The sequence below is a fragment of the Trachypithecus francoisi genome, unplaced genomic scaffold, assembly GCF_009764315.1.
Source record: "Trachypithecus francoisi isolate TF-2019V2 unplaced genomic scaffold, Tfra_2.0 Lachesis_group3, whole genome shotgun sequence".
Classification (NCBI taxonomy): Eukaryota; Metazoa; Chordata; class Mammalia; order Primates; family Cercopithecidae; genus Trachypithecus; species Trachypithecus francoisi.
In genome coordinates this window covers 24,114,072-24,186,160 of record NW_022681468.1, presented here as the reverse complement: position 1 = coordinate 24,186,160, position 72,089 = coordinate 24,114,072, and positions in this window count along the sequence as shown.

Below are 72,089 nucleotides of genomic sequence, written 5' to 3'. Positions count from 1 at the left end.
TAGTCTTAGATTTAATAAAAATGTGCTGATTTACTGTGTGTTTCAGGGATCATTCTAACCACTGAAGACAGAGTCATGAATAAGGCAGGCATAGTTCCAGATAAATAAGTCATACATCCTAGAGGTAGGAGACAGGAGAAAATATCAACAAAAGATAGTGATGGAAAAATAGAAAACATCCCCCTCAACTCCTATCTTGGGTATTGTTCTCTGTTGATGAAAAGCTCAATCCCGAATGCCTGGTTTCAAATTATGACTGTCTTAACATCTTGGTTTGATTTATAACTAGCACCAGATAAACCAAAACACTGTCTCTTTCTCTCTCCCCACCAACCAATCTATCTTTTTCGATTTCTGCTTTATTTCTTTATCGTGTTCAGTTTCCCCGACTCTGCAATACTTGAAGTACCATGAAGTCTTTTTTAAATTAGTCTCATTTTGTATACCATTAAACAACTGCTCTAGACTCTTTGCTACCATTCTCTTTTGAATAAATACTAAGGTAACAACTGACTTTGTAAGTAAACAAATTTGTGTTACCATTTCTCTCGCTGAATTTAACCCTAGTAGTGCAACTAAAATATTTTCTTTCACCCATTATTTCATCCTTAACATAGTTTGTAATCTATTATTTTCTTTAAAAAAAAAAAAAAGTTTCTATTTCTATGTCCTCATAGTCATTCTCTCCCAGCTTAGGGTCTGTTTGCTATTTTGGGCAGTGAATTCCTTTCTGCTCCCTGCTGGGTTTCACAATTATTACTTGGCAGATGAATCCTGGCATGCCTAATCATTGCTCTGAACTCTCCACAAGCCCAATTAGCAAACAGCAGTAGTACAGGGGCTGCTTCTCAAGCAACCCTTAGAGTCTCCCTCCATGAGTTTTCAAATTTGCAGTGAGCTCACTATAATTATAGCTTTTCATAATTATAAATCATTTGTATCTATGGAAGGTTTAATCATGATGTTATATTATCCTTATACCTCCGCACATAGATGAGACCAGTGCTTATTAAGGAACACTGACCTAACTCAGTAAATATTTGCCAGAGATTAGTTGGTGGAATTCTTAATATTCCAAGCAAAGACATCATTGATTCAAGGAGGACAGAAACAGCAAACACTTTCTGAAAGCATTTGCAAACAATATCTTAATACAAAATAATATAGTAAATGAAGAATACAACAATGAAAGGTTATTGAACCGATTGTTCTATTACCTGAACCACACTGCTATCAATGTGGAAAAGGTTCTATTTTTAAAATAACAATTCTGCCTGATAGGTTCTTTCCAGATAATCCTGAGCATTTTACAGATATAGCTGGGGTTTTGTTTGTGGGGGAATATTTCAAGTTTTCTGTTTCAAGGTATAGTTTTTACTCTTTTGGTGCTCTGTCTGGTCGAGATACAATGTAGTGTGATGTAAAGTCATAGGAAGGAGGTAGAGAGACCCATGTGGACATCCTGACCATGCCATGGACAGTTGGGCATTTAAGTGTTGAAAAAATTACTGGTATAAATCAGCCTCAGGTACTCAGCATTGGAGTAATAGTGTCTGCCTTGCAGAGCCTTTATGGGGATTGAAGGTAATGTGAGTAAAACTCAATGACACCATTAAGTAGTCAATACCTGGTGGTTTGTTATCAGAGGCTTGTTGTTAGGTCCAAAGAAAAGGAGGGTGAGTATTAAGGTTTTGACTGTCCACATTTTTACTCAACAATAACAAGACTCTTGAAGAGTTAAAGAATTCAAGAACTGTGAAATTACATCCGAGAAAGCAATACAGTGTTTCACTGTTGCCCATGAAAACTTGGCTATTCCATACTGGGAAATGAACTTGTTTAAATTTTCACAAAGATAGAAACAGCTCATAGCAGTCATTGGCATTTGGCAATTCTCTATTCAAAAAGACATTGATTTAGATTTGATGGGATCCTAATCAAAATACCACCAAGTTATTTTGTGAATATTGATGAACTGATTCTAAAGTTTATATGCAGAGACAAAAGATCTGGAATAGACAACCCAATATTGAAAGAAAACAAGTCAAAGCACTGGCACAACCTTATTTCAAGACTTACTATGAAGTTCCAGTAATCAAGCCAGTGTGGTATTGGCAAAATAATAGAAAAACGAATCAATGGAACATAGTAGAGAGCCTAGAAATAGACCTGCACAAAAATAGTCAAGCGATCTTGACAAAGGGGCAAAGAGAATACAATGGAGAAAAAATGATGACAAGGCCAAATGTCCTTGGAATTTCAAAAAATTGTGTTGGAACAAGTGGACATCCAGATGCAAAAAAAAAAATCTAGACACAGATCTTATGTTCTTTACAAAAAAAAAAAAAACACAAAAAAGATCATTCACTGAAAACTTAAAACTATAGACTTCTAGAAGATAACATGGAAAGATCTAGAAAGTCCAGATCTTGGATTTGGAGATTACCCTTTAGGTACAAAAACAGGTCATGATCCATGGAATAAATAACTGGTAGTCTGGAAGTCTTTACAATTAAAAACTTTTGCTTTGAGAATGACATTGTCAAAATAATGAAAAGACAAACCATAAATGTTAAGAATATGTTTCCAAAATACATATCTGATAAGGGATGGTTATTCAAAGTATATGAAAACTCAATAATACCATTGTCTTAAAACTCAACAAGAAAGTGAACACCCAATTAAAAATAAGTAAAAGATATGAACAGAAAATTCATCAAAGAAGATACACAAATGGCAGATATGTGTATGAAAAGATGCTCAACATCACACTTAATTACGGAAGTGCAAATTAAAGCAACAATGAGATATCGCTCATTACCTATTAGAAGGATAAAATTTCAAACACTAACAGCACTGCCAAGTACTGACCAGAATGTGGAGTGAGAAGAATGACCATCCTTTACTGGTGAGAGTGCAAAATGGTATCATATTTTGTAAAATAGTTTAGCAATTTCTTTTTTTTTTTTTTTTCTGAGGTGGAGCCTCGCTCTGTCACCCAGGCTGGAGTGGCCTGATCTCAGCTAACTGCAACCACCACCTCCCAGGTTCAAGCAGTTCTCCAGCCTCAGCCTCCTGAGTAGCTGGGATTACAGGTGCCTGCCACCACGCCTGGCTAATTTTTGTATTTTTAGTAGAGACAGGTTTTCACCATGTTGGCCAGGCTGGTCTCAAACTCCTGACCTCAGGTCATCTGCCCGCCTCGGCTTACCAAAGTGCTGGGATTGCAGGCATGAGCCACAGCGCCTGGCCTAGCAATTTCTTTCAAAACGAAACGTAGTCTTACCATATCATCCAGCAATTCTGGTCCTTGGTATTTACCCAAACAAGTAGAAAACACGTACACGCAAAGACCTTCACACCAAGTTTACAGCCACTTTATTCGTAATTGCCAAGACTTAGAAGTAACCAAGATATTCTTCAGTAAATAAGTGTGTAAGTAAACAGTGTTATAACTATACAATGGAATATTATTCAGCACTAAAAAGAAATAAGCTCTTAAGCCATTCAAAGACGTGAGGAGACTTTCAGTGCATATTACTAAATAAAAACATCAATCTGAAAAGGCTACACACAGTATGTTTCCAACTATATGACATTCTGGAAAAGACAAAATCATGGAGACTATTTTGTGTTTTGTATAAGCATCATGAGAGAGGACATCATGCTTATCATAGTATTTTTAGCATATAGTGTAGTATGACATGGTATATGTGCCTGACACATTTTATAAGTGATTTATTCCTCTCATAGCTGTTGTTAGCAGTTTTAGTTATAAATTCACTAAAGTTGATGATTTAATTTTACTGTTTAATAGGGAGCCACTTTCCCCCAAAAGATAAACTATGCCTTGAACAAAATGTTAGTCATTTTGGAAACTCTGTTAACTTTTTATACTGATAAGCTGCCCTTTATTTTATTACGTTGAACAAGCTATTTAATTAAAGGTGCTCATAGATTTTATTCATAAGATGGATTTTAGTGTGTTTTTTAAATAATTGGTATATTTTATATGTGATGTCTCCGGTTTTAAATACCTGAAAAATATTTAGTGACCTAGAGGGCCTGGGTGACTACATCTATTTTTAGAATAAATGTGCACCATGCTTTCTTGAGGAAAGCTAGACAATCACAAGGGCTGGGAGAATAAAGTTTATCCTGCTAGCACCGACCCCTGCCATCATTCTCAGAGGTACAGGGATTATAAAATACACGGATGATAAGGCCAAATGTCCTTGGAATGTTTCCAGCGTTAGCCACAGGCAGCATTCATTTTTAGAACATATTAGCCCAAGCCGAACTAATGGGGTTTGCCATGCTTCATTTTCACAGTGAAAATACCGGTCCTGGGGAATCAGGACATGCGGGGCTCACCAGGCTTTCTAACTTCAAGTGCCACAAATGAGGTTGTTTAGTACAATGGAGAGATGCAAATCTAAACTAGGACTTGGATTTTTGACCTGAACTAGTGCTGAGAGTCTGCTCAATCATGGAAAAGGGTACATTTCCTAATCTTGGTACAGGAAAAGCTTTGTCTTGATTATCTCAGAGTTTGTTGCGGGAATGGAAAGAAATACTGACTGGACCTTTAAGATTTTTTAAACTTTCAGTCATTATCAAAGGGTAAGACTTTTTTTTTTTTTAAAGTAGTTTTCCAAGTGTAGAGAAAATAGGCCTAAGCACAGAAGAAATGTGGACAATGAAAAGAAAAGGGAAGATCAGTGTTGGAGTTTGGGCAGGAAAACTGGAAATATAGAAATGCTATACCAGGAATTTAGATTTCCCTTCTCTAAGTATTCAAAACTTTGTATGAGTTAACCCTCTAGTGGAAAAATAGCCAGAATATAAGATGGGAATCAAAATCATGGGAATGGCTCTTTGACACATTGTCTTACTATCTTCAACCAGCCTTTCTTAATTACTCACCTAGCAACATATGTCCCTTCCATTGTAATTAATTCCAAACTTTTTACAAGGCAGAGTGCTTGGAAGGAAAGTTAAATACTGGAGAACTTTCCAAGGTTAATTGCCAATTACTAATGATGCTCTTAGAAAAAAAAAATTACAAAGCAATCCATTTCTCATTTATGGAGCTGTTTGAACATAGCTCAGTCAGGTCAGGATCTGTTGACCTAAATTCAGGACATTTTCTGAAGATAGAAACAATGGCAGCTACCCTATAGAGAAGAAATCCAGAAAATGTCACATTTCAAAGAAGAAAATGAGTTGTGTTTTTCTGCTCAGTTGATTGCCAGAACTCTGTCTAGGGCAAGTTAGAAAAGACAAAGTTGCTATTGAATATATATACATATATATGTGTGTGTGTGTGTATATATATATGCATATATACACACACTATATGTATACACACATATGTATATGTGTGTATACATACATATGTGTGTATATGTATGTGTGTATATACTATATTATATAAATATATATAATATAATATAATTGAATTGGAGAACCCTTTAACCATATGTAGTATGGTTCTCCAATAATCCATATTCTAAATGCCTTAAAAGTATTTAGTCACTATTATTTTTTAAACAAATTTGTCAATCATTATTAATATTTTCTTCTATTTCTGGAAATGTTATCTGAATACATAGACAAGATACACATATATGGAAGCAAGCAGTGTACACTCATGTTTTACTTTCCTTTTAACACTTATGAAAATATATTCCCTAAAATTCTCATTCCACAAATTCAGATTTTCAAGAGATGTAGCTTTATTTGTTTACCTTTACACTTATGTCTTACTTTAGAGCATCCATTCTGCCTTGTAGCAGAAAGGAAATGATAAACTTAGGGATTCCCCGCTTTGCCTCTAAACTGACATCTCAGCTAGGAGTATAGGCAGTATTTACCCTGAAGTGTGAAGACAGAGTGGCCTCTGGGCTTCCTTCAGCCTATATGCACTATAATCTGAATTTCCACCCTCTGAGACAGATCATCCCACAGACCTTACTAGGTCATCTCCCATTGCTCTTTGTCAGGCCTGTTTGAGTCTGGCTGTGTGTACCTCCCAAGGGCACAGGAAGCATTTGTTTATTGCCCCACCCCACTCTGGTGTGGCCAATGCTCACTCATGCTGTCTAAGGTGTTTTCCTCTTCTATGCTATCCTTGAACTCACCAGAAATTATTCCATTGATCCCAGACTCTGCTGGAAACTCATAGAGGTTTGCCTCAGAAACACGTGCTCGGATGTATTATGTAACTTCTTTCTGCTACTCTTTGGTGACCCTACTTGAGCATATGTGGTAGTGGGATGGAGAGGATGAGACTTTGTCGTTTTGCCAGGCTTCGCCTGGGAAATGAGACTCAGGCATTCTCTCAACTTGGTTAACCCTGGATATCTCAGGGTTTTGTTGTTCTCTAACTCATGATTAGTGGATTAGGGGAGGGGAGTAATAGAGTCTAACTCTAAGTAATTTGTATCTCTTGTTATTCTCCTTGATCTTGGGAAAGAGGCCATAGATTTTGGCATTGAAATCAACCTGTTAATTTTTTGTGTTTCCCCTTCTCTGGGACTATGAAGACAGAATGCCCTACAGCTTAAATCTGAGGAAAGGGAGTGGGAGTAGCAAATAAGTAGGGAGAGGTAAGAACATGGGTAAATACAACAAAAGGATATGTGTCTACAACTCTATACTGAAAAGCTTTTCATAAGTACACTATTTTAAAGTGTATCTATGTGACTACATGGTATTATTTGCATATACTACATTTTATATACTTCATAGTTTTTCAATTGAAAAACAGTTACTTTTATTTTTTTCCATTACCAATAATGCTATAGTAAATGGCCAAATACATTACTCTATTCACATATGTGAGTACATATTTTTAGTTAAGTCTTTAGAAATGGAAGTCCTAAGTAAAGAGATAGATGCAATTTACATTTTGAAAGTCATTGCCAAAATGCCCTCCAAAGAGGTTGCAGTGATATAAAATCCCATTAAGAAAGTGTCAGCTAATATTATTTGTAAATGCATATTTCATATAATTGAATTCACTAATGCTATCTGAAGTCCATATCACAATTTTGACTTTAAGAACACATTGAGTTTAAAGGATAAATTTGACATGTAATCTACCTACAGTTATTCAAAATATTAATGATGGCAAGAATAATCACCATATCATTTGCATGTTGTAATGTGTTTGCATTTCATAATGAATTTTCTAACATATTCTTTTTTTATATTAGAAAATACATAAAATTATTTTTGAAAATTCTCTAGAGTGTAAGTTCTATGAGGCAGGGAGCTAGTCTATTGTCTCAGGATCTATATAGGGTTTGGCATTACAGTGTAAGCACAAAGAATATTTGTTGAATAAATAAATGAATAATTGAAAACAAATATAAAGAGTAATAAACAATTCTGATCTACAGAAATATTTTACAGACAAAAGCACCTGTGATTCATTTGTCTTTACACAGAACTTTGTAGACATAATTGAATGAGCATAAGTTTTTAAAACTTTTTTTTAAGATAGACATTACTAACTCAAATGAAGTTGAAAAGTCCAAAACATATTGTGACAGAATAGATGAGAAGATAGGAGGAGTGAAAAAAGCACAGAATTAAAAGCCTCCAATTACTGCCCCTGCCATCCTTGAACAAATTCTATTGATAACACCGTGCTGCTCAGATAAGTAACTCCTGAGGAATATCATTTTATTTTGGGACAGTAGTGGCTGTTCAAAAAGTCTTATGTTTCTAAGTTTAAATTTGTCTAAATTGGGCCTCTTCGTTGTTCCAAAGGCCTCTAGTAAGGAATACCTACGTTTTAGCCTTTCATTATTTGAAGAAATATTTATTTCCAAGATACTCCTCTGATTCTATCATCCAAATTAATCCCATATCCTTGTCTCTTTTTTTCTTTCCATAAACAGTTCTACTTACTTACTTTCTCTTTGTTTCTTTCTTCTTCACTGGTCATCCTGAGTTGGTAGGTGTATTAGTTTGTTCTCACACTACTATAAAGAACTACCTGAGACTGGGTAATTTATAAAGAAAAAGAGGTATAATTGACTCACAGTTTCACAGGTTGTATAGGAGGCATAGCCAGGGAAGCCTCAGGAAACCTAAAATCATGGCGGAAGGTGAAGGGAAAGTAAGCACATCTTCACATGGTGGCAGGAGAAAAAGAGTGAAAGGGGCAGTGCGACACACCTTTAAACAATCAGATCTTATGAGAACTTTATCATGAGACAGCATTAAGGGGATGGTGCCAAACTGTTAGAAACCACTCCCATGATTTAGGCCCCACCGCCAACACTCAGAATCACCATTCAACATGAGATTTGGGTGGGGACACAGACAAACCATATCAAATTCTAACTACTAGAGTGTGGTAAAACTGATTATATGGGACTTCTAAGATGAGAAGATAGAAATGATACAGCTTCCATCTCTCTGCCTCTCTCTGTCTCTCTCCATCTCTCTGTTTCTCTCTCTCTCTCTCTCTCTGTTGGATCATCTCTTCCAGGGGGAATCAGTCTTTATCTCACAAAGACATTTCTGGAATGTCATGGAAGCATTTCTGGGAGAAGTCCTGGGTGGCAAAACTTGCCAGGCATGTGATCGAGATATCTTGGAGTGGATCTCCAGTCCCACATAAGGATTCACACGACTGTGGCCTTGGTCAATGACATCTTGACTGCAACCCTTTGAAAGATCTTGAGCCAGAACCCACCCATCAATTTCTGACCTACACAAACTGTGTGAAAATAAGTAATTATTTCAAGCTGTTTAATTTTGGAATAATCTTGGGTAATGTATTAGGTAACAATGAATAATTAATATACTAAGTATGCTTTAGGCATATTTTTACCTTTCTGGGAATTTATTATAATCCTGGGAATGAAAAATTTATTTTCTTCATTAAGTCTACAATGTTGTCATTAATTATGATTTCAATTTTACTTCTCCTGTATTCTTTCTGATCATCCCTCTTGTAACTCATAAGAAATAAACTCTGACTCATTAAGATCTGGCTGTCCATATTGCTTAATGTTTTTTTAAAGTTTGTCATCTCTTTATCTCGTTTCATTCAGTAGAATTTCCTCAGTATAATCCTGAAAGACATTCATCTCTTCTTCAGGTTAATCATTTTCAATTTTGTTTTTAGTTATTTTAAACATTAGAAAGTAATGATGTTTTTGTTTATCAAAATTCTATTTGATTCTTTAAATAATCAACTGGCTTTATTTTGATAATATTATGTTATTTGTTTAAGTTTGTACTGACTTTCATGACTTAAGGAAGGTTAAACATCATATAGTCTCCATACTACTGTTGTTGTATCATGTGATGTTCCCCTCATTCTTTGTTGTATCTCCTGACTGCCATTTATGCTGCATCATTCCCTCAGTTGTCAAGTTAATTCAGACTCAGTTCATGTCCAGTGGGACATTACCAATGTGTCAATAATAGAGAACATAAATCTCAAACTAGTCTTATCTTTGTCTCTACTAAGAATTTCAAGTTTTACCCTTGGTGAGGAACCATTTAAAAATATTTCAATATTTAAAGGTTTTGGTTTGGTGTACCCAGACTATGTGGGCAGTATAAATTCAAATATCAGTCTCAAGAGACTCATGGTAATACATTCTCAGGAGGATTTTGTTTTCTATTCAGAGCTCAGTCTGAAAAAGATAAAAAGTATTGTGTTGGGTGGCATTTTGAGAGTTGCGGCTGTGAGTCAATTAAACTTCTTTTCTTTATAAATTACCCAGTCTCAGTACTTTATAGCAATGCGAGAATGGACTAATAAAGAATTGAAACACTAAATCTGTCCCACTTTCAGGGAAAAATTGTCAAAAGTTTGCCGACACGTTCTAAAACCAACACACCTAGATATATTGAAATAGCACTGCAAATTACCCCCAAACCAGGCCAAAGAACCAAATACCAAAATAAGTTTATAAAAAATTTAGAAGTTTATATAAAGAAATCATAGCTATTCTTATACAGAGTAAAATTTGGAAAGCAACTTAATATCTTGAAAGAATTAACAAAACAACTGCCAATATATAATTCTAAATCCAAGAGAACTATGATTCAAAAATGAGTAAATAGTACACAAGTTTTCAAAGAGCAAATTAGCTGGAGTAATTTGCCATCATCAAGTATTTCTTGAATGTATTAAAGAAGTACCTTGGGGAAGAGAACACTGAAGTTAAGAAAGAATGACAAACAGAAAAAAGGGTCAATACATGCTTCTATGTGAATACTTGGTGAGTGTTCAAAATAACAATGGTGGCCGAGTGTGGTGGCTCACACCTGTAATCCCAGCACTTGGGGAGGCCAAGGTGGGCAGATCACCATGTCAGGAGTTTGAGATCAGCCTGGACAACATGGTGAAACCCCATCTCTACTAAATATACAAAAATTAGCAGGGCATGGTGGCATCCACCTGTAATTCCAGCTATTCGGGAGGCTGAGGCAGGAAAATTGATTGAATCAGGGAGGCAGAGGTTGCAGTGAGCTAAGATCGCGACACTGCCCTCTAGCCTGGGACACAGAGCAAGACTCCGTCTCAAAATAAATAAATAAGTCATAAGTAAATAAATAATTTTAGTAGTTACTAACCTGGTGGTTTAAAACAAAGGAAAGGAAAATACAAAAATAAGAAGGAAATGTTCAAAGCTAAGACATTCTAAGGTTCTAAAATTGTCTGGAGATGGCTAATAACTTTGATAGTTTTCATTATCATTAACTTAATGAAATAGTCCAAAAATAATATAGATATTACAAAGTATCTTGCAATATCTATAGATAATACCAAATATTTAAGTACTATAATTAGACAGCACAAATGAAAGAAACAAATAATGCACAATTTTCACAATCAATGCAAGTTGAGTAAACTTGCAAATCCAAAATAAAATGCTATCGGTTTATATTGTTAAACAAATAAGTCAAAGGACAGAGAACTAAGAAATATAATGATAAAGAGATAGATCCTAAGTAAACATAAGTGATAGGTAACTGGGCAAGTGATAGTGATGGTTATATAAGAAATAAATTGGCTTTAATACAGAAGTATTATTTGCCAAAAGATGATTGTGATGTGATATTGAAAAGATAAATCCATTAGACAAATACAAAACCCTAAATATTTATTATCTATTTAAATAATCTTAAATAAAAAGACAAATATTTTCCCAAAACTATCAAGAAAAAAATAATACATTTTATTTACATGTCTTAGTCATCAAAATAACACACAGAAAAAAATAATACAAGCTATAGAATAGTTGAAAAAGATAATTAAGAAGCTTAACCATAGACATTATAGACTCCAATACCATGAAATTATGAAACATATATATTTTACTCAACTACACTTTCAAATCCCTACAAACATTAATCAAGTATTCTATCATCTAATAATTTCCAACAAATACCAGAGAACTGATGTGGTATATTCTCTGTAATATAAGTGATTACTGTTAATACAAAATTTAAGAACTATTTTAACATCCCATTATTTAATGCATTGCTGTGTGGGAATAAAGTTAGACAAATGAACAAATGAGTCAAAATGAAACTCCAGAAACAGAGGAATCCATCCTCTAAAAACTTGAAATACAACAAATGTGAAGTTTTAAATCAATAGGGAAAGAAAATCCTATTCAACGTGGTAATGAGACAACTGTTTATCCATATGACAAATAAACATAGAAACAGCCAAAAAATATTCTGTTATCAACAGAAATAAAAATCATTTCCAGATGCATTAAAGACATAAATCTGATATGAAAACTTTATTCTTTTATTGGAAAACAAGAACTATTTTCATGGTCTACTTGTAGGTATTAATTTTTTAGGCTAGATGAAAAAAGAAAAAAAAAAACAAGTTAATAAATATTACCACATCAGTGTTGAAAACATAGAAATAAGAAATGTTAACATAAGCAAAGGGAAGATTGATGTTGCAGATTAGGAAAATAAATTGTCAACTCATATACACAAAAATGCATTATTTTTATAATATACTCCTACAAAATGATAAGACAAAGAGAAACAATGCAAAGTGACAAATAAACCACATATCTGAAAGGAAAATTAAAGGGGCACAAACACACACATATACACAAACATACACATTTCAATATCATTAATACTCAACATGCAAATTGAAACAGCAATGAAACAATTTTTTTTTTTTTTTTTTTTTTTTTTTTTTTTTTTTTTTTTTTTTTTTTGGGACGGAGTCTCGCTGTGTCGCCCAGGCTAGAGTGCAGTGGCGCGATCGGCTCACTGCAAGCTCCGCCTCCCGGGTTCCCGCCATTCTCCCGCCTCAGCCTCCAAGTAGCTGGGACTACAGGCGCCCGCCACCGCGCCGGCTAGTTTTTGTATTTTTAGTAGAGACGGGGTTTCACCGTGTTAGCCAGGATCGTCCTGACCTCGTGATCCACCCGCCTCGGCCTCCCAAAGTGCTGGGATTACAGGCTTGAGCCACCGCGCCCGGCCCCTGAAACAATATTTTTACCCCATAAGACTGTCAAGACTTGCAGACATATATACCAGGAACCATGCACAGAATTTTTTTCAGTATTATCTATCATACTAAAGCATTTTTTAAAAAGCAGTAGTAGAATGGGGAAATAAATTGTTTCTATGTTGTTTTATAAATGATTATTGCCATTGAAGACCGTATCAATAAATTTGGAATAGTAATGTACAAAATGTATATATCTAAAGTTCTCAAAGTTAGTAGAGAGTAAATTTGCTAAACTGTGAAATGTTCACATGATCAATCTAAATTTTATAGAATATTAGAATTTATATAAGCTAATTTGGCAAATTTTTACTCATGTTTTAATATATTCCCTACATATGTAGGCTACTTAATATAAAAAATATAATTTGATATCCCCTCTGAGTCATTTAACATTTCATTGGAATTGTGCCATTTTATTTATTCTTGAGGAATTTGACATTTCATGATCAATTACAGTTGTTATTACATGCTTTATATTTCTAACAATTGTACCCTACACATTTCTAAACGGCCTGTGCTCAGACTTTATTCTTCAAATCACCTTTGACAAAGTCAACCCTTAAAAGTGTTTGTTGAATAAAGTAGTAATATATTTGGAGTGTTTGTAAGTGAACGCTTTTCTTTGATGGTATGATGAACATTTCTTTCTAATACAGGTAATTAAGAAAACCTAATCAATACCTCCATCAATAATTCAAATATTATGGAGATAGTAGAAACAATAGAGGGAAAATTTCTAATCAAAATAGAGAAATAAAAGGCTTTCTTACTTTACTTTTATTCATTTAATTTACCAGAAAGTATTTCTGGAAGATTTGGAACACCTCTCTCACACTTACTTTCATTAAAATAATTTCACTGGCTCTTTCCTGAAATTTAGCCTTCAAGAATGATCCTAGGGAGATTGTGATAATCATCTTTGCCTTCCTAACATTCCCTTATCTTTTTCTCAACCAGCTTCACATTTTATTTATAGTTCACAAAATTTCCACTTGAGATTTTTTAAATGATTTAAAATAGCCTTGTGTAACAAAGATCTTAGAGAATGTTATAATATTAAAACATCCTGAAGATTCTGAGTTGATGAAAAGTAGTTTGATAAATCTATTATTTGACTCTCTTATTTTTCCACCAATAAGACTAAGTAACTGATTATTTCTATACGTTTTCTCTTAATTAGGTTTAATATACCAACTATTAAATTATTGTATTTAACAGACAATAAACTTAGAAGATTTCAGAAAGGGGAGAAATAATCTATGGTATATCAAAAGATAAAATGTTGCAGTTTTATCGTAAGTGCATAACCCATGTAAGATGAAGTAGACATGATTTACAAAATATAAATTGAAGCGGCCGGGCGCGGTGGCTCAAGCCTGTAATCCTAGCACTTTGGGAGGCCGAGACGGGAGGATCACGAGGTCAGGAGATCAAGACCATCCTTGCTAACACGGTGAAACCCCGTCTCTACTAAACACTTTTAAAAAAACTAGCCAGACTTGGTGGCAGGCGCCTGTAGTCCCAGCTTCTCGGGAGGCTGAGGAAGGAGAATGTCGTAAACCTGGGAGGCGGAGCTTCCAGTGAGCTGAGATCGCGCCACTGCACTCCAGCCTGGGCGACAGAGAGAGACTCCGTCTCAAAAAAAAAAAAAAAAAAAAAAAAAAAAAAAAATATATATATATATATATATATATATATAGTAAATTGAAGCATACAACACTAACCATAATGTTTAGGATACTCAGATGATAAAACGATAAGACATATATGAGCGTGATTGTCACAAAGCCCAGGAGAAGTAATACTCAGGAATACTCAGGATAGGAATAGTTTTGTTGAGGAGTGGCTTGTAGAGGTATCAGAGATACTTAGCAAGAGTTAGTGATTAAAATAAAAAGGAATTAATAATTCATAACCTGTATATTTATTTTGTGTGATTTTCTCTACTTATATTTTACATGTTTGTTTGAAAATTTAGAACAAAAAGAACAATCTTAGCAAAAATATAACCTACAAAAACTAAAATAAAAATAAATAAAGTTCTGAATATATTTACACACAAGTAGCAAACCAAAATGAGTGATGGATAAAAAACAGCATGTAGTGTGTATTCCACAAATAAAGGAATAAAATATTAGAAATAAAAGTAGATATTAGTAAAATAATATTTTTAAATCATCAAAATAAAAAAAATTAAAGAGTAGAATTTCTTAGTAAAAATTAAAAAGAAAATGGCAACACCTCCATACAGATATTTATAAACCATTACCAAAAAAACAATAATTGGTAAGAGTCCTAAGTAAATTGAAAGACATTCCAAGTTCTCACATTGGGAACCCAATATTGAAAGATGCTAGTCCTCCCCAAATCATTTTATAGATTTCATGTGAGCCCAACATTTTTAAACTGTTTCAGCTTTTTTTTTTTCCCTTTCTTTGGTGAGAATTGTGAAGCTTATTTTGAAACTGTTGTAAAACTTATTCTGTGTAATAAGGAGCAAAGTTAGTATATACCCACTTTCACTAAGGAAGGGTTATATAAAGCATTCTATGTTACAGCGCTATATAGCAATGAAAATGAAAAAAAATTGTGTTACGTGCAGTGACATAAATAAGCCTTGCACATATAATATTGAATGAAAAACATATTGTGTGAGAATTTGAATAAAAATTATGTACTTTTAATTTCATTCACATAATCTAGAAAAACTGGCAAAACTAATATGTGATATCTGACATCAGGTTCAGGGTTATTATATTAAGGGTGCAGGGAGAGAATAATGATTAGGTCAGAGCATGACAGAAGTTTCTGGAATTAATACTATTCTAGTTCTTCAAGAATAGTACTGCATAATACTGCTGGATAGTGGCGCTCTCTCTCTCTCTATATATATACACACACACACACAAATATGTATATACATATATATACGTGTATACATATGTATATATACAGATATATACACAGATATATAACATATATATACATATATATATTCCAGAGTGTATATATATATATACACACACATATATAGCTAATTTCATAACTAGATAATTTCTAATGTGTACATTTTTCTGTATGTGTTGTATTTCAGTTAAGAGCTCCATTATCTTGAAGTCTTCATTCATAAGTGAAAGTATAAATACCATTTAAGATGCAGTAAACATGACTATGCCTATGTCTCTTATCTATCTATCTATCTGTCTATATCTATCTATCTATCGTCTATTTACACACATACTCAACATGTATGGAGAAAAATATATGCCCCAAATTGTTTAAGAGTCAGCAGCTCAGGTGAGCTGTTGATAGATAGATAGATAGATAGATAGATAGATAGATAGACAGATACATAGACTGCAAAGCCAGTAGAGGTGTGTTCCTCATGGGCTAAATTCTGTGACTGTCTTTGTCCTTGATTTAGCACTCTTCCCTGCCAGGCTCCATAACCCAGAAATTGCTAGGCAAAGTTAGCAGTGAGAAAGAAGTCACTTGCAACCCAAAGCCAGTGAATTTGAATGGCCCCACAGGACATCAAATCATTAGGTCTTGGAGATGACAATCAGAAATGTCTTTTGTCTACACTGCATAATCAGAAACAAGACAAAAGTTTAATGAATACCAGCAGGATCAGTCCCTCTAACTTCTTGGTCTCTATCACACCAGTTGTAAGTATGGGGCATGAAATCTGTAGTACTAGCATTTCTGTTCATGAACCTTTGTTGTTTCTGTCGTTACTGTATTTATGTCAGGAAATTTGCTGTTCACTCATAGACTGAGTGGCATGTCAGGGCTTTGAGTCAAGGTTTTGATTTCAGGAAGAGTGTTGATTTTACAGAAATGAGATGACACAGAAAGTTGAAGTGAAAGAACCTGTTAAGCAAATAGTTTCACTTCTCTCAAGATAAAGTCACAAAATTTTGAAGAAAATGTACTCCTGAATTACTCAGGAAATGAAGGCATAGCCTATCTGAAACAGGTGTTCCAGGTCCCTCCTGTTTTTTACATGAAGCTACAAGGTTAAAAGGAACAAAAGTGGACACTGATTTATTCATGAATGAAGAGGCTCTGACTTCTCATCCATATGCTTAACAATAAAGCAATAAATCCATATGCTTAACCAACAGACATGGTAGTAATTCAATAGGTATCCAAAAGTAGAATTGCGTGAAGCCTCTATTTCATCTCATTCTTTCCTGGTTGCTATAACTGAAGGCAAATAATCCAAACCCACCAGTGGCATATTTAGTGCACACTGATGGAATCTTAACATCCATACATTGACTTTTTATCAAGTTAAGGGCTATCTTAATATCTAATTGTAGGCTACTGGTTTTATTTATATTGTTTCTAACCAATAAAAAAAAAGTCTTCAACCATTATGGAAATTAAAATGTCAGAAATAGCTATTAGAGGTAGTAATCATATACAGTTACATTTGATGCTCTCACTTATGAGAGATTACTTATGAAGTATATAAATTCTAAATCTCTGTTAACATATGTGAGAATAGCAGTAGCATGAATTATCTAATGCTCTTGTAATTAAGGGGATAAGCATTTTCAAGAAGATTATTACAGGCATACCTCAGAGACATAGCACATTTCCTTCTAGATCACTGAAATTAAGTGAATGTCACAATAAATCGAGTCACACAATGTTTTTGGTTTCCAATTGCCTGTAATATTCAGGTTCACAGGATACTGTAGTCTAGTAAGTATGCAATAGCATTATATCTAAAATGCACATAATTTAAAAAGATTTTATTGCTGAAAATGTCAGCCATCATCTCCGCCTTCAGCAAGTTGTTGTTTTTTGCTGGTGGAGGGTCTTGCCTTGATACTGGTGGCTGCTTACTGATAGGGTGGTAGTTACTGACAGTTCAGGTGGTTTTGGCAGTTTCTTAAAATAAGATAACAATGAAGTTTGCCACATTGATTCACTCCTCTTTTCATGAAAAACTTCTCTGTAGCATGCAATGCTGTTTGATAGCATTTTACTCATGGTAGAACTTATTTCAAAACTGGAGTCAATCCTCTCCAACTTTGCCACTGCTTTATCAATTAAGTTTATGTAATATTCTAAACCATTTGTTTTCATTTCAACGATGTCCATAGCATCTTCACTAGGAGTATATTCTTCTCAAGATAACACCTTCTTTGCTCATCCATAAGAAGAAATTCCTTACTCGTTGAGGTTTTATTATGATATTGCAGCAATTCAGCCACATTTTAAGGCCCCATTCTATTAATAATTCTAGTTCTCTTCTTATTTCCACCACATCTGCCGTTACTGACTTCACTGAAATCTTGAACCCCTCAAAGTCATCCATCATGGTTGGACTCATTGGACTCACCTTCTTCCAAATTCTTGCTAATGTTGGTATATTTGCCCCATTCCGTGAGTCAAAAATGTTCTTAATGACATCTAGAATGGTGCATTCTTTCTGGAAGTTTTCCAATTTGCTTTGCTGAGATCAATGAGAAGAGTGGTCACTATTTACGGAGGCTACAGTATTACAAAATTTTTAAAATGTTAAGACTTGAAAGTCAAAATTAGTCCTTGATCCGTGGGTTGCTAAACTGTTGTGTTAGAAAAGCATGTAAACACAGTAATATCCCTGTACATCTCCATCAGAGCTCTTGGGTTACCGGGTGTATTGTCAATGAGTAGTAGTTTATGGAAAGAAATATTTGCTTTTGAGTAGTAGGTCTCTATTATAAGCTTAAAATATTCACAAACCATGTTGTAAAGGGGTGATCCGTCATCTAGGCTTTGTTTTTCCATTAATAGAGCACAGATAGACTAGATATAGTATTATTCTTGAGGCCCCTAGGATTTTTGGAATGGTAAATAAGCATTGGCTTTCATTTAAAGTCACCAGCTGTATTAGCCCCTAACAAGACAGTTAGCGAGTCCTTTGAAGTTTTTGAAGCCAGGCGTTGATGTCTCCTTTCTAGCTATGACAGGTCTACATGGCCCCTTCTTCCAACAGAGTGCCATTTTGTCTGTATTGAAAATCTGCCTAGTGTAGCCACGTTCATCAAATATCTTATCTAGATATTCTGGATAACTTGCTGCACTTCTCCATTAGCACTTGCCGCCTCACCTTGCACTTTTTTGCTTCTTTCCTTAAGCCTTGTGAACCCATGAACCTCTTCTAGCTTCAAACATTTCTTCTGCAGCCTCCTCACCCCTCTCAGCCTTCATAGAATTGAAGAGAGTTAGGGTCTTGCCATGGATTACACTTTGGCCTCAGAGAATGTTGTATCTGGTTAAATATTCTATACAGAGCAGTGAAACATTCTCATATCAGCAATCACACTATTTTGCTTTCTTAGCATTTGTGTGCTCACTAAAGTAGCACTTTTAATTTCCCTCAAAAACTTTTCTTTGCACTCTCACAATGGCTGTTTGGCACAAGAGGCCTAACTTCTGGCCTATTTTGGCTTTCAACAGTTCCTTCCTCACTAAGCTTAATCATTTCTCTCTTTGCATTTAAAGTGAATTCCAGTACTGGGTATATACCCAAAGTATTATAAATCATTTTACTATAAAGACACATGCACGTGTATGTCTATTGTGGCACTTTTCACAATGGCAATAACTTAGAACCAACCCAAATTTCTGTCAATAATAGACTGGATAAAGAAAATGTGGCTCATATACACCATGGAATACTATCTGGCCATAAAAAGGATGAGTTTATGTCCTTTGCAGGGTCATGGATGAAGCTGGAAGCCATCATTCTCAGCAAACTATCATAAGAACAGAAAACTAAACACCACATGTTCTCACTCATAAGTGGGAGTTGAACAATGAGAACACATGGACACAAGGAAGGGAATATCACACACCAAGGCCTGTCAGGGGGTTGGGGGCTAGTGGAGGGATGACATTAGGAGAAATACCTGATGTAGGCAATGGGTTGATGGGTGCAGCAAACCACCACGACACATGTATATGTATGTAACAAAACTGCACATTCTGCACAAGTTCCCCAGAACTTAAAGTATAATTAAAAAAAAGAAAAGAAAAGAAAAAAATGATAAAGTGAATTTAACATGTGAACTGTTTACTTGAGCACCTAGAGGCCATTACAGGGTTATTATTGGCCTTAACTTCAATATTGTTGTATTTAAAGGAATAGGGAGATTTGAGAAAGGGAACACAAGCAGGAGGAGGCTGGTTCATGGAGCAGTTAGAACACACAGCCTTTCTTAAGTTCTCTGTCTTATTTGGGCATGGTTTCTGGTACTCCCAAGAAATTACAATAGTAACACCAAAAATCACTGATCACAGGCCTCCACAACAGATAGAATAATAATTTTAAAAGTGTGACATATTATGAGAATTACCAAAATGTGACACAGAGACATGAAGTGAGCATATAGTCTTAGCAAAATAATGCCAAGAGATTTGCTTGATACAGGATTACCATAGACCTTCAATTTGCAAAAATATTTAAAAATAAAAAAATATAAAAACCATTCTATGCTAAGTGTAGTAAAGTGCAATAAAATGAAGTATGCTTGTATTATTTTTAAATATTGGATTTAAAAAATAGTATGTGTAAGAACTGGATTCAGTTCTTATACACAGGTAAATTCGAAATATATTAATGGTAGAGCCTTACGCTCATCCAGTGCTTGGCAAGGGTCAGGCATTTAGCCTATTAATTTTCAAAAATAATCTTTACATGTGTTGTTATTTACTTTACTAGTGTTATAAGATTGATAATTAAGTTAATTGTACCTTAGCATCTAGCTGATGAAAAATAGTACAACATGTTGTTTTGCAATAATGCATTTTCCTACTTAAAGTCTTAAAATTATCTTTTTTTGGGAGGTGGTGGTCTCACCTTATCACCCAGGCTGGAATGCAGTGGTGATCACATCTCATTATATCTGTCAACTCCTGGACTCAAATGATCCTCCTGCATCGGCCTCCCAAGAAGCTGGGACTAGAGGCATGTGTTACCACACCCAGGAATATTTTTAGTTTTATAGGAGCAGGGTCTTGTTATGTGGCCCAGGTTAATCTTGAAGTCTTGGCTTCAAGCAGTTCTCCCACCTTGGCCTCCCAAAGTCCTGGGATTACAGCCACTAAACCTATCCTTGAAATGATCTTTGGTTCCCACTAGAACTCACTCCTGAATAATACTTTATTGAAAAATCAGGTTATTTTGGATTTAAAATCTATTCCATTCTTAATGGAGTCACTATAGTTCAAAGCCTCTGATAATTATTAGAAAAAATCCTAATTTCTTTCTTTTTAAATAGTTCTTCTTTTATCTGTGTAATTAGGTCACTCCACAAATAAACACTGCAATTTATTGGGAATTTATTGTATTCCAGAAATTAAAATGTTTATTACAAACATTATTTACTCCACAATTACTTCAGAGTTGGATCTAAAATTACTCCCATTTTATAATATTATTAATGTTGGCTTTAGAGAGGTTAAAAGATTAAGTATGCTTGAATCTAGGCCATTTGGCTTCAAAGACCATGATCTTAATTCATGCTTTGCCTCTCCTCCTCCTCCTTTCTGCACAATGTCCAATGACTTACTACTGACTCCTTTCTGTTTCAACATTAATTTCATACAATTTAAAATAGATGTAAAAACAGGACAATATAATAAACTCCCATATATCTATTATGAGCTGAAAACATTATCAACTTAGGACCAATCTGATTTCATATATTGTCTCACCCTTTTATCTTTGTGTATATTATTCTGAAAGAAATACGACATATCATTCCATTTCATCTGAAAATTATTCGGCATATCTTATGACACTACATACAATAAATTCTTTTTTAACAATACCATCAAACCATTAGGACAACAATTTCGTAATATCAGAAAATATACAGCTAAGTTTTTTATTGTATTAGGATCCAAATAATGTCCTTAAATTGTAGTGGTTGACCTTGATCTTTCCTCTTTCACTTACAGATTCCCTTTACATAGCTTCTCTCTCTTCTAATTTTTGTTAGTGATTTTTCAAATAATTATTCAAACATGTTTTCCAATTTTTTTCAAATATATTCTCTCTCATTTTCTCTATTCTGGTGACTACAATTACATGCATGTTAGGTAACTTGAAGTAGTCCCATTGCTAACCAATGCCCTTCTAATTTTATTGAATTTTTGCTTTGCACTTTAGTTTGAGTTGCTGCTTTCATCATGTCTTCAAGCTCACTAATACTGATTTTGCAATGATACATTCTTAATCCTATCCGTTGCATTTCTATTTCATATTTTGTAATTTTAATCCACCTGGATTTTCTACAATTTTTATTTGTGTCTTTGTTATATCATCCACGTTTCTGTACTCATGATATAATAATTTAAGTGTATCATAACAACTGTATTAATTCCTTGGCTGCTAATTCTAACATGTGTCAGTTGTGGGTCAGTTTTAGTTGGTTTATATTTCTCATTATGAATCAAAGTTTTCTTCTTCTTTGGATTTTTTGGCATCTTTCATAAATGCCAAATAATTCTGAATTTATCTTGTTGGGTGCTGGATATACTGGTATTGCTACAATATCCTGAGTCACAGTTTTTTTTAAAACAGTGTGGTCCTTTCAGTCTTGTTTTAAAAAACAGCTAGAATCAGAGCTGTGTTTAATTGAGGACTATTTCCCACTCTTCTGAGAAATAAGCAAAACCCTCTGAGTGCTCTACTCAAGGTCCTGTCAAGCCTGAGGTTTTCTTGTCTGGCTGATAGGGACAGGCACTATTCCTGGCCCTGGGTGTCTCTGGGAATAGTTCTTCCTAACCCTTTCAGAAGGTCTTCCCATGCCATGAATTGTTTTCTTACGTGCATATACTGCTCAAAATTCTATTGAATACTCAAGTGGAATCCTCTGCAGATTGCCAGGTGATTTTAGAAATTTTCTCATCTTCAGTATTCTGCCCTGTGAACTCTAGCTACCTTGGTCTCTTAGTTTCCAAAGACCACGACAAAAATTGCCACAAATGTGGTGGCTTAAAATAACAGGTATTTATTTTCTCCTAGTCCTGGAATCCAGAAGTTCAAGATCAAAGTGTCTGCAGGGTTGATTCCTTCTATAGAGTGTGAGGGGGAATCCATTCCATGCCTCCGTCTAGCTGCTTATCTCACTGCCTGGCAATCTTTGGTGTTATTTGACTTGTAGATCAATTGAAACTGATCCAGAACTGACATATGCTAGAATTAGCATATGATGAATGAGCACAGTTATTATTATACACTTAAGTTGCTATATCATGAAATTAGAAACATGGATGATATAATAAAGGTACAAATAAAAATTACAGAAAATCCAGGTGAATAAATATTACAAAATCCCTGCCTTTGTTTTTATGCCATCTTCTTCCCTGCATTTCTGTGTGTTCCTTTCCATCTCTTATAAGGAAACTTTCTCTGGACCTACAGTAATCTAGTAAAATGTGATCTCAATTCTTACCTTACTTATGTATTTAAAACCCCTATTTCCAAATTTGGTTACATGCAGAGGCTCTGGGAGAACATGCTTTCAGGAGACTCTATTCAATCAACTGTAGCTTCCTTGAAACTCTTAACCCTGTCTCCTGAGATCTCCGAAATCTGAGTTCCCAGGCCCTGTGGCTCAGCTTAGAAACTTTTTCACAAGGTAGTAAACTGAAGCTATTTGGAGGCTTACATTATTTGTTTCCTATTTATTGGTAATCACTGTTCATCCCTGTCTGATGTTCACTATCCTAAATACTTTTTTGTGATTTTTTGGTGGGGAATGATAAATATATTCCCTCTACTCCATGACATGATTTGGCTGTGTCCCCACCCAAATCTCATCATGAATTTTAGCTGCCACAATTCCCACATGTAATGGGAGGGGCCCTGGGGGAGGTAACCGAATCGTCAGGTCTTTCCAATGCTCTTCTCGTGATAGTGAATAAGTCTCATGAGATTTGATGGTTTTATAAAGGGGAGTTCTCCTGCACACGCCCTCTTGTCTGCCACCAAGTAAGATATGACTTTGCTCCTCATTTACCTTCCACCACGATTGTAAGGCCTTCCCTGCCATGTGGAGCTGTGAGTCCATTAAATCTCTTTTTCTTTATAAATTACCCTGTCTCAGATATGTCTTTATTAGCAGTGTGAGAATAGACAAACACACTTCATTTTGGCAAAAAAAAAAAGAAGGTTTTTGTTCTTGCTTTTTAGATTTAATTTATTTTGTAATTAGCAACATGATCATGTTATTTTAAGGTACCTGAATATTGTTCTGTGACTAAGTTCAGGTGATTTTTCTTAAATTTGGCTTTTTAAAAACCATTGAATATTGAAAGCTGTTCTATTTCAATAGGAAAAGAATCTGTATCAGGAGAGGTATTAGCAGAGATGCAAAAGAGAAAGAAGCATCAGGAAGAGGAGAAAAGAAAGACAGAAAGAAATTTTGTGCCTTTAAGATGACAACAATGAGATAAATTGACAAGTTATATATGTATATGTATATATATCTTTTAAACGATATTTTCCAAACAAAAGTTATTTCATAGAATTACCTTCAACAATAGATGATTAAAAATAAAGTGGTACAAACTGGATTAATTCTATATTCCATGTACAGTGTGTATAATATGGATGCTACAGAGAAAGAGAGAGAGAATGAGAGAGAGAGAATATGCATCCAATCCAATTTTCACACACATAGGTGCAGTGAGATGTTCAGAAAAGTAGTATTTTATAATCTATCCCAGTTATGCTTTTCTCTTCCCGAACTGTCAAATGTGAGTTACAGTCTTGTAACTTCCATATGTATTTTATTTAGCACAGATACTCTATTGCCATTCTTAATAGTGTCTACAAGGAGATCCAGCTGTGAAGAATTCCCTTTGCTATTTTTTTCTTCAATTTTGAAAACATATTTTGACTGTGACATTCATCCACAAAAAGTGCATTTATGTGTTGAAAAAAAATTCCTAATGTTGAATAAATGTATCTATGCCTTCTAAAACTCTCAACTGTTTTTAGTATATCCATCTGATCTTCAACATGCCTGACAAAAACAAGCAACAGGGAAAGGATTCTCTAGTTAATAAATGGCGCTGGGAGAACTGGCCAGCCATATGCAGAAAATTAAAACTAGACTCTTTCTCTAACACCTTATACAAAAATTAACTCAAGATTGTTTAAAGACTTAAATGAAAAACCCCAAACTTACAAGCCTGGAAAAAAATCAAAGCAATGCCATTCAGGGCACAGGCACAGGCAACGATTTCATGATGAAAACACCAGAAACAATTGAAACAAAAGCAAAAATTGACAAATGGGATCTGATTAAACTAAAGAGCTTCTGCACAGCAAAAGAAACTATCATCAGAGTGAACAGGTAACCTACAGGATGGGAGCAAATGTTTGCAATCTATCCATCTGATAAAGGTTTAATATCCCAAATCTACAAGGAACTGAAACAAATTTACAAGGAAAAACAACCTCATTAAAAAGTGGGCAAAGGATATGAACAGACACTTCTCAAAAGAAGACATTTATGTGGCCAAGAAACATATGATAAAAAGCTCAACATCACTATCATCAGAGAAATGCAAATCAAAGCCACAATGATATACCATCTCACACCAGTCTGGATGGTGATTATTAAAACATCAAGGAACAGCAGATGCCGGCAAGGTTGCAAAGGAAAGGGAACACTTTTACACTGGTAGTGGAAATGTAAATTAATTCAATCATTGTGGAAGACAGTTTGGTGGTTCCTCAAAGACTGAGACCCAGAAATACCGTTAGACCCAACAATCCCAATACTGGATATATACCCAAAGAAACATAAATCCTTCCGTTATAAAGATACATGCTTGTGTATGTTCACTGCAGCACTATTCACAATAGCAAAGACATGGAATCAACACAAATGCCCTTCAGTGACAGACTGGATAAAGAAAATGTAGCACATATATGCCATGGAATACTATGCAACCATAAAAAGGAATTAAATCATGTCCTTTGCAGGGATATGGATGAAGTTGGAGGCCATTATCCTCAACGAACTAATGCAGGAAAAGAAAACCAAACATCGCATGTCCTCACTTATAAATGGGAGCTAAAAAATGAGAATCCATGGACACATGATGGGGGAACAACACACACTGGGGCCTGTCAGTGGGTTGGGCAGGGCAGGAAAAGCATTAAGAAGAATAGTAAATGGATGCTGGGCTTAATCCCTAGGCGATGGGATGATCTGTGCAGCAAACTACCATGGCACACGTTTACCTGTGTAACAAATCTGCATATCCTGCACATATACCCTAGAACTAAAATGTAAGTTGATAAAATAAAATTTTAAAATGTGGTGTATACAAAAAATGATTAAAGCACTATATTCGCTGGTTTCTAAGACAAAAATTATCTTTGAAATTCTTGAAAGGGTTAACCTATGGGCTAGAATATACTTCTGCCCTAACCTGTTCTGGTAGACACAGGTTTGTTGTTTATAATGAATGTAAACTTATCATTTTAACTCCAAAATTTTGAGACATAGCATAAGCACCATTTCACTGTTCACTGATGATAATAGCACACTTTTTATCTTCAAGTCTCATCCTGTGTCGTTTACCCAGTATGATCTCACTGTACCATATGTATAAATCATCATTAAATTTATCATTCTATTATTAAATCAATGTTTATGATACTCTCTATGTTTTTGCACCCTATTGCTCAGATTATGTCATTTGACGACAGGGTCCATGTTATACTTTTGGTGTGTGTCCTTACCACCTAGAAGATAAGTAATACATATGTTAAATATTAAATGAACACTTCATTCAGACTTTTATTGTGATTGCTTTTCAATTCAATCTGTTCACTCTGCCACATAAACTCTTGCCATGGTCACATTGCATAAGGAAATATAGGACATTGAGTCATGAAGAAATATAATTTTTAATGTTTTAACAATACAACCACAGCTTTTATTCTTAGAGGACAGGAATGAAGCAAAGGAAATTGATCACTTTATATGTCTATTTCTGCTATTGATGCTCTAGAGAGCATCTTCAGGTAGAATAAAATACAAAATAAATCAGATTATTGCCTAGAAATAACCTCTTAATGGTGTGTATGTATTTCTTAATGAATAAATTATAAGTTTATAAAATCTAAAGGAATATTTTCAATAGCATGTTTACTTTCTGAATAAATGTGTTTAAAGTCCTAAAGAAACATGTTACTTCTCCAGAAATATGTCCTGTAATACAACAATAATGTCACTCAATGCTTTTAACATAGCAGGATTGTCTCTTTAAGACAGAGTCAAGAACACACCTTTACTATCTCCCACTTGGACTATTCTCTTCGTTATAGTATCAGAAATCATAAAACCACATTTCCAAGATAACGGAATTACAATTGAGGTATTAGAAATAGGGCCTGAACTTTGTGGAAAACATGGTAATGACAGTAGAAAAGGACAATTTCTCTATTTCAGTTCATGTGTAGAAGCAAAATTTTCTGTCCTCTCCTTCAATAAAATAAAACAAAACAAAAATGACAAACACAGGCATTCCAATTTCTAACTTCATAGATGAGAACTACTAACATAAAATATTTATTCACATGTAAGTGTAAAGAACTTCAGTTGAATCTGTGAATCAGAAAGAATGTTTGCAATAACTTAATGGGGAGAAGAGTCTGCAAAAAAGTGCAAAAAGGATCTCACTCATGAGGTGGAAATGTTTTTCCCCTTTATTAACTAAAGGCATTTTGACTAAAAGAGTATTGAATGATGGTTTCCTGTAAAAATATCTATGCGTCCATGATCACCAATTCCACTTGGTCTTTGAATATTAAGAAATGTACCCTATTTCCTATTAAAATGCAAACTCACATGCAAGATTAATACACATCATAAAAATGAAGCCATAGAATAGGAACACAGAATCTAATTATAAACCTTACTTTGTATAATTCTTATTTCAGATAAAATTATGCTTTTTAATCCAGAATGTGATGGGGGACAATTGCGTGTTAATCCTACATTGCTCTGGTCCTTGAAAAGTTCAAATGACTTTTGTAATGAGAGATTTGGAACTCCGGATTTTATCACAAATATATTTTATTGCATGCAAAAGACACTACAACATTAAATTGCACTGCTTAATATTTAGGCAAAACCAAAATAATGTATTTTACCTGAGTAACATATTTAGGTAAAAATATTAAAAGGAATACTATTAAGTATTTGTTTGAAATTATACATCTTTGGTTATGTAATCCTTTTCTTAATTCTCCGAGCTCTAACCCACACTTCTTTCTTATTCAATAACTCCTATATTAATAATACAACCACCAGAGTCCAAGGATACAATTGCACTTTTTAATCCCACATATTTTTCACTGTCACTTGCTAGTTTAAGGCAGATATATCAATGACACATTAACTAAGAGGGTAACAGAACTGGTCAGTATTCTTTATCCAGTTGACAATAGAAAATCCAAAGCAAAAATTGCTTCCCAGAATACGGTAAGCTATATTGTGCCACTCTATATTCTTATTATAGCACTGTGATTATCAACAGAATCTCTACAGTCAGACTACCTAGAATCACTTCACACTTGTGCCAATTAATGGCTCAATGAATGACCTTGGGTAACTTTATTAACCTATCTATACCTCAGTTTTCTCATCACTAAAATGGGGATAACAATAGTAATCCTGTCATTATGTTGCATAAGAATTAAATATGTTAATATATTTGTATATCTCAAACATTTAGAATAGTGATCATTACATAATGAGCTCCTAAAACGTCTTAGCTGTTACTGGCCTGGCTTTGCTCTGGGCTGCCCCCTGCTTCATGCTCTATCCTACTTTCCACAGTGTCAGTATCTTAATTGCTCAAGATCTGGGGACCTGGTTCTTTTATGTTTCTCTTTCCAATATCTGGATTTAACCAGATAACAGACACTTAGCAAATACGTACTTCAGACAAAACTAAATGTCATCTATCAACCTACAGTCACCTCTGCATGAAGCTGCCTCATCCTATCACGATTTTATGACGCTTCCTTTGTGCCCACCTTATTTTTCACATGCCCCTCTCACACTACCGTAAACATCTTATTACATATATTTTGTTTATTTGTCTGTATATTAACTATCTATTTCTGTGTAGCAAATTACTTAACATTTAGGCTTAGACCTCTACAAATTTATCGGTTTCCAGCTTGTGTGTGTCAGTAGTCCAGTTATATTAATAGATTAGCTGAGTCCTCTATTCAGCATCCCACAATGCTGAAATCAAGGCATTAACTGTAGCTACCATCTCATCTAAGGCTTAGTGTCCTCTTCTAGTTCATAGGCTTTTGGCAGAATGTATTTCCATGCCATTACATGGCTGACGTTCCATTTTCTTGCTGTTTCTTGGTCAAAGACTTTCCTCAGTTTTAGAGTTCAGCCTCAGGTGACCTCCTCTCACAACATGGTAGGTTGTTGCTTAAAGACAAGCAGAAAAGTGTTTGCTGCTGCTTCTTGTCTTCTTTAAGGACTCAAATAATTAGGTCAGGCCCACCCATGATTAACTCCCCTTTGATTAACTCATAGTTCATTAAAGGACTTTATCATAGTTATGGGGGTGATTTCCCATTATATTCACGGGTCCAGCCTACATCAAGAGAGAGGATTATACAGGGTGTATAATCATATACATTTTAAAATTCTGTCTACAACAATTAGTTAGCACCCTGTGAATTAATGAAAAATAGGGGCACGTTCAAGTTCAGTCTTTCTCTGCAACACAATCACCTTGTAAAAGATCCAATCATTATTGGTTGAGGAAAGAAAAAGAGAACAATTGAATGAATGAATATAAACCATACAGTAATATGTGGATGCTAAAGATAACCACAAGAAAGCATCCGGGTTATGTGTGGTCATACATTGGAACACCTAATTTTGCCAAGATTTTAGACTTTAAGGTACTGGGAAAGGTAATCATTTTGAAATCACCAATCACTTCTTGATGATTTCAAGTGACTTGTCAGTACCCTATTTTTCCCACAATATGAAGGCTAGTCAATATTTGTATGGCTTCTCTAAGTCAGTGTAATTTTTCAAACCCAGCCTCAACCTGTTATTGCTGTCTGAAAACGCATTTGGGTCTGAACTCACAATCTTTTTGATTGGGTATAGATCCCAGGATGCTCCACTAGTTGGCTGATATTTAGTTTAATTTGTTCAGAACGACTAGAGTATGAGAACTAGACATCTATAGATTTTGATGGGTTTACAGAAACAAATATTTATTTAACCTGTTTCTCAATGGATGTCCAATTGGAGCACAAATGAATGCAACTTTATTGACATTTTAAAGGATGGAAGGACAAATTGGATCATATATATGATGTAAACTTGTAATGTGTCCTGTGCTGGTAGTATAGGGCAAGTGACTGCAATGAAAACTAATAGTTTTAATGTTGCCTTAATTCAAAACAGTTGTTTTAAATGTTTCATTTCAAAATAGCCGGAATAGCATTCATACACAAGGAAGATGGACTATTTTAACTTCTCAGTTGTTCTAATGTTACTCAGGAGAGTTCAGCAAAATGAGAACACCCTTTTTAGTTTGCCCTCCTTCTTTTTGAGACATTTCTTTTGATCTAATTCATGCGTCATGGTCACTATTATTGTTTTATATTTTGAGGAATATTCTACATCTGAATAAAAGTGATAGAGACCAAACTAATTTAGAACAACGCTAAGAGAGGGGAAAAAATAGTACTGTAACACAAATAAAAGAAAGGGCAATAGTTCTTGGAAGTGGTTTTTATTCTTGCTTTTGCATAATTTTTCTGTATAATTGGCAATTAACCTTCATTACCCCTAAGCCCTTTACCTTCACACTTATTTCTTTTCTGAATGAGTTAGACTGATTTTTTAAAAATGCCTCCATTTTGATATCTTTAAACTTTGCCCAGTGAGAATAATTAGCATTTCCTCTGAAGAATATGCATTAGGGGTTTATTCATGCTAATTTGTATCCAGGAGAAGCCACTTGAGTAAAAATCAATTTACTAGGAGGGTATAGGTTGTATTGTGCTTTAAGCTCTTTATCAGAAAGAATTTAAGGAGGGATAGCTATGAGGCTGCTGCAATAATTTCTAGAATTCTGAATATTTAAAAAGATCTAGATGCCTCATCTTCCTATCCACTTTTAGTTATTCAAAAATGTTTTCTGTCTGTAAACTTAAAACTACTGAACAAAAAAAAGTACATCAAAGTTTCTTTACACACTTGTAACATTGCTTTATTTCTTAGGCCTTCCCTTGTAACCTTAGTCAATCTGATTTAGAATAGATTTTTAAATAAGCTCAGGAGCTTGAGAGAGTAATTTTTGGTTATTGCAGCAATGAACATACAGGGTTAATCCAATTTCCAAGTGATTCTTGAAATGATTACTTAATCTGTATTTTTAAACTGCTTGGACAAACAGAAATACGATGGTTTGATGTGCACGGTAACTCAGAGACCTCTTACTCATAATAAAGCTTGCTGTGTTTGATCTTTTTTCCCCCTTCTCTCTATTCTAGGATTTTTCATTACTGAAGCACTTTTGAACATGGACTGCATATTAGAATCACATTTTTATTGTGCTTTTTTTTATATACTGCCCATGACTGGTCCTCATATCATATAAGTTGAATAAAAGATTCTAGAGATAAGGTCCAGGTACAAGTAATTTTTTAAAAAATGAAAAAAAAATGTCCTGGAGGCTTCTAACTAAGAGCAGGGCTTATAATCATTAAAATAAGGAACACAATTCTGACGTGAGTGCACACATAATTGAAATTCACCTTGCAATATATATGTCCACTTTTAAGTAATACTTTAATCAAAAATAGTTATAAATTTAATAAAATACATTAACTCAGTGAATATGGGAAGACACTGGGATAAAAAGACAAGATAAAGAGGATTTGTATGTTTGCAACCATTAAGAGTGATGCAAATCAAGAACAAAGTAAGGCTCACCCCCTGAGCTATAAGAAACCTACTCAGTTTTATCCAAAAACTATGACCAAATTCAGTGCAAAGCACTGGATTCCAGAAAAAGTAGACATAGATTAATACATGGGAAATATACCACTGAAGGACATGGAGTATTTCCAAGCAGTTGGTTTTTAGAAAATCGTTTCCCAGATCCTCAGCTTCCAGGTGTACTCTCTCCTAAAAACGTGTCTTCCAGAGAGTGTCATTGGCACTTCACTGCTTCTCCCTTCTCACCTGTTCTCTCGTTTTACAAAGGGCAGTCATTCTCTCACTCACAGTGCATTGACTTAAAGTGTAAAATACTGAATGCCAAAAAAGAAAAAAAAAATGCTGTTGAAGAATGCAGTGCTCATGAGTGAGATTCTCTGAAAGCAAAGCAAGGAGAGATTCCATAAGAAATAGTAAATTGTCTTACACAATGAACATATTCATGGCAAGATTATGCCTAGTTTTCCCTCCTCTGTCTATCTCTCTATTTTTCACATTTAAATGTAAGATGATTGTCAAATAGAATTGTATTAACTCATTTATTTGAACTGGAAAATAAAACCATAGTTCTTATTTCCTACAGCAACTCTGATCTGGCTGAGTGTTTCAACAATGATGGCTGACTTGCTGTTGGAATTAGGTTGTGATTGACATTCTTTGTAAATTTAATTAACTATCTAAGCCCCTTTAAATTTTGATGAGGATGTATAATTGACCCTGAATATCACAGGAGTTAGGGACACCAACCTCCCTGCAAAAATTGTATAACCTTTGTCTCCCCCAAACTTACCTACTAATAGCCTATTGTTTACTGGAAGCCTTATGGATAACATAAGCAGTTGATGACATATTTTCTATGTTATATGCAATATATACTGTATTCTTACACTAAAGTAAGCTAGAAAAATAAAAATGTTATTAAGACAATTACAAGGAAGAGAAAACATAATTACTACTCATTAAGTGGAGTGGATCATCATAATGGTCTTCCTCCTTGTCACCTTCATATTGAGGAGGCTGAGAAAGAGGAAGAGAAGGGGTCAGTGATGATGTCTTAGGGGTGGCAGAGGTGAAAAAAAATCTATCTCTAAGGGAACCCATGCAGTTGAAACACATGTTGTTCAAAGGTCAACTGTATATTAATTGTACACACATGTACAATTGATGAGAAATTACATAGTTTATTAATCATAATCTATGCCAATCTAAAAATGTACTAGGGAATGCATAGTTCTGCAAAAAATGTTTGAAAACCACTTATTTGGCTCATGCTCCCTTGTGGGACTAATTGAGATGGAATTTTGTGGGTGTTAATGAAACGTAAAAAGTAAATTCTGACAAGATGAACTTTATTTAATAATGAAATAGATTTTTGAGCCTTTAACTGGCTGGAGAATTGTATGTCGGTTATGGCTGACCTGATATGGACAGAGGCAGTGAAAATTAACTAAATGTTGATCAATCCATACAGGACATTTGTTCTAGTTTTATAGCTGCAAGGAAGGAAACATTGGAGCTCATTTTCTTCAATGAATGCGTTTAAGAATAAGCTTGTGTAATAGCAATTGAAGGAGAGCACTGCCTTGAGAGTGTCTTCTGTCATTTCCTGCCTCCACGCATAATAAGCCAACCCAAAGGGGCCATGATAGCTTGGAGGAGCTATAAAAATCCATCATCGAATATGTCTAACTTTCACCACTGTAGCATCATCTCAGGAATTACAGTTTGAAACTGAGTATCTCTATATATCTTGGGACTACCACAGGAATTTATCATTATATTGGACCCAAGGGCAGCTCCTCCTGCTCTAATAACATTCATGTTATTTAACTAATGGGACTGTTTAATACAAGTTTCTCAAAATGCAGCTTCCTTTGCCTGTGAACTCACACATATCCTCTCCTTTAGTTAATTTAGACAGTTGTTTAACCTTCTCAGCTTAGCAAATACAGTATTCAATAGGCTTAAATGAGTTTATACGTGGTGTATGTCTCTCTGTTTTTACCCTCTTCCTCTCCCCTCCTCCAATAAGCAGAAATCCAGCCTTTAGCAGATTCCTATCTCTGTTCCTCTCCAATACTTTCTATTAATTTTCAGGTGGTCTTTCCACTGTGCTTAAAATATCTGACTCCTAATTCCCCTGTGTCAGATGCAGGGACACTGTAATGCCACATCTGGTATCTCTTGCAGCCATTGGACACCTCCAATTTGTTGGGCTTGGCTGTCATTTTTGCTTCAGAAGTGGCAGCCATGCCCAGCAAATGTTGGGGAGCATTAATGACCCAGTCCCAGCGGGCCAACACAGAGGCTTCCACTGGTATTCTGCTTCCAGTGGGGACTGCTACCTTTTGCGTAACATTTCTGCACCAAAGATCATTAAGAGCTAGTGCTTGGAATTTGCTCATAAGCTGGGCAATTTTTTCTCTTCTCTTTTATATTCAAACATTTGGAACTATTTTCCATCTCTCCGCATAATTTTAGATAAGCAATACTTTGCTTGTGTTTACTTTCTTCTCCTTTCCATAGACTGTGGAGCTGAGGCAAGATACAAATTTGACCAACAAACACCAAGCCTTATTCAGCATCATTTGTGCTTTCCAGGAGTTCCCAAGACTGAGTAATCTTGTTGTAGTTGCCTTAGTCTTTCTTGTAAATTGCCTCACAGGTAAGGTTTTGTTGCCAGAAGACTCACAGGCACATACTTTTGAATCTCAGTGATAGACACAAATTAGGTACAGATTGAAAGCCTATGACAGTGATAAAGAATCTGGAATAATTCTGGCATATCGTGTAGGCTCCCCAAATTGACTTTCTTTCTTCACATCGCCTTTCTACTGCATTTCCAAAAAAAATTTTCAAAAATATTTTAGGAAAAATACTCTCGAAATGAAGCACATATATGTCACCATTATTTCTAACTCAAATATCAAATGCAAACTAAATGTGCAAAAGCAGAATGGTTAATTTTGGCAAGACAGACAACAAAATAATTGCATCCTTTAAAATGATGTATAGTCATATTTTTAATGATAGAGAAACACGTAGGTTAAAATTCTAAGCAGGAAACTGAACCATAAATTTGGTATGATGTCAAATGCCTGTATAAAGGAAAGCCTGGATAGAAACACATTTTGATGATTAAAATGGTTTTCTCTGGGTATGGACATTTTTGTATAGTTATTGTTATTTTATTTGTAGGTGAGAATGTTTTCCAAAAATTACGGAAAGTTGGTGTATTATTTTTATATTGGGGAATTAGTAGTTTTATTAAGCAGACATCCCTAAAGCAACCTATTTCCTGGTATTCTCCAGAAGGAGGAATTTTCCTGATGCTAAGTACTTAAAAAGTCTTTCCTTGAGATATTCACTTTTTTGCCAGCCCTTTCCTGATGGCTGGTCCCAAGCTATCTGCAGGAAAAGTAGAGTGAATATATTATTTTAGAAGTCCTCATTCTTTTATTTAGTTCATGCCTAATTTACGAAAGGAAGGAGCTTCTTTTCAGTCCCCTCAAAACACTTGCTTTGTCTAATAAGTTATTCTGCTGTAAGACTTGCTATTCCTTTTCTCATAATTAGAGGCTTTTTAGTTTCTACATAGCCTTTTATTATTTCTAAACAAGTTTCCTTCAATTAGAGGCACTATATTTTACAATCAGGAATTATTTAATTTAACCTTTACTTTCTATGCTAATAATGATTGAAGAACATTTGAACTATGCAATAATTGCACACACTTGGGGAAGGAAGTTTCTTTTGATTTTGAAATCCAGCATCAGAGTCTAATACATTCTGTCTCTTACTCAATGAGCAATTGACAACTGTAGTTAGAGAAATACATGTTTCACTAATCCTAGTCAACTAGCAAAATTAAACCTGGCTGCCAAATATGATCAAGGAAAACTTTCCTGCCCAAGATGTAATCAAAAACTCTTTGTTAGACTGCATGGATCTCTGCCCATCCTTACTTCCCAAGTGTACATAACCAAGTTTCTGAATCTTTTTCTTTTCTTTTATTCTTTCTTTTAGAAATTCACCTATTTGGCCATACCCGGTGGCTCATGCCTGTAATCCTAGCACTTTGGGAGGCCGAGGTGGGTGGATCACCTGAGATCAGGAGTTCAAGACCAGCCTGGCCAACATGGTGAAACCCGATCTTTACTAAAAATGCAAAAAATTTAGCCAGGTGTGGTGGTGCACGCCTGTAATCCCAGCTACTCAGGAGGCTGCAAATCACTTGAACCCAAGAGGTGGAGGTTACAGTGAGCTGAGATCCTGCCATTGCACTCCAAACTGGACAACAAGAATGAAACTCCATCTCAAGAAAAAAAAAAAAAGAAAAAAGAAAGGACATATCTATATTCTCTTAAATCATGATAAACTCATCTCTAAAGCTCTCAGTTTCTGATACTTAGAAATAAACTAATTTGCTTCTAAGAAAACCATACTGTATAAAATGATCTTGGGTTAATAACAGACTTTTTGTAGTCAGTGTTCCAAAATGTTAAAACAGATTCACAAACCAAAATTACAAATGACATCAATTTCTGAATAACACTCCATAAGAAGCAATTATCATTTTATCTTCAAACTGATAAAAATACATTAGCCTGTAGGTAAGCTGTGTTCAAATAATATATTATCTGCATTTATTTTAAAATAACTTTTTATAGAATAAATTTGTATCATACATTTAAAAAACATTTACTCATGATATTATGGGATATATACATATAGATGGTGAAATGGTTTTAATAGTGAAGCAAATTAACATATCTATCATCTTAGTTCTTTCTTCTTCCTTTTTATTTTTAGTTGACATGTAATAATTGCACATATTTATAGGGCACAGAGTGGATATTTCACATTATCTTAATTTAAATTATAAAGTATTTTTGTTGCTTTGTAGAGGTTATTAGTATAGCAGGGAATGTAGAAAGAGACTAAGTGGATTCTACCAGGTTTTGGAACTCAAGGTGTTTTTCTACATGAAGGAGTTGCCTATGACATACTAAGTAAAAACTATATGAGACTGCCTAGGGAGAAAGGGCAGAGTCAAAATACTAATATCTAGTACAGTATGAATGTCATTTTCTAGTCCAATTATAGGAAATAGACTTCATTCTTCATAGAAATAAAGACACTTCTGGAAGAAATTTAAGGTGTCATTATTCTCTAGAATAATGGAGATGAGCAATGAACCATGTCGTCAGAAGAAAGAACATGTGCCAATGAAGCTGGCCATGAGCAAATGTAAGATAAGTCTTGCCTTCTCAAAAGGTTGGATAAGATTTCCTCCTCATGAACATTTGAAAGCTTGTGGCATTTGACGTGATGACTTCATTTTTATTCTCAGATTCCTGAGGCTGATGCACATTAATTTTCTACAAATATTTGGTAAAATCTTGATCTGTTTTATCTTTAGAGTTCTATAAAGAACACGTAATAATTCTCATGTTAATACAACTGAATTATATCTCAGGAAGATTAATACATTGCCCATTCTTATTCAGACAGCAGGTGACAGAACTAAGGTGTTTTCATTGTAGATCATGAATGTTTTCACTGAACATAGTGGATCATTGCTTAAAAGCTTCATCTGTTTGACAGATAAGAATGTTATGTCTTCAAGTGCTAGGTTTATCTCTAGGATTAATTCAAGTCTATCCCCCTCTTTTGCATGAATCAGCTCCTCATTCTTCCTGAAAGAAATAGCAACAATGGTTTTAAACAGGTAAATGAAACACTTATATATCATCAAACCAGGCAACAAATTTAACAGAGGTAGATAAAGAATTACAAATACAGTTTAGCTCAAGTATAACACTCATGCCAGTCATTCCTGATTTCCACTATGTCATAGGCATACCAGAAGAATATTTTCAGTATTCATTTATTTATCTATTTTCTTTTCTATCAGTATACAGTAATAGTTTGTTTATTTGCTCATCTCCTTCATTAGACTGTATGCTCCTAAAGGGTAGCGATTATGTGTGTTAAGTTCACCATTGCATCAGAATCATCTCTTAGATTATGTGACACATAGTAAAAGCTTAATACTTATAACTATCAAATGAAGCCAAATGTCTACTTGATAATGGTGGATAAGCTTTTTGACGTGCTACTTAATTCAGTTTGCCAATATTTTCTTGAAGGTTTTTGCGTTGATATTCACCAGAGACATCGGTCTGAAGTTTTCTCTTTTTGTTGTGTCTCTGCCAGATTTTGATGTCAACATGATGCTGGCCTCATGGAATGAGTTAGAAAATAGTTCTCCTCTTCAATTTTTTGGAATACTTTCAGTAGAAATAGGAACAGCTCTTCTTTGTATATCTGGAAGAATTCTGCTGTGAATCCTCTGGTCCTAGGCATTTTTTCGTTGGTAGGCTATTCATTACTGATTCAATTTTGGAGTTCATTACAGTCTGTTCCAGGACTCAGTTTCTTCTTGGCTCAGCCTTGGGAGGGAGTTTGTGTCCAGGAATGTATCCATTTCTTCTAGATTTTCTAATTTATGTGCATAAGAACTGTTCATATTCTCTGATGGTAATTTGTACTTCTGTGGGGTCAGTGGTCATTTCTAACTGTGTTTGAATTTGTTGTTTCTAATTGTGTTTATTTGGATGCTCTCTCCTTTCCTTTTTATTTGTCTAGCTAGAAATCTATTAATTTTTTTAAAAAACACAACTCCTGAGATTTTTTATCTTTTGAATGTTTGTTTTGGTTTTAATTTCCTTCAATTGATCTCTGATTTTTGTTATTTCTTGTCTTCTGCCTTTGGGGTTGGTTTGCTCTGAGTTCTCTAGTTCTTTTAGTTGTGAGGTTAGGTTATCAGATTTAGATCTTTTAAATATTTCAATGTGGGCATCATTAATGCTATAAATTTTCCTCTTAACACTGCCTTAGATACATATCTAAGATACATATCAGAGATTCCGGTATGTTCCCTATTTTTGTTCTCATTAGTTTCAAATAACTTCTTGATTTCTGCCTTTATTTAATTATTTGCTGAACAGAACAATCAGGCGAGAGATTTAAATAAAGGGCACCCAAATAGGAAGACAGGAAGTCAAACTATCCCTGTTTGCAGATGACCTGATTCTATATCTAGAAAACTCCATAGTCTCAGCCTAAAAGCTCTTTAAACTGATAAACAACTTCAGTACAGTCTCAGGATACAAAATCAATGTAGAGAAATCACTAGCATTCCTGTACAGTAACAATTGGAACAGGAGAGAAACACAATCACATGCACAATTGCCACAAAAAGAATAAAATACCTAGAAATACAGCCAACCAGGGAGGCAAAATACCTCCACAAGGAGAACTACAAAACACTACTTAAAGAAATCAGAGATGACACAAATTGAAAAATATTCCAAATTAATATTGTTAAAATGGCCATAGTTTTCAAAGCAATTTATAGATTGAAAGCTATTCCTATCAAACTACCAATGACATTCTTCACAGAACTTGAAAAAAGCTATTTAGAAATACATATGGAACCAAAAAAGATTCCAAATAGCAAAGGCAATCCTAAGCAAAAAGAGCAAACCTGTAGGCGACATGCTACCTGATTTCACACTATACTACATGGCTACAGTAACCAAAAGAGCATGGTGCTGGTACAAAAACAGACACATAGACCAATGGAACAGAATAGAGAGCCCAGAAATAAGGTCACACACCTACAACTATCTAATCTTTGACAAAGTCAACAAAAACAAGCAAAGGGTAAATGACTCTCTATTCAATAAGTGATGCTGGAAGAACTAACTAGCCATATGCAGAAGATTGAAACTGGACCCCTTTCTTATGCCATAAACAGAAATCAACTCAAGATGGATTAAAAACTTAAATGTAAAATGCAAAACTATAAAAACTTTGGAAGACACCTAAGCAATACCATTCTGGATATAAGAATGAGCAAAGATTTCATGATAAAGATGCCAAAAGCCATTACAACAGAAGCAAAAATTGACAAATGGATCTAATTTAAATAAAGAGCTTCTGCACAGCAAAATGAACCATCAACAGAATAAACAGACAACCTCCAGAAGGGGAGAAAATATTTGCAAACTATGCATCTGACAAAAGTCTAACATCTAGCACCCATAAAGAACTTAATGAAATTTACAAGAAAAAAACAACCCCATTAAAACATAGGCAAATGACATGAACAGACACTTTTCAAAAGAAGACATAAATGCAGCCAACAAGCACATTAAACAAATGATCAACGTCATGGATCATTAGAGAAATGCAAAGCAAAACCACAATGAGATAACCATCTCACACAAGTCAGAATGGCTATTGTTTAAAAGTCAAAAAATGACAGGTGCTGGTGAGGTTGCAGAGAATAAGGAATGCGTATACACTGTTGGCAAGAGGGTAAATTAGTTCAGTCATTGTGGAAAGCAGTGTTGCAATTTCTCAAAGATCTGAAAACATAACTATCATTTGACCCAGCAATTCCATTCCTGGTATATACTGAAATAAATATAAATCATTCTACCATAAAGACACATGAACACGTATGTTCATTGCATCACTACTCATAAGAGTAAAGACATCAAATCAACCTAAATGCCCTTCAACTGTAGATTGGATAAATAAAACATGGTACTTATACACTATGGAATACTATGCAGCCATAAGAAAGAAAGAGATCATGTCCTCTGCAGGAACTTGGATGAAGCTGGCTGCCATTATCCTTTGGAAACTAACACAGGAACAGAAAACCAAATACCACATGTTCTCACTTATAAGTGGGAGCTAAATGATGAGAACACAGTTGTACACCCCTCAAAATTTCCTTTTGGGACTGAAACACTCATTCCCCCAGTTGCCAGAAATCTTAGTGACTGACAGCTTGTATCTATATCTCCCTGTGAGAATTATTTGAGCTAAAGTGAGTCACTGTGCCCAAGGTTGTGCTCCCATGCTGAAGTCAGGCTCCTCCAATAACTAGCTGATATGCAGTGAAGGCCCAGCTCCCTCACACCAGTAGAGACAACTCTTCAATGCCATCCTAGCTCCGGTGCTCTTTCCAATCTCTATGTAAGAGTTGATTTTCTGGGGAATCAAACTTGCCGTGGGGACACAAAAGAAAAGCAGACAACAGGCTGATGCCTTTGATTCTACATAACAAGTCATCTTTCAATTAGGCAAAACGCTTCCTTCTCAATGGTCAAACTACATGAGAAGAGATCTGTATTGAGACTGGGGTCCAAAGCCCAACTGTGATGGGTAGAGTTAGTTTACTAGTCATTGTTCACTGCACAAATATTTTCCTAGAATTTGTCATAAAAAAAGCCTTTGAAAAAAAGCAGAGTATTTTTTGATGTCATAGAATGATAATGGGATGTCTTACTCTTTTCCCTTTAGCATCTAAGGTATATAATCATATCCACAGAGAAACACACAAGTTGTTCCAGTGAGGTACTGTTTGTAACAAATGATGGTTTCTCTAAAGCTTTGCACATTCTGTTCCAACTGCATGGCATAACCTCCATATCCCAAATCCTCCTTTATTGGACTAATGGCTATCTGTCCTTGAAAGCTCTGACCTCTTCTAAGAAGGTTTTCTAAATCTAATTCAATGGGTTTTATACTCTATTCCTATCATCTTAAAGCATCATAAAATCCGAAGTCCCAATGTGAATGTGTTGTTCTTTCTAAACCTAACCAAATGGGTTTTATGCCCTGTCCCTGTACTGTCAAAGAGTCATAAACTCCAAAGTCCCAGTGTGAAGGTTCTGTAACATGTGTTTACTATGTCTTCACCTCAAGACTATAAAGGCTTTGTCACGCAGTTTTTTTAGCACCAACAATACCTGACACTAAGTAGGCACTCTAAATATTGGCCGTGTGATAGTTTTATTTGCCTCTCCTTACGTGCCCCATGTAGATACTGAGATTTCTACAAATAATACTTAGCAGCATTAGGGCCTCTAACTCTCTAAAAATATCATATTGTGTAGTATACTGTCCAAAGAAAATTTCCTGAATATCAGTAGTTTATTACTAAAAATATTGTTAGGCATTTTTATTCTTGTGTTCTTGGCTATATCATTATGCTCTTATTTATAACCTAGTGTTTAACTGGTGTACCTTGTTCTTCAAAACAGATTGTAAACTTTTTGTGGATAGGATTAGGGGTTTATATTTCACTTTCTTTTCCACTTGACTTATGTTAAACCCATAGCAGGATTTTTACTTTAGAATTTATTGTTTAACTAAATGTAGTGGATGTATTTCATTTTCTTTCAAAACTATAATCACCATCCAAATTATCTGTACTTTTAGAATAATTAAAATCTTTTATCTTTATTCTAAACAAAAGAAATGTGGCTTTGGTATAAACATTTGTCTTAAGTTTCAAAAACCTCAATCTAATTTCCTGAGACAAAACAGTTACAGACAAAAAAAGCCATTTTTTAAACTAAAATTTGCCAAATTATTTCTTACAGGAAAAATATTGCTTATTTCTCTTAGATTTTTGTGAAAAAAATCTCATTAGTAACAATGTTGTTTTGTAATTACCTAGAAATCTGTCTATGAATTCTGAAATATGAAGGCTTTAATATTCTTCTAATTTGCTTCCCTAATTATAGTAAATATCATTAGCTAGAATTTCACGTACTCAGACCTTTAAGATAATTATATAGGAGCTAGTCTGAACTTTATTTTGGAATTACTTCAAAGAAAACAATGTGCTGAGAAAATACAAGCAGGGTATAGATGCAATTTTATAGGCTATATTTAGATTAGGAAAGAACATATATTTTAAGTGTCTTATAGTTTTCAATTACACTTCACTTATACAAAAGATAAATACTGACTATATACAAAAGAGCCAAGGTCCCGGATGAAAGGAGAAACTGACGCTGTGCAGCCAAACTAGAAGCCACATGTCTTTATGTTGATGTTACCTCTTTAGATAATTAACACAAAACGATCCACACAATTGTATCCAGCAGTGTCTCTTAGTGTCCTAGTTACACAAAGTAGAAGATATCATAGCACAATGGCTGGGAATACTGCTAGAAGCAGATGAAGCTACAGAGAAAAGAATCCTTACTGGCAGGCAGACAGTAAGTTGGGGGATCATAAAATAGTTGGGGGATCATAAAATAGGTAAAGAGCTTATGTATGAATCCAAGGTGTGGCCATTCAGTACTATTAATGTAGAGGAAAACAAGTCTAGAAACATAACCAGTCATTTATTTGGCAACATGCCACGTATTTCCTTCATGGTAACAAATAATGACTAAAAATAGAATTTTATATTTTAAAAAAGTGATTTTCATGCACACCCAGGGCAGATGACTAGAATCCATTCTGACTGGATGTTGCAGTTTTGCTGCCAGCTTTTGAAAAGTTTTTATGATTATCACTACGTGTGTTATCTCTTGTAATCTTTAAGAAAAATCTCTACAACAGTTGTAATGGTTGCTTTCTGTTGCAACTATAGATATGCACATATGTATATATTATTATATATCTAGACACATATAATAGATTTTTGTGTTAATCATTCAATCATTTTATATATATATAATAATTTATGGGTTATTTTATTTTATTCCTTTAGATTTTTAAATCTAAAATAATTGAATGATTAACATAAAAAATAAAAAATCTGAGGTCAGACTATGCTTTAAGACTCCAAGACTCTTTCCAGTTTACATTTTGAAATGTAGGGCAGATTATCTTGGTCCTCGAGCTTTCCATGTCTTCAAGATGGCTGCCATAATTCTAACTAACACAGAGAGTGACAGGATAAGTAGTAACCCAAGACGAGAAAGTAGCTGCTCTTCAAAGACCTATGATCCTATTATGTAGTACAATTTTAGAATTTTAGAATGTATTGTTAAAGTAGCTGCTGTTTAACTAATGCCCATTCTTTTTTATTAAATACCAAAACTTTTTTCAGAAGCTACCGGCTGATTTCTCAGGAACAGTTTGCTCTTGTAAACTGTTGTCAGTGCCCATGGGAAAGCAGACAGGAGTGTAGATTTAAAATGCATTTATTTAGCACCAGGGAATAGGCTAGAGATAACTCATTTCTGACAATCAATACAACTTCTAAACCATCCAATGTTAAGTTTGGTGTAATCTTGCTTTTGTGGATAGAATAACCATCCCAGTGGAGTCCAAGTCCCATGATAGAGCCTGTTCTCGATTTGAATTATTCTGCATAGCATCTCCTAGTTGCAATCACCAGAGAAATGAAAACAAGCCATAGAGTATCCTTTTCATATTAACCTTCATGTTACTGGATACTTTGTAAAGTTAACTCTGCATTTTCTAGTGTTAAATGCTATTTTCCTTCTCATTTAAAAATGTTAGATATTGTTTCAACTCAGTTATTTTCTAGCTGTGACTTTTTGGACATGTTACGAAAGTTCTCAGGCTTTTGTCCTCACCTATGAAATGAAATAATTTCATCAGATTATTTCAATTGTGCTCTAATTACAAGCAATTGAGAATATGCTGCTATATGCTTGTGTATATATACATATATATGTGCATGTATATGTGCTTGTATATATATATAAGCACATACAAATATATATTTTTATAGCAAATATATAAAATATCCATTCCCTTGTTCATTTATGTGATGTTGATAAATGTCATCTACCCATTTATTAGAGATACTTTCTGGTCAAATAATCCTAAATAATTGTGTAGTTGGTTCGATTTTTTGTTCTCTTTCTCTTTCTCTGTACCCCAACCTGAATAGGAGGCAATTGTTAAACTTTCATACTTTCACACGTGCATTTCCAACAATGTAAAATAAAGTATTGATTAAGGTCAATATCGTAAGCCTACAAACACACATATTTTGCCTCCTACCCTCCACACACATATATATTCACTGGAAGTATATAGTCTTTCTCTTCTTCCTTAGAGCAAACAGTTTTTAGAAGAACTCAATAAAGCTATTCAAGTTTCTCTGTCATTAAAAAATAAGATTAAATTATGTTAAACCTCAACCAGAAAATTAAATTAACCAGAACACCTCATTCTCCAAGCAACAAAATACTTTTCCTTAGGAAAAAAAAAATGTTAATTGGTTTTCTGTTAGCAATACTTGAACCTGTTTACATAGGGCTCTCCAGAAACACTTTGCATCATAAAAATATCCCAATCCAATAAAGCTCTGCTGTTGAATTCTTGAGAAATAAAATGCCTAGTACTCACACCATGGGAATGAATATACAATTGTTTTCTAAGAATAAAAGGCTTTGAACAACTGAAGCAAGCTCAAGCAAGCGTTGTGTTTAATGGATATCTCAGCTGAAACCGAAGCGAAGTAGCAACCCAAGGTAAACCATCGTTAATACCGTCAAGAAACAGTACAGGTTCTTATTAAACACTTAGGATTAAAAAAAAGAGAGAGAAAGAGAGAGAAAAGTCAGGGGAAAGTTTACAAGAGAGAAGAATGACAAAGTTGGAATTGGTTAAATATTTTCTTTAGAACATTAAAAGTGCTGCATTATTTGGTATCTTTCTTAAGGTGATTGATTGCAATGACATTATATCCACATTTATGCCTCTGATAAGCAAATGTCTGCAACATTTGCTGTGGTGTCAAAAGGGTCATCAATATGAGGAAGTCTTCTACAAAAGTACTTTCCTTTTATATATGGGGTTAGGCTTTGTTCAATGGAGTATTTTTGCAGGAAAATGCACATAGGATTGTTGTGGGACATTTCCATAGTTCAGCTAAAGATGGGATCTTTGTCACACAGCCATGAGGCTCACAGACAATTTGAAGGGTGAGTAGGCCAGGGTTTTATTGGGTGAAAAGGAAGAAAAGGGGAAACAGAGACTCTTAGATAAGCGAGAGCATGTGTTTGCTGCCAGTGGGCTTCCCAGCTTACAAATTGAATTCCAGGTTCCACCCAGGAAGAGGAGGGGCCAGGCTCCTCCCCACTGCAAATGGTGCAAACTTCTGTGGCTCCACCCCAGTGAACACTCCTCACAGTGAGCAGGCTGGCTGGAGCTTCTCTGGGGACCCCCTGCCCACCTGGCTGTCTCAGAATGATAGCAGTTTGAGAAAGTCAATATATTTGTTATGCCGTGATAATTTTAATCTCCTATCATCTCACTGTCAGCAAATGATAATGTTATTAACAAGTTAAGCCACCAGGAGCAAACTTTACACAATAAAAAGTAGACAGAAAAACAAACATATTAGGACTTATCATCTGGCAATTTCAATGCATCAGCATGCAGACGTTAACAAGTTTTTGTTTATATTTCTCTTGGCTCTATTGAAATAATTAGATTGGACTAGCAATTTTAATACTTGGAGGCAGCATGAGGAAATTGTGAGCTGCCTTGGAATCTCACCCGTATAATTACCCTGCTCTGATATCTTGGCCATAATAATAAAACCAGTTTTTTCTTTAATTTTACTTTAAATTCCAGGATACATGCGCAGGAAGTGCAGGTTTGTTACACAGGTATATGTGTGACATGGTTGTTCTGCACCTGTTGACCTGTCCTCTAAGTTCCTTCCCCTGGCTCCCCACCACCCAAAAGGCCCTGGTGTGTGTTATTCCCCTCCCTGTGTCCATGTGTTCTCATTGTTCAACTACCACTTATGTGTGAGAACCTGCAGTGTTTGGTTTTCTGTTCCTGTGTTAGTTTGCTGAGGGTGATGGCTTCCAGCTTCATCTATGTCCCTGCAAAAGACATTATCTCATTCCTTTTTATGACTGCATAGTATTCCATTGTGTATATGTACCACATTTTCTTTATCCAGTCTATCACTGATGGGCATTTGGGTTGGTTCCATGACTTTGTTATTGTAGATAGTGCTGCAATAAACATACATGTACATGTGCTTTTATAGTAGGATGATTTATATTCCTTTGGGTATATACCCAATAACGGGATTGCTGGGTCAAATGATATTTCTGGTTCTAGTTCCTTCAATAATTGCCATAGTGTCTTCCACAATTGTTGAACTAATTTACATTCCCACCAACAGTGTAAAAGTGTTATTTCTCTACAGCCTTACCAGCATCTATTGTTTTTTGACTTTTTATTAATTGATATTCTGAATAGCATGAGATGGTATCTCATTGTGATTTCAATTTGCATTTCTCTAATGATCACTGATGAGAAATCAATATTTATATTGAATACTTGCCATGTCTTAGGCACCTAAGCTTAGACACTGGGCTCATCACTCTTTATTTTTTATTTTTTATTTTTTTTGAGACGGAGTCTTGCTCTGTCACTCAGGCTGGAGTGGAGTGGCGTGATCTCGGCTCACTGCAACCTCCACCTCTGGGTTCAAGCAATTCTCCTGTCTCAGCCTCCAGAGTAGCTGGGATTACAGGCACCTACCACCACGCATGGTTAATTTTTGTATTTTTAGTAGAGATGGGGTTTCATCATGTTGGCCAGGGTGGTCTCGATCTCCTGACCTCGCAATCCACCCACCTGGGCCTACCAAAGTGCTGGGATTATAGGCGTGAGCCACTGCTTCCAGTCTGCTGGTCACTTTTATTATCTTATTTAATACTACAAACTTATGCAGAGGTTACTACTAATAGGCCAGTTTTAAAGATGAGTAAGGAAGCTTGGAGAGATTGTCATTCGTTTCTGAGGGATATCAAGTCAAAACAAGCAAACACTGGGTTAGTAAAAGCAGTGCTTATCAAATTACCTTTATGCCCTTATTCACTGTCTCACTGTCAAAGCCTTCCCCCTTCTGTGGTTGTTCCACACGCTTTTATAAGACTCTTTCAATTGCACTGAATATCACCTCATGTTTAATAGTTGGCCCTTCTCCTTACAAGTATAAGCTCGATTTGGGCGCCTATCTTACTTTACTTATTTATTTATGTATTTACTATTTTAAAGAGATGGGGTCTTGCTGTGTTGCCCAGGCTGGAGTGCTGAGGCAACCTCATAGTTCACTGCAGCCTCAAACTTCTAGGTTAAAGCAGTCCTCCCACTTCAGCCTCTCAAGTAGCTGAGACTACAGGAACATGCCACCATGCCCAGCTAATTTTTAATTTTTTTTTTTTAAGAGAGGTCTTGCTATGTTGCCCAGGCCAATCTCAAACTCTTGCCTCAAGGAATCCTCCCACCTCCACCTTCCAAATTGCTGGGATTACACGTGTGAACCATAATGCTTGGCCTATTATCTCTTATTTCTTCCCGCTGTCTTCCCTGATCCAGGAGTAGTGACTGTATAATTAGATCTCAATAAATACATATTAAGCAAAGTAATATATTTTGTGGCATACCAAGTAAAAACAGTATCTTCAAATTATCACAGTCTGTCACTATAAAATATCAGTTTTGATCACGAAAATTAGTAACAAAGGATTGTGAAAGGCCATGAGGAAATTTTGGGGGGTGATGCAAATGTTCGCTCTTACTTGGAATGATGGTTTCGTGGGTATAGGCATATGTCATAATTTATCAGATTGTACACTTAAAATTTGTGTTATGTGTTGGATGTCAATAGAACGTTAACAAAGCTGTTAATAGGGCAGAAAATATTGTGTAGCAAAGGATAGAATGAATTCAATTTACTTTAGGAAAGTATTACCAAATGTTTCATATTTTATGCTTCCCTTGTTGATTAAGCACATTATTTTAACAGCCTGGCGTTGTGACCCAATGGATTAAATAACAGAGGTATTGTAATAGTGATTCCAGTCCAGTGACACTTGCTTCAAAGTCAGTAAGTGTAACTATTAAATGGCAAAACATCTCACCTCTATTTGCCTACTTTCATTTTATATAAAATGTGCTATGCTAAAAAATATAAAGTAAATAATTGTTCTAAATACTAGCTCCTTGCCATGCTCTGCATTATTAAGAATTAATATATATCAAATATATCATATATATATATATATATCTTAAAAAGCAGTTCTTTATATTGGAAGTGTAAACAAGAGCTTATATATGAATTTACACTAGCTACTGCCTGCTATGTTTGAGCATCAAATTTACAACTCATCATTATCATGATTAGTCATTATTATAATTGTAGTTGTGCATGGAACAGATAATCCCAACATGACATATAAACCACTCATATTTCATACTAGACTGCTATGGAAGCAAGAGAAAAAATTTAAATTAAAAATGGTATTCCACATGTGGATTGTCACAATTAGCTGTGTACCTAAGCTAACATAGAGCTCCTAACATAACGTTGGGCTTATTGAGTTAGCTAATGAAGCTGCAAAGTGGGAGTTTTAGGACATCGAAAGCATATTTAATACTTTGTTAAACAGACCAGGAAGTGAAAGACCAATCTTGCCAATTCTTGCACCCTTTTCCTTATTTCTGGGTTCTCTCAGTATAATGTTGATATGCTTAATAAAAAACACTTTCACAAGTCAAATAACTCAGTGGGTTTGAAACAGAAAATGAATGATCCTTTTATTTTGCATTAAATGTTTCATTATTTCATGCACAATGATAAACACTAAAAGTAGAAATCTGAGTAATATGTATTTCCTGCCATGATCTCCTGGTTAAGGAGTCTTGATGCTAATATTCAAGAGAGAATATGAATTTGGTAAAATTCAAATCATTTATCTTTCTATCATGAAAGGTAATATTTTATATAATAAACACTTTTTTTGTTTTCATTAGGAAGGTCTGTTAACAAATGACGGTTGTTTGAATTACCTGACTCCTTAGGGTGAAATTCACGACCCTTAGCATTCACTTACAATTGTTAGTGCAACAAGCTTTAATGTCACGGGACTAATCTTAAAGATAAAGCTCATAGCTTCATCTATTATTGGATATGGCAATAGATTTTTTTTAACGTTTATAGTCAATGAATAGGTAAGAAATACTTGGCTTAAAAGTAGAAATAAGAGCAAGTTATAGAATAGAAATGTTTTGCTTCTGATCCTGCAACCATCATTCATTTTTCACCCACTCCTGGTTCAACTCACACTCACACAAACACACACACACAAATAAAAAACACAGATGCCTCAGGTAACCACTCCCTAACTTTTGTGCATTGTTCAGAAAGTTGTTTATGTCTATATAAACAAAGAGCATATATGTACTTCTTTTCTACAAAAGACGTTTTGTGAACTATGCTCTTTTTTCACCTGAAAATACACCTTTAAGATCTTTTTATACCAGCACATAGAATGATTCATTCATCTTTTAATCTGCATATTTAACTGGATAAATAAATAGGCAGATTGATAGAAAACAGATAATGCACATATGAAATAAAAATTCAAATAACTCCTACTGGTGGGCGTGTTGTTATATTACAAACGAATGTATATTTGCTAAATGAAAAATGATGTTCAGCTTTGTACATTGGTCATTTCTTGAATGTGGGAAATATTTGTAGAGTACACAGAGTCTATATCAATGGGTCAAAACTAGAATCTATCAAGCCGGCATGGTGGCACATGTTTTAATCCCAGACACTCTGGAGGCTGAGGTGAGTAGATCACTTGAGCCCAGGAATTGAAGGCTGAAGTGAGTTATGACCACACCATTATTCTCAAGCCTGGGCGACAGAGTGAGACCCCAGCTCTAAAAAGCAAACAAACAGCAGCAACAATACCTGGAATACACCATACCCAAGTAGTCTCTATACTTGCTGCATGGATTTGAACTCCTGTCTAAATCATGTAGAACGCTGGTTTTCTCTAGCCTGTGTGGTGAAGGAGTGCATTTTCAAACTTGGCTTTTTGCCAGTCTCGTACCCTAAACTGATATATTACTGCAGTGTTAATTTACGTTTTCCTCACAGTGAAAGAAGGTAAGCATCCTTTAATAAAACACCATTTATATTTCCCTTTCTGTGAACTAACCATCTAACTGATTGCCATTATTTTTATTTTGGCTTGTCTTTTTTCTATATATTTTTGGTATCACTTTGTATATCACAGTTATTCTTCCACTGTCAAATATGTTATAAATACCTTACAGAATTTCACATTTTCTTTTGGGTTTGCTTGTAGTGTTACGTTGTTTATATATACCAGGGATTTCTTTAGTTTTGTCAGTTTGAAGCATGATAACCACGATCTTCTCTTATAAAACATATAAAGGAATACTACTATGGGTGTTGCTGTTTAATAATATATTCGTATTTTGTCGTGTATAAATGTTAACATTTTTCATGACATTTAAATCAATATGAAATTCATGTAGAAGTTCAACTTTGTTTCTTTAGATGACTAGTCAATTTTTCCACCAGTTAGTAAAAAGTCATTCTCCCTCTGATTTAACATACATTTGTCATAAAGTGAATTTTCATGTGTCTGGGTTCATCTGTGACATGTTTATACTTTTACAACTTTTTATGAAGTGCCTGTCTCTACCCTGGGCCAGTTCTACATTTTCTAACTTTTGGGGTTTACAATATATTTAAATAGTTGATAGGCTGTTACATCCATATTGTTTTATCCTGGTCTATTTGATTTTTCATGGGTCTTTTGCTAATTAATGTCACACAGGAACAGAATTATAATTATTTAATTTGGTACAGACCTTAGTGTGTCTACGTTTATATAATGATATTCACTGATACAACACCGACAATAATGATACTCACTGGCACAACACCGACAAATGTGAACAAGGCTTTCTCAGCAGACTTCTCATGAACCACATGGCGGCCCTATGCTTTGGGAACGTTAATGATATATTTCAACAAGCACACATTTCCAGAGTACTCCTTGCATGGTGAGTATTTCACTGGTATTTTAGATATGGAAGTTAGCAGTCATTCCCAACATTTAAAATCACAGGATCAGGACTCAGATCACACAGGTTTAATTCCAGGGCTGTGGTTTTCTACCTTTGCGACTAATAATAAATAACTTAGTATTCCAAAGTCTCCACTTCTTCATGTGTAAGTGATGCTCCCTCTTTGCAGCACTGTCCGATAAAGTAAATGAGGCTGTAAGAGTGAAACCCTTAGCAAAACAGCTGAAGTAAATTTTAGATCTTAAATGGATACTCTATGTTGAAGAGTCTAGGAATTATTGAGAGTGGCCTAGTCACCCTTTCTTTCTAGTTCCTAGCAGTACAGTTTCTTTTGGAAGCATCTTTTTGACAAAAGCTTTACCATCAAAAATCTGAGGAGTCTTTGATGGTTTTTTTTCAGTAGATCTTTATTATGAGCAGCGCAACCATCAAGGCGTAAATTGGCCAAACAGATTTCCCAGAGTCGGGAGAGTGAGCCAGAGGAATGGATATTGGAATTACCATTTCTAGAGGTGACTCCTGGATGAAATGTGGATGAGTCTGTGGGTTTGTTTCTGCTACTGAGAATATATATAACTTCTTCCCTGTCACCTCTGAACTTGTTGGTCTTCCTCTCCTTTATCTTGTGAAACTTTCCTTATCCTTCCAATAAAATCCCCTTTAGATGAATTTAGTCAGAAGTAGTTTCTTTACAATACAAAGGGATCTAACTGAGAAGACAATCACTATTAAAGGTTAAATCTCTGGAGGATTAAATAACATCGCCCAGATCACACAGCTAGAAATGTTCTGTACACTATCATTAAACAACTACAGCTATGTTTAAACTGATGGAGACTTAGCTTGATATTTAAAAGAGGCATTTTTAAAATAAATCATATCTGATTTATACATCTCTGCAGGAAACTACTTTGAACTAAAAATTCTCATTTTTGTTACAGGTTTTTCACAGATTCTACTTGGTTGCATATTCTTCAAGAATATAATCATTATTATTTTTGTTAAGAAATATGTATTTCTTGTCAAGAAAACTGATTTCTTAGAATACTGAATTGAAAACCTTCCAAGAAATTTTTATCAATTTCAGTTATTGTTGTCAGAGCCTGATAACAACATGGAGCATTTGACTAAATATGAGCTTCATTAATGGTTTTATTTATTTAGTTAGTTATATCTTCATCTTCCGTTTCCAATGTGACCATTCATTGGAGCCCAATTACAGGCTTTTTATTTACTATGAAGTCAGTCTCATTAATCCATTCATAAACCAATAGTGACTTTATTTTCTGCAAACTTGTGATGCTTCAGAAGTCATTGTTACTTCATTTTCAAAATGAGCTCTGATAAATCTTTTCTGTTGCAGAAATTGCAAAAGACAAAATCAATTTTAAAAATCTTATTGATTTAATAACACCTGGTTTTAAGTTACCAACCTGGTTCAAGGCCAAATGCTCTAGATTCTCTAGCAACCTGACCTGACTGTGTGATTCCTTCTAGACAGAACCCCTCCTTAGCACAGGTGAGTAGTTGACCCTTGAGGAGGCAGGAACTTCTTTTTTTTAAATCTGTCTCTCAAAATCTTATAAACAATCGATGAAACTTTAATCATCTTTACCATAAGATATAATTTCTATAAACCTTCTTGTCATGTTTATAATATTGTATTCAGGAGTAGGTTTATGCTCCAGGAAAACATTGTTAAGCTGACACAGGGACCGAGATGCTGGTTTTGTGTCAGTGTGTCTTTGATATTAGTGGTTAATTCCTAGAGAAACTGAGCTAATTTTATTTCTTAGAATCATCCATTGCAGTCTCACATGCCCACATCTTCCTTTACAGTCCCTGGGCCTTGAGGAGTTGAATAGTTTTAATTTCTAGTCCTGTGTCTCACGAACACCCTTTATATTTTATTTTAGTTCTGGGATACATGTGCAGGATATGCAGATTTTTTAACATAGGTAAATGTGTGCCATGGTGATTTGCTACATCTATGAACCCATCACCTAGGTATTAGCACCAGCATGCATAAGCTATTTATCCTGATGCTCTCCTTCCCTTGCCCCACTGACAGGCCCCAGTGTGAGTCCTTCCCCTCCCTGTGTCCATGTGTTCTCATTGTTCAGTTCTGACGTAAGCGAGAACGTGTGGTGTTTGATTTTCTGTTCCTTCATTAGTTTGCTGAAGGTAATGGCTTCCATCTCCATTCAGGTCCCTGCAAAGGACATGATCTTGTTAATTTTTATGACTGCATAGTATTTCATAATGTTTATGTACCACATTTTCTCTATCCTATCTATCATTGATGGACATTTGAGTTTAGTCAATGTCTTTGCTATTGTAAATAGTGCTGCAATGAACATATGTGTACATGTATCTTTACAGAAGGATAATTTATTTATGTTCAATTGAATACATCCAGTAATGGGATTGCTGGATCAAGTGGTATTTCTGGTTCTAGGACTTTGAGGAATTGCCACACTGTCTTCCATAATGGTGGAACTAATTTACATTCCCACCAACTGTGTAAAGCTGTTCCTATTTCTCCACAGCCTTGTCAGTATCTATTGTTTCTTGACTTTCTAATCATCACCATTCTGAGTTCTGTGTGATGATATCTCATTGTGGTTTTGATTTACATTTCTCTGATGATAGTGATGTTGAGCTTTTTTTCGTATATTTCTTGGCCACATAAATGTTTTCTTTTGAGAAATGTCTATTCATGTCCTTTGCCCACTTTTTAATGATTTCTTTTTTCCTTGTAAATTTGTTTAAGTTCCTGGTAGATTCTGGATATTAGACCTTTGTCAGATGGATAGATTGCAAACATTTTCTCCCATTCTGTAGGTTGCCTATTCACTCTGATTATAGTTTCTTTTGCAGTGCAGAAGCTCTTTTATTTAATTAGATCCCATTTGTCAATTTTTGGTTTTGTTGGAATTGCTTTTGATGTTTTCATAAGGAAATCTTTGCCCATGCCTACGTCCTAAATAGTATTGCATACATTTTCTTCTAGGGATTTTTGTTGTTGTTGTTGTTATAGTTTTGGGCTTTACATTTAAGTCTTGAATCCATCTTGAGTTACTTTTGGTATAAGGTGTAACAAAGGGGTCCAGTTTCAATTTTCTGCATATAGCCAGTTCTCCCAGCACCATTTATGATATAGGAAATCCTTTCCTCATCGTTTGTTTTTGTCAGGTTTGTTGAAGATCAGATGGTTTTAGATGTGCGGTTTTATTTCTGAGTTCTCTATTCTGTTCCATTGGTCTATGTGTCTGCTTTTGTACCAGTACCATGCTGTTTTGGTTATGGTAGCATTGTAGTATAATTTGAAGTTGGGTAGTGTGATACCTCCAGCTTTGTTCTTTTTGTTTAGGATTGTCTTGACTATACGGGCTCTTTTTTGGTTCCATATGAATTTTAAGGTAGTTTGTTCTAATTCTGTGAAGAATGTCAATGGTAGTTTAATGAGAATAGCTTTGAATCTATAAACTACTTTGGGCAGTATGGCCGTTTTCATGATACTGATTTTTCCCATCCATGGGGATGCAATGATTTTCCATTTCTCGTGTGTCTTCTCTGATTTCCTGAGCAGTGGTTTGTAGTTCTTCAAGAGGTCCTTCGCTTTCCTTGTTAGCTGCATTCCTAGGTATTTTATTCTCTTTGTAGCAATTGTCAGTTAGAAGGAACTCTTCTTAAGGAGCAGTGAGCAGTGGATCTCCCCACTCTGCATTTTCTAGTACTATTCCAGGTCATTTGATTTTGATTCTGTAGTAACGATTTAATTATATAAATGTTTTTGAAATCCTGCCAAATAAAAGTGTGAGGAAATAACTGGTCGATATTTTTTTTTTCGTAAAACTTTGCTGATTTCTCATGCTGGTAGTCAACCAAGTTATCCAGATAATTGTGGCCCTTTTGACTTCTCCTGACATTGCCTTTTTCTCAGCTTCCTCACCTTTAATGAGTGTCTAGGTGTGTTAACTGGTGAAGGGAGAAAGATAAAAAGGAAGATACGAGAACTGAAAGAAGGTCAAACATCAATCTATAGCAATGACTTAATATTTACTTCTGTAACATGCACATTTGAGGATGCTACATGGCATTTCTTGAATTAACTCTTTTCCTAATGTTCCACTTGAAGTTGTGATAGGTTATGTGTATAATAAGGACAAAAATCATTCGAGGGTCAAGTTTAATTCTAAACCTAAATAAATTATTTATATTACCATAGAACCAGCCTTATCCAGTTGTGAAAAACATCCAGCCAAATTCTCTGCCTCTTTCTGATCGAGAACAACTGGTCAATAAAGAAGCCAATTTAATACTTCAGGTTAGGGCAAGTAGAGGGGAGGTAAAATCAAAGCCTGGGTATAAAATCTCATAGAAGATAAGCCAGATTGCAACTCTGCTACTTAATAACTATTACTAAGTTCCTCTGAGCCTCCATTTGCTCAAATGGAAAGTGAATAATAAGATCCACCTTGGAGAACACTTTTGAGGATTAAGTGAGACACATGTAAAGCACTTAAAATAGTATTTTGTTCATAGATATACTTGCAGGTATTTTTCTCACATATTAGCACTTGCAAATTTTTTTTAATTGCAAATATTTTTTTAAAAGGAAATAGAAACTTGCTGTATTTTAACCACATTAAAACAGGTCCTCTTGGTAATATTTCTAAAATTTAAATCTTTTCTTGAAGATGGTCTTCCCAAATTCAATTTTTTAAAAGACCCTCAACCCCAGTTTCTTACTGAATTAAAATGCACTCTAGTTTTCTAAAGACATATAGGTGGGAGAAAGTCAAGGGTGGGAGAATGTTTAATGGAAACTGGCAAGCAAATTATTAACTTGTGGGCTTTCTTTAAAAAGAACAATATGTGCATATTTTGTTCACCAAATACAACTCTTTCTGTGCAAATACTTCATAACTTGGTTGCAGAGAAGACATGAGTCTGAAAACTCCTTTTTTGCTTTTATACTAAAGCTGGATTTAAACATTATAATGATTTGAATTATTCAATGCCACAGATGTCCTCAGATCTTCACAACTGTTACAATCCAAGAACCCAAATGGAGTGAAAATGAGACCTCAGGCTCCAAAGAAATTACAACGATAAGTCACAAATATGTAATGGACAGATAAGAGAAAAAAAATAGGATGAACATGTGATAGCTGGCATGTGGCAAGACAGAATCTGAGAAATGAATTTCATCAAAATGGAAGATGAAAAAGGTGATACATTTTATAGTTACCTATTTTTACTTTGAAGATTGGATGGAGGAAAGCTATCATCTTCTTGGTTATATTAGGACTCAGCAAGTAGATATTCATCTATAAGTTAATTCAACCATTCCTTTAGCAACCATAATAAGAGGTGCTGTTGACTAGAAGTAAGAATGCCAGCTCTTTCTTGAATGAGAAGCAAAGTAAAGCTATTTCTTCTTTTTCTGGCTGCTTGATCTCAGGCTAGCATGACTGTAAGTAACTTCATTTCAGTTTTCTTGTTTGTAAATTAAGTATACCTACCTCATGGAGGATGACTCTAATAAAATTGCAATTAAAAAAGGGGGAAAATAAAATATGTAAATAGATTTTAGTCCAATGCCTGGCACACAGTATGATCTAGAGTAAGTAATTGTTATCATTTCTGAGTTCCTGCTGTTTACTAGGTACCATAGCTAACATTTTATATGACTTACGTCATTTAATTTGCACAACTTTAGCTTGGTTGGGAATAATTATTCTTCTTTTAAACATAAGAAACTCAAGATCCAGAAAACTTACATAATTTGACCACGTTTATTCAGAAGTGGTAGAAATTTGAATTGAACTCACGGCTTTCTGCCTGATGTGGTTTGACTGTGTCCCCCAAAGCTCATGTGTTGGAAACTCAGTCCCCAGTGCAATTGTATCAAAAGATGAGACCTTTAAGACATGGTAAGGCCAGGAGGGCTCTGCCCTCACAAATTGATAATGTTTTTGTGGTGGGAGTGGATGACTTATCACAGGATAACTGCTTAAAGGATTTTCATTAAAACAATGTGTTGGGCCCTCTTCCTCTCACTCTCTCTTGTGCTTGCTTTTTTGCTCTTCTGCCTTTGGCCAGGGGATGACACAGCTAGAAGGCTCTTACCCAGTGTGGTTCCTTGATCTTGGTCTTCCCAGCCTCTAGAACTATAAGCCAAATAAACATCTGTTCTTTATAAATTATCCAGTTTTGGCCAGGTACAGTGGCTCAAGCCTGAAATCCCAGCACTTTGGGAGGCCAAGGTGGGTGGATCACCTGAGGTCAGGAGTTCGAGAACAGCCTGGTCAACATGGTGAAACCCCATCTCTACTTAAAATACAAAAATTAACTGGGAGTGGTGATGCACGCCCGTAGTCCCAGCTACTCAGGAGGCTGAGGCAGGAAAATTGCTTGAACCCTGGAGGTTGAGGTTGCAGTGAGCCAAGATCGTGCCACTGCACTCCAGCCTGGGTGACAGAGTGAGACTCTGTCTCAAGAAAACAAAAAGAGAAAAGAAATTATCCAGTCTTAACTATCTGTTATGGCAGTACAAAATGGACTAAGACACTGACCTGCAAGTCCTTGCACTACCATTTCCTTTTGTTTCCATTTGTTTTTGCTATAATTTTATCTTGCATCCCTCACCTTAAGGACAAGATTATTTTCTCTACAGCCATTATTAAGAGTTACCTAAAACTGCCTTATAATGCTGTTCTCTGGGGTTTTCTATATGTTTGTCTTCTCTTCCAGAAACTTAATTGATTTCCCTTAAGAAAGATAATGAGTCATGACATACTTATCTCAGCATTTCCCCTAGGACAAAACCAACACATAGGTGCATAACAGCTGCTAAATAAATACAGCATAGGCTGTATTTTGCTACACTATAATTCAGGTTAAGACTTACATTTAAGGCATCTTTTTATCTTCAGTACTTAGAATGTTTAAATGAATGAGGAAATAACACCTAGTTTAACTAAATGAGAAAACAACCCTAAATAGCCATAAGGAATGTTACTTCATTCCAAAACCATCTATTGAATGACTTGTTTATGAAATATTTTCTCCCATTTAAAATTTTCTCATTTTCCAATAACTGACATATAACTATTTTTATATCACTGAAACTTCTAGAAATGGAAAAGAAGAACTCTTACATCAATCAACACTTGATTGCATTCAGGTATAGTAATTCTGATTACAGTAGGTTTGATACATTTTTATGTTTTATTTTTCTCCCTATATTCAAATTGACTTATAGGATGTTCTTACAGGGAAAATAGAGCAAGCAGGACTTTTGACATAATCAATTCGATTTCAAATTTGGGTTCCATCTCTTGGGTTGTCCTTTCTTATGGGAGAACTATTAGAAAGAATGGAGGCTATTTTGAAGAGAATAGCTATCTAAATCACTTGCATTGGCAAAGAACCATAGTAAAACTGTATACATTCATACTGTTTGTGTGTGTGTGAGAAAGAGAAAATTTATCTTTAAATAACTACTTTTCAATCAATTAATCAGTAAGCATTTATTTAGTACATAATCTATATTGGGCACTCTGCTAAATGCTTTTGGAGATGAATTTATGGCATAGTTGTTCCATATACTCTTACACTAAATATTTGATATTTAGATTTTTTCCTGACAAACGTGCTCCACCTGAACTCTTCTAACATCCTATAGCTTCTTTTATTGTCCTGCTCTTCTTGTCTGTCTGCTCCCATGGATTTGCCTTTTTAGACCTTCTCTGGCTCTTCAGCTTTGATGTCACCACTTATATTATATAAGTGAATTGTGCCTTACACAATGCCAGGATGTGTCCATCCTATATGACCATTGTGGATTTATCCCAGATGAATCTTTTCTCTGACTCTTTCTATAAATTATAGGCTTCCTTTTGAAGATGAAATAATTCACTGTCCATGAGTTAAACAATTCTGGGACAGGTGACTTCCCTGGTCCTGCCTTAAAGCATACTATGACCAAGCAGTATTTTATCCACCAACTAATCTTTCTCAAATACAACCACTTCCCCACTTTTCAAGACACACCTTATTCAGCTCAGGTTCTAATATCCCATATACACCCTTCTCTAGTTTTCTCACTTTGAGATACTACAAACATTCTTCTAAGCTGGTGTTCTCCATTACTACACAGTGGCCTAATAAAGTGAGCTTTTTGGGGGAGTTGGTAATCAATACCTTTTAAGTGGGATTTCCTTTCTAATATTCTACCCTCTTCAGCCTAACTTGTTTTCAGAGTGCATGGTAACCAAATAATTTAAGCATTAAAAACTCTAATGATTACAGAATAACTGCACAACAGCTGCTAAATAAATGGCAAAGTAATACAATATAGGCTGTATTTTGCTACACTATAATTCAGTTTAAGACTTACATTTAATGCCTTTTTATCTTCAGTAATTAGAGTGTCTAAATGAATGAGGAAAAACACCCAGTTTAACTAATTTTCATTGAAAATTCTAGTGGTTACAAAATAACTACATTTTAAAGAGCAAAAGGAAAGAAAAGGAATACTCAGAAGAAAGTTCCAAAACTCATAAGTAAATACAGGTTCTGGTGTGGAATAAATACCTTCAGTTTTGAATCTGCAAATATATGATTCCATAGGTACATGAGCATTCTCTTTTCTCCTAGGTGTTTTACTTAACTTTCATAATTGCTAATCTCTGTGTCTGGCACGAATCTAAGGGTCTTACATAATTCATTTTGTTTAATCATTACCTCAAATAAGATTTTTATTTTTGTCTCATTTTATAGCTAAAAATACTAAGCCACAGAGAGGTTAACTAACTTGTTATTAGGCATAAAGTTAGCAATTGGTAAAGCCAGGTGGTATCATAGTAGAACTGAGACTTGAAGCCTCTATGGCATACTACCTTCTTGAAATGTATGTAGTCTTGTTGTCTTAAAGAGGCATAGGGGCACACTGATTATGACCACATTTGAAACATTCAGCAGATGGGTGATGAATGATTTTTTCATCTTGTACTATAAATTTAAAATAATTTAATAACTGTCACCATTATCAATTATGCATGCTAATTTATTGTATAATTTTATGTAAAATACATGAGCATTTTTTGTATGAAAATCCTAAATACCTCCACAAATTAACATAATTTAATATTTTATTTGTATGCATTGTTATGTCAAACTTGAGTGACAAGTTGAAAATAATACATAATATATTTTTCAATCTCAATTATAGTGGTCATTATAAGATGGTTAGTTACTTTTTAAAACAAAGATAGGTTTTCCAATAAAAATGACTGAAATACATATAATAAAACTATTTTTTTCACCCTGTCCTTATTTCCAAGGTTACTCTCTCGATGTTGTGATTTTAATTGCCTTTATGTTTATATTACTAGGCATGATGGATTAAAAAAACACATTTATGATTAAGATTTGAGAAGGTAGCTTATAATTAGTAACACTAAAGTGCGAAAATATGCACACATTATGGTTGTCAATTAATATGTAAAATTGCATTTCTGAAGTAAGTATATTTTATAATTTTTTTAATATTTGAATTATAATATGACCTTCAACTTACATTAAATGTTTAAGAGCAATATAATGTATTTCAGGAGGAATAACATAACCAATGCTTATAATGCAGTGCTCATTTACTCGTCTGCATTACGGTAATACTTCCTGACTCCCTTGCCTCTTTTTCTTCTGAATTTCTCTCTACACTGGCAACAAACTGATGTTCATAAAATGTAAGAACAATATTAACCTTTATTTGAAATTCTCAACTGTCAAATAAGTAAAATTTATTACAAGTATCTAAAAAGATGCCCAACATCACCAATCGTTTGAGAATTGCAAATCAAAACAAGATCACTGTCCATCTGTTAGAATTGCTGTTATCAAAAAGATATGACAAAAGATAATAGTGTTGATGAGCATGTAAAGAACGGGAGCCATTGCATCCTGTTAGAAGGAACTCATACTAATACAGCCATTATAGAAAACAGTACGGAAGTTTCTCAAAAAATTAAAAATAAGACTACCATATGATCCAGCAATCCCAATTCTGGGTATATATCCAAAGGAATTAAAATCAGGGTCTCAACTAGATAGATATGTGCACTACTGAATTAATTGCAGCAGTATTCACAATAGCCAAGATATGGAAACAACCTAAATGTCCATCTACAGATGAATGGGCAAAGAAAACGTTGGATATACATACAGTGGACTACTATTCAGTCTTATAAAAAAGAAGGAAATCCTTCCATCTGTGGCAACATGATGAACCTGGAGGATGTTATGCTAAGGGAAATAAGCTACACAGAGAAGGACACAATCTCCATGACCCCGTTTGTTTGAGGAATCTAAAATAGTTGAACTCAAAGAAACAGAGAGTCGAATGGTGGTTCCCAGGAGTTGGCAGGGAATGAATAGGTGTTAGTCAAAGAGTACAAACTTTCAGCTATGCAAGATGAATAAGTCCTAGAGATATGCGGTACAGCATAATGTCTGTACTTAACAATGTTGTACTGTATACTTAAAAGTTCACTGAGGGTCAATCTTATGTTACATATCCTATCACAAAAATGTAGTAAGGAGGGCAGAAGAAACTTTTGGAGGTGATGAATAGGTTTATAGTGTAGATTGTTGTGATGGTTCCGTGGGTACACACTTATCTACAAATTCATCAAGGTTTGTACATTATATATGTAGAGTTTCATACATCCATCATAACTCAATAAAGTTTTTTTAAGCACAATTAAACTTCCTTGCATGACCTCTAATATCCTCCACAATTGGACAACAGCTACCTGATATTTGAGTTGTTCAGGCTTTTTTTTTTTTTTTTTTTGGGTCTGAATTAATTATATATTTTTAAATCTGTGTGTTTCACTCCTGTTTGGCATTTGCTCACTCTCTAGTCTGCTAATGCTCCGTGTTTTCTTGGTCCACTATCTTGAAGCTTCAAGTTATCTACTTTGTCAAAATTACTTTTGGGAGTTTACAGAGAACTTTTTAAAAATCTCTTTATTTTTCATGTAATTTTTTTCTCTCTTATCCACATAAAGCATTGTTTATGTGACTATTCTGTAGCCTTGAAGGTAGAAAAAGGTTTTATTCACCTTTATATACCCAAGACAGAACTAACCATAGTGCTTTCAGAAGTTAGAGTTTTATCAAATTAGGTACTACGAATTATTTCCCAGGATGGTTTGTAGACAGTATGGCATATATTATCTTCTAAAAATAACTAACCTCAAAGGGTTTATAAATTGCTGTACTATGAAAGAGATATTAAGATCAAACCAATTATTTAACTTCACATAAATAAAGCATAAGATATATTAGAAATTTTCAGTTTCTAAATATTAATATGGAAAGGAAAAACATGAAGCATATATATTTTTAAACAAAGGTATTAATACAAGAAATTGAAAGTGAAAAATTTTAGTCTGTAAACTAAAAGAAAAAAACTAAAAGAAACTAAAACTACAGAAGTTTTAGTTTGTAAGTTTAGTCTGTAAACTTACCATAATTCTAGGAAGAAAGGCCAGATTTAAAGGTGGAATAATTATTTTTAGGACTAGTAACAGTTTGTTAAGATAGACAAATAGTAACATAACATACATAGTAGCTAAGTTCAAGAAAGATCTAAACAAATGTTATGTATCACTAATTCATGAGTAGTTATTCTAAAAATTTAGAAATCAAATAAGAAAATTATGTTATTTTCTTATTACTTAAATACTTTTTTATTACTTAATATATTTATTTTATAGTATATAATTTTAATTAAATATATTTAAATTAATGTATATAATTACATATACATTTGGTATATAATTATATATCTGAAAATAGTACACTATTGAAGGAAGCAGTAATAATAATACTAGTAATAATATTCACCCTTATTTCTAGTAATGTATATCACAAACAAGCTATCTCCCAGGAAACCGAAAATAATGGCAGCAGTTTAAACCCATGCTCCCAAATACCATTTAAAATTTAAAACAGAGTATCAAGGATACATAAAAATACCAAAACAACATTCTTTCAGCATGTCTGAAGACAAAGAAATAGTTCAAATTTTAAATTATCTGCATATTAATAAAAGAGAAGTAAAACACGAAATACCAAGAAGCAATATCTCACACTTTTGCCACAAGTCTTTGACATGAACAAGGTTAGTCCAAGAAAAACTCCATGAAAGAGGGAAAAGAGGACATAGTAGTTTTTCTCAAATATGGCGCATTACTGCTCCATAAAAAGTAGCTCCACCGTTTGTATGCAAATATTGAAAAAGTGTCCTGGTGGATCAGAGCACTTAAAAACACATGCTATTTGAGAAGCCCATCTTTGAAAAGTATAACCACTAGGGGAGAAAACTGTTAAATGGTATGAATAAGTATCACTTGGCAGTTGGATGGTGAAAAAAAAAAAAAAAGAAGCAAATTTTATATATTAGGACACTAAAGAAAAAAAAATATTGAATTAGGAATCATGTAACTATTCCAAGTCCACAAAATGAATAGATAAAAATTAATAATATCATTAAAACTTACAAGAAGATTTCAGAAAACATGGAACAAACACACCTTAGCTGATAACATTCACCTATCCAAACTAAATTTGGTATATTTAAAGTGATTTGAGTACATCCAGAATAGTATTTGGGAAAATTAGAAACCATCAATTACAAATTCAAAATTTTTTTTAAAAAGAAATAAATATTTTTAAAATTGTTGATTGAAAGAAGGTTGGTTGGAAGACAGGAACATAATCATCTTCAATATGAAGAATAATTTACAAAAAGCCCAAGGTAAATGGATTTGAATGAAAATGGAGTAAGCCTTTAAGGAAAGTTAACATCATAAAAATAAACAGAGGTTAAAAAAGAGGTGAAAAAGTCAGAGATACAGTGGTAAAAATGGAAGGCTAATAAAATAATAACAACACATATAATCAGAGGCCCTAAAAAATTAATATTTAAATCTATAATCCAAGACAACTCCCCAAAAGGCCTAAGAGAATATGTTAAAAGGGATGTGAGTATTTGTGCAAAATTAAGCAGCAATAATCAAATCTAAGACTTATAAAACGATTTAATTTCACAAAAGCCTCTAGGCAAAATATTGAATAACTGACTAGGACAAGGGTACTAGACTGGCATTGTCACCCAAACAACCAGAGAGCACACCTAACTCCCAGATTTTGTTTTCTAAATGCTTACCCTCCCATAGAAGAACCCAGAGCTCCTTGGAGAAATGGCTGACTTTCTGTTGAGGAAAGAAAAGTGCAAGATGAGCCTTGAAAATACTGTGGTCCCAGAAAACAAGGAAGTGCTAGCTGTAACATTGGCCTTTTCCATTCGTCCTTCATTGATATTCCTACAGTTTCCAATGCCCAGGGGTATGGATTTTTTTTCTGTTCCACTTTCATTCAGTCTGCCCCTTCCAGCAGCAAATCTGTTGTTTTTTGCAATGTGAAGGTTGGTGGGGAGGGTAGATTAAGAGTAGGAAGCCCCCACTGATGAACTGCAGACTCCCTCCCATTATTCTTACCTGGAGTTCAGTGATGTGTCTTGAATAAAGGGCTTTCCGTTTGTTGTTTGCCTCAATTTACCGACCTGGTTTTGATAACTTCATCAGGTTTTGTCATTAAGTTTTGGGAAGAGATTTTCATGTTTCTCTCTCTGCCATTCTGGAATCCTCCCGGTCTGAGTCTTTAGTCTTTATCTCCAGTTTCCTTGGCTGAAATGGTCACACAGAACCTTCTTGATTGTCATTTTTTATTCAGAATGTATAACAAAATAATGATGGGAACAACTAAAAAGTACTTAATTAGAAGAAATCCAACAATCAGATTATTTATAATAAAAGCATCATATATGTAAAAGGAAAGACATTATATTTATCTGTAGATTGAAAGATTGTTTTCTTTCAATCTCAGCTTGACTACAGACAATGTGTTGGGCACCTGCCATTGAGTTTTATCTCTAGATCACAATTTCCTGATATAAAATAAATGTGTTTGCCTAGATTTTCTTTAGGCTTCTTTCATTCAGAAATTCTATGGTTCCATGAGAAAATAGCTAAGATGTCAGTTTTTACAACAAATACATAGGAAGCCTAAATAAATGTGAAGCCTAAAATAAGTGTGATGAATGTGTGAATTGCCCCTAACCTAGGAAGGAAGAGAATTGTGAATTCATATGACTATGTGAGAATATTAATATTGTAAGCAATGTTCAATTTGATTTGTATGCTGGTTATACATAACTAGCCTTAGAAGGTCAGTCATGAAGAAGGTTGTACTTGCCAGAAACCTTTTTAGTCAAGACATTATAAAAGGAGAGGATGTGAAAAATACTTAAATTATATGTTATATGTAATGACATTGAACTGGCAGGAGATAGGCTAATGTATCTTTTGGATATTGAATCTCAGCGATCCCCAGGCTGGATATTAGTTAAGATTTGAATGTCATTAAGTTGAACAATTTTCCTTCAAAATTTTGCTTAAATGAATTTAATTTCCTTAAATAAAGTTACTAAATATAAAATCATTTGATAGCCAAAAGGTCAGATGTTTGCTTTATTTTAAGAAGCGTAAAACTATTCAACTTGAATGATTTATTATAATGGAAATTAAATCCAATGATTCGTTTGAGAAAACTGCAAAAGATTATCTTTGGTATTTGTAGTCATTCTTAAACATTTGTACCTGATACTAAACTTGCCCTAGCTTTGGTCCCTGGGTTGTGACACAAATGTAATATTTGAAAATAATTATTGTACTGCATGCCCGAGACTAGAAAGAAGTCAAGTGTTTCTAAATCAGACTCAAAAAGTGACAATAATGAGAAATAAATGATAGCTGCATGTATTCTCCACTAATTTTCTAAATATTTCTTTTCACAATAAAGAGGAATTATGTGGCTGTGTAAAAATATACCATAAAACACATAGCGAGTCAATACCAGTCAGTGGATGAAGGGAACAGATTATCCTAGCAAGCCACTCCAGTAACTAGTCAGCAATGATCTATTAAGTTCCTAACACAGGTTTATCACGTGGTAAGTTTGCGATACATCACTGAGAAAAAATAAAATATACACATGTATATATGGTAAGTGATTTAGTTTAGGTAAAATCAAGATAGTGTTATGTAGTTTGGATTATCCAGTGTGTTTAAGGTGCACACAAGTTATCTGGGAATTTGTTGAAATGCAATTCTGACTTAGTGGTTATGGAACAGGATCTGAGACTCAGCATTTCCAATAAACTGCCATCTGATGCCAATGTAACTGGTTCATGAACCACACGTTGAGTAGCAGAAGATGAAGACTATCTTCAATGTTCTCCAAAAGAATGACTCAACTTTCACAATCAGATGTTAATATACATGAATTGATAATCATGTTTCTGAGGAACTGTTCTCACTTCTTACTTTGTTCTTGATGAATCATGTTTTAATGAACTGAGAAAGATAATAAGCAATACATGATCCTTCCACATTATTTTCTGGATTTTATATTGTTTAATATTTGTATGTTTGGTTCTGAACTTCCCGAGTTTGAAAATGCATTCTATTCAGTCATTGTGTTTCATACTTATTATTCATTTCTCAAACAACTAGCCCATTTGCTTTATAAATAAATATTATTTGAAGAGGTTGAATGTCCACTAAATACCAAGGAGTTTGCTTTGCCAAAACAGTCGTGAGGAATCTGATTTAGATTTAGAAATGTTGAAAGGAATATTAAATTAGCCAAGTTCAAAATTATTTTTGTTTGGAAAATAAATCAATCTAGTCTAATAAGTGTTTAAAGAAATAGAAAAAATAAGTTGTCTGATTTTAATTTTAAAATATTAAAATGTTTTAAAATGTTGGACTAGTATCCCCAAGAGTGTTTGTCACACATGTTCCTCATGTTCAGGTTCGTGTTTCTTGCCATGTACTGCTTTCTTTGCCATTGGTTGGACCGTTTCCTTTCTTGTACTTTCTATTGAAACATTTTAATAATGATCTGAATCCAATTGGTCTTGGCTTTCTCCTTTAACTCCCATCTCTTTTTTCTTCCTTTCTTTCCAGTTTGGGCACATGCCACAGTATTCCAAATCCTAAATACCACTATACCATTTATGGAAGGATTCTCCTCTTAAGTTTCACCTTGTTATAAAATATTAGCATAGCAGAGACACTGGAGGGAAAAAAAAAAAAGTAAAATAGAAATCAAAACGTCATTAGTTTTTCTCTGGGGATTGGTAATCACTTCAAAATTGGTAATCACTGCAAATCACTGAAAATGTTACTCTTAAACAAACTGATTATAAACAACAGGAAGGCATGGGGAAGCTTCCCTAATGAATGAGTTCACCTTACCTCTCAGCCATCCAACAGTCAGAGGAGCTGTGGGGAATTGCATCCTCCCCACTCTGGCTGATTAAAAGGCTGACTCCTTCCTTAAGTTTCCTGGAAACCCCAGAAAGAGACACAGGTGGAGGGTCCCCAAAATGAAAAATATTACAATCTGGAGCAGGGTAAAGCATACTGAGAGAAATAAATCTTCCCCTTTGGGAAAAAGATAAAGAAGCATTGCTTGGAAAATAAATATGTTGTTGTAGCATTCAGTACTCAAATTACCATGTTAAACTTTCAATGAAGTCTCATTAATTCAGCCTCATAGAATTAAAATTTTGTGTTTCAATATGCAAGACGAGGACACATGAGGAAAATATTAAGCCAGATGACAGGACAACCAGGTCAGAAGGAAAGAAAGCCCCACAATGGAGTGAAGAGCTTTTCCTTGGGAAAAGGCACGTTTTTCATTGTTTCTATATTTCTAACAAGGAAGGGAGATCCAAAATTGTGTGAAAAATCTATTTGGTTCAACAAAGTCCTAACACATACTACTAAAGGGACATATACAGAGAGAAATTATTCTGTCGATCACCAATGTAAAGCTCTTCTTTAAATGGAAAGAGAAGTGCAAGGGTCAGATCAGAGTAGCAATTTGTGTTTCTGTTTATGCAATAAATGACAAGGGGTTCTAAGAAGAAAAAAAAAAAGAAACTGATATTTTCAGTGAAAGCAATATTGTTTTCTTCCTCTAAGCGGAAAATACACAAAGAAGTTAGACTAATCTGGTAGAAATAAAAGGTCAACAACTGGCTCCAGTGAAATGTCTGCAGGGTACGTCAAGTGAAATTAACCAGTAAAGCAGTTCAAATATATAAACACTTGGTTTAAATATGAAAGTATGTGTGTGCATGCTATGCAGTTCCATTTCTACTCATTGTTCTTTAAAAGTAGGCAGAATTCTGAGAAAACCGACAAAATCTCCACACCTTGGTACACAATCTCTCTATAATCCCCTCCCTTTCAATGTGGGCAGGACTAAAGATATGATAAACGTCACATCCATAATTAGATCATATTTTATGTTAACGGTGAAGGGTTTTTGCAGATATAATTATAGTCTTAATTCAGTTCATCTTGAGTTAATCAAAGCTGAGATTATCCTAGGTGGGCCAGACCTAATCAGATGAGCCCTTCCAAAGAACTGGTCCCTTTCTGAAATCAGAGAGGTTCAAATCATGAGAGCAATTCTCCTGTTAGCTTTGAGAAAAACAAACAGGTAAGTTGTGAGAGGATCCATGGGGGCAGTTTTATGGCAAGGAACTCTGGGCAGCATCTAAGAGCTGAAAGTGACCTCTGACCAATAGAAAAGAATAAAAAATTGAACCTGCGTCCCACAACTGCAAGGAATTAAGTTCTGTCTACAATCTGAATAAACCTTATGAAAACCCTGAGCCTCAGATAGGACCCTAGCCAGGATGTCATATTGATTTCAGCACTGTGATGCCCTGAGCAAAACCCCAGCTAATACATTCCAGACTCTTGATCTACAGGATCTGTGAGACAAAAATATACATGTTGTTTTAAACTTTAAAATGCTACTACCATTTTGGAAGAAAATTCATCAATTCTTAAAAAATTGACACAACCTTACCATGCAATCATCAGTTGTGCTATTAGACAGTTACCCAACTAATTTCAAAATTTAAGTCCACAAAAAAACTTGTATGCAAATGTTCATAGCAGCTTTGGTGATAATTGTCAAAAAGTAGAAGCAACTAAGATGTTTGTACATGATCAGACTAAGGACTTTGTTAAACCAAGCAGAACAAACTGTGCTGCATTCATCGGATAAAATATTATTTAATAATTAAAAACACATGTGTGTGCACACACACACACACACAAAGCTACCAAATTATGAACATGTATGGAGAAATCTTAAATATGAATTCCCATGTGAAAGAAACTAATGTAATAAGGCTATATACTGTATGATTCTAATTATATGAGATTATGGAAAAGACAGTCTAGAGAGTGAAAATATCAATGGTTGCTATGGGTTTCAGGGAAAGGGAGAAGGATGAATTGGTGAAGCAAGAGAGATTCTAGAGATAGTGAAACAATTCTGTGTGTTACTGTAACGGTGAATGCATGACATCATGCATTTGTTGAAACCCATGCAACTGTACGGTGTGAAGAATGAAACTTAAACTACAGACTTTAGTTGATAATAACACATCAGTATTGATTTATGAATTGTAACAAAGATACAACACTAGTGCAAGCTGTTAATAATAAGGAAAATTGTGTGCATAGAAAAGGAAATATGGGAACTTTGTCCTAGCTGCTCAATTTTTCTATAAACCTAAGACTGTTCTAAAACATAAAGTCTATTAATTTTTTTAAAAGTATCTCAAATGATAATGAGTTTTGTTCACAGAAAGAGGGCATGGTGAGTGTTTGGCAAACTGGAGATTTTATATCTCTTCCAAAGGAGACTCTCACTACTCAACTCTGCAATTTTTAACATATAGGAAAATGGAGCCAATATCTCAAGATATTCTGATTTCTTAGGAAAAACAAAAACAAAAACAAAAACGGTTTCTTATACACAGTATTCTTATTTCAAAATATTGAAAATCAAGTCAATTTGACAAAAATTAAAATATATGTTCTAGTTAGATTTACAACAAAACCAAAAAAGTTCTACTTCTCCTTACAGAAAATTCACTTGTTTGTAAACTGGCAATAAATTAACATGTGGCTATGGCAAGTTCCATTTTGTTTGATATTATTCACACAGGAAAATTCAGTCCTAAAATAAATCAGCACATCATGTGCCAGTGTTTTGTCTTATATAAGCCGATTTCCCAAAAGTTGAATTGTATCTGGGATATTTTCTTTTTGGTTTATTCAACAAAATCTAATTTAGTTTAAACAAACCCTTTTTGAAAGTACAGGAAATCCTCTTCCTCTGTCATGGGAGTTACAAATTATACCATTAAAAAGATCTATTTTGGGCTGGGTGCGGTGGCTCACGCCTGTAATCCCAGTAGTTTGGGAGGCTGAGGTGGGTGGATCACTTGAGGTCGGGAGTTTAAGACCAGCCAGACCAACATGGAGAAACCCCATCTCTAGTAAAAATACAAAATCAGCTGGGTGTAGTAGCACGTGCTTGTCATCCCAGCTACTTGGGAGGCTGAGGTAGGAGAATTATTTGGACCTGGGAGGTGGAGGTTGCAGTGAGCTGAGATCACGCCATTGCATTCCAGCTTGGGCAACAAGAGTGAAACTGTCTCAAAAAAAAAAAAAAAAAAAAAAAAAAGATGTATTTTAGTTGCATTAGTCAAATGGCGGGTATAATGCAGAGACATACCTGGAATGAATGGTGGCCTTTAAATCCCTTGATGTCCATATTAGCATCAGTTAAGCCACAGTGCTACAGTGTGGTTTATTCACTCTATTTTTTCTAGCCACAAGACTCATGAGAGAGAGGAGTCCAGTATGAATTAATGAAAAATCCAAATGGCAAATTGCTTTTAAGAAAGTTAAATTTTATACCCAAACACATAAAGGAATTGCAAGCAGTACAGCAAAATAGTGCTTAAGTGGAATTCCCAGACCATTAGCTGTAATGGAAATACAAGCACACATTGTAGAAAGGCACGCATTAAAACTTGTGTAATTAGAATAGGCAATTATAAAAATTTTAAAAATATACTTGATTACACCTTACATTTGTGTTTATTGTAAATACACAGAAACACAAAACCAATATATACCTGACTAGCAATGTTAACAAAGCTTATTATATCATAGCTAAGAAAATGTTTATTGAACTATGAAAAATTACTGACGAGCTTTCCAGATAATGTAACAATTAAGATTTGGTCCCTTCTCTTAAGGAATTTATATTTTACAGAATATGTTAAAATAGTTATATTTTAATAGAAGTTGAGTAAAAAATATGTTTTGAGAACCCTAAAGGTGAAAAAACTAATTTCAAAAAGAAATGAGAGAAGGCTTTCTCAAAAAGAGGTAGCATATGAGATGTATTAAAAATGGAAGATTCCAACAGAGAATGTGCAAGTAAATTCAAATTATGATGCAGAGTTTGGAAAATGTAGGTAAGGCTTTGTGTCCTTGACAGATAATATATTCAGAATATTCTATTTCATTCTCCCTGAATATATAGTAAAAGGATATATATCAACATGTCACTAAAGTTAGTGGTAGTGGAAGATAAAGTAATTTCTGGCTTTATGTATTTATTTTAGAATAATGTGTACAATCAATACACTTTGATTATTAGGCTGTGAAGAATACAAAAAGGTACAAGGAAGGAAGAAAGTATAATTCTATACTACTCTAACACAATGAGAATTAAAATTTAGTTATCGT